Below are 56,448 nucleotides of genomic sequence, written 5' to 3' on the forward strand. Positions count from 1 at the left end.
TAGACAAAACAAATTGAATATATATTTTTTAGTTTTCGCTAGTAGTATTCAGCTCACTGAACTGCTTTATCTAATCTACGTCATTAATGAATTGAATACGCACATTTTTGTGTATGTGAAAGAAAAAAAAAGAAAAAAAAATTAGTAAAAAATAATGGGAATGATTGAAGGAAAGAGAGAATTGATTTGAGAGTGAAAAAGGAGGGGGGTAAGAAAGAAAGAAAGAAAGAAAGTAAGAGAGATGGATCTAATCTGTGTTTGATTGATGAGAGGTAGGATCCACAGACTCTCTCTTTGTATTTTTCTCCCTTTTTTTTCTCTCTTCTAATTTTAGCTCCATCTTTTTCCACCATTTCTTTTTCCACAACCTAATTTTAATTTCATCCTCTAATTTTTCCACACACAACAACAACAACAATTACTTTCAATCAAATCCACTTTTTTCAATTTTCCGCTTAATCTCTTCCCTAATTAATCCCTAATCAGGTATCTTTCTATCATCTTCCTCCATTTCAATTATCATAATCAAGTTTACTTATGAATAAATAACTGATGCTGAATGTTATAGGGAATGAAACAGAGCTTTTGATTATCCTTTTTCTTCCATTGATGTATTTTCTGAGCTGCGAACTGCATAGTATCAACGATTGAAGGTTCTTGTATTAAAAAAGGTTAGCTACTACGAAATTCAGATTGTGTATTTTAGTGCTATGGATTTAAATTTTCTGTAGCTGAAAAATGAGAATAGTTTAATCTGGATTACAAAATAGAAGAACTATGCAGTGTTTATTTTCTGTTGATGAAAAAGGAATTGTCGATTTATAATGTAATATTATGACTTATGCGATCACAATTGTGATCGCAAATTGCAATTCGGTCCTAACCACCTTGATGGTGTGCCCACGGAGCATCGTGGATCCCGGTTTAAAACTCCAATTAATTATCAACTTTAGAATGCTGTTTTATATACTGCTAACCGTTCACATTCGGTTAAAACTTGGTTTAATTTAATTCTGATTGTATTTGTTAAGAGTCCTGCATTGGATGATATATGACCTGAATATGTGTTTATAAGTGGGGGCAGTCCTTACCTTACAAGTCGGTCGGTTTTGTTTGGTTGAGTTAGCCCAACTTGAATTCTAAGAGTATTCAATTGATTTTCATTTTTAATTTAAAACTTCTCTACAATGGCTGTAATTCTCTTGGTTGTGTTTTTGTATTCAACTGATTTTCATTATTAATTGTTCTTTAGAGGTTAGCCGCTGTTAGCACTCCAGACCCCTCCTTATAATGGAGGATGTTGAAGACAAGTTGCCCTCTGACTCCTCTACAAAAATTGCTGAAAAGACACCACCGGCTGAACATGTTGAAGACATGTTGCCCTATGAATCCTTTTCAAAACTTACCGAAGAGACACATAAGGCAGAACATGTTGAAGACAAGTTTCCGTCGGACTCCTCCACAAAAATTGCTGAAAAGGCACCCCCGGCAGAACACGTTGAAGACATGTTGCCCTCTGAATCCTCTTCAAAACTTACCGAAGAGACACATATGGCAGAACATATTGAAGACAAGTTTCCCTCGGACTCCTCTACAAAAATTGCTGAAGAGACACCACTGGTAGAACACGTTGAAGACATGTTGCCCTCTGAATCCTCTTCAAAACTTACCGAAGAGACACGTACAGCAGAACATGTTGAAGACAAGTTGCCCTCTGACTCCTCTACAAAAATTGCTGAAGAGACACCACCGGTAGAGCACGTTGAAGACATGTTGCCCGCTGAATCCTCTTCAAAACTTACCGAAGAGACAGATATGGAAGAGCATGTTGAAGACAAGCTACCCTCTGAATCCTCTTTAAAAATTTCTGAAGAGACCCCACCAGCAGAACATGTTGAAGACAATCTACTCTCTGAGAGCTCTACAAAAATTACTGAGACACAACTGACAGAACCCTCTGAAGAAAATACCGATGTGATAAACCCACCATATAATCCAACTTCCACAGAACTTCCAATTCCACATAGTAATGGCAAAGTGGAGTCTGGCTCTCACTCGACAGTGAATGAGCTCCCTGAATTATCAGTGTTGCCAAATGTTTCTGTTGGTCACACTATAATACAAGATGAGGATGTTTCTGTAGATAATTCAGCTTCATTTCCAAATGATACAGTGGATGTAACAGAAGCAAGCGACCAGCTAACAATTGTTGAAGATTCTGAACCACGTGGTACAGAAGATATCTCTGACAGGCATGAATTGCGTGTTGATGTTACTAATGTCGCTGCAGATAATGAGATTAGACTTTCAGCTTCCTCTTCTGAAACAAAAGATTTGCTAAATGATCTTAATGAAGTAAAGGTGGCTGTTGGAGCAGTTGATTCACCCACACAAACCAAGCAGGTTGATGCAAAAAGAGGCCTTATTGATACCACACCTCCATTTGAATCTGTCAAGGAAGCTGTTTCTAAATTTGGAGGAATTGTGGATTGGAAGGCTCATAGAATCAAGACTGTGGAGGTATATCTGTCTTGCATTTATCTTCATCTTTTATGTTTGACCATTATTTTCAATTTACCTTCACACGTCTTGCATAAAACAAACAAACAAACTGGCCAAAAATTTCAAATCCCATCACTCTTATTTCTTTTCAAGGAGATAATTATGTTTACTCCCTCCGTTTCAAATTACTTGATTTTTAGAAAAAAAACAAGAAATTAAGAAAGTGTATTTTTGCACCTTATTTTCCTATTATACCCTTATTTTAATTTACCAATATTTTTTTTCACACACTTTCTCTTTCCAATAAATTTAATATGTTATGTACCAAAAAAAAAAAAGATACAATAAAAAGATTTAAAATAAGGAGGGTATAATAGACAAAATATAACATAAATTATCAAAAAGACAAGTAATTTGAAAAAAATAAAATTTTCTAAAAAGTCAAGTAATTTGAAACGGAGGGAGTAATATTTTGGTTGCTTCTTAAAGCTTATACAATATCTATTAAAAGAAGAGCAAGAGGAAAATATTGTTATGGGGGAGAAAAAGAAGAGCAATAGTCTTTAGTATCAATATGATTATCAGATTCAGTTGCAGTAGTTAAGCTACAACTGCAATACTGAAAGGTTAGCAGGATTGCTTTGGCGGCTGTTTGCATGTGTGTGTTGATAATAATTATGTGAAATCATCTGTCAACCAAAGTCGCGTTATAGGGCTAGTCACACATTACGAGGCATGCACACATATAGCATAAATGTGACACTGTTATTTGCTGTAGATTCCTGCAACTCAATTTATGTAGCATATCAACAAAGTTGCCTATGCATAAGCTGTATGTATCGAATTAATTATCCTGGCATTTTCATGCTAGATCTTAAGACACAAATTGTCCTTTTCTTTGTACAAGTAGTTTTCCATCTAAATCTGCAAGGTGGTACTATTACTGTATCTGAAATCTATGAAATCAGAGTACAATATCTGTTATTTTGGGATATTAGTGCCAGTATGTGTGTTGCATCATAGTAAGTTAGAAATATTAATGCTCTGATCCGTTTTGAGTGTTAAACATGCTAAAGTTTTTTTTTTTTGCTTGTAAAAAGGAAACTATGAACTGTATGATTTTTCCAATTCATTTTCGACCGAAACAAATTGGGGAATTAATTGTAGATGTTTTCCGCCCAATATTGGTCCTTTCGGATGTAAATAACATTCTTTTTGTCGTGCTTCCTGTCGTACCGAGGATAAATTATTTCTGCTTTGACCTTGCATGATTTTCTTCTGGAACTACTGTGAACTTCATTTTGTTATGTATGTACAGAGGCGCAATATAGTAGAACAAGAACTTGATAAAGCAAATGAGGAGATCCCAGTATACAGAAAACAAGCAGAGGTGGCTGAAAAGACAAAAGTACAAGTACTAAAGGAGCTTGACAGCACGAAGAGGCTTATAGAAGAATTAAAGCTTAACCTAGAGAGGGCACAAACTGAAGAGCATCAGGCAAGACAGGACTCGGAACTTGCAAAGCTCAGAGTGGAAGAGATGGAGCAAGGTATTGCAGACGAATCTAGTGTTGCAGCAAAGGCGCAACTTGAGGTCGCAAAAGCTAGGTATTCAGCAGCTGTTACAGATTTAGCAGCTGTGAAAGAGGAGCTGGAAGCATTGCGTAAGGAATATGCTTCCTTAGTGACTGATAGAGATCATGCTATTAAGAAAGCTGAGGAGGCAGTTACAGCATCCAAGGAAGTAGAGAAGTCAGTGGAAGATTTAACTATTCAACTAATCGCCACAAAAGAGTTATTGGAGACTGCTCATGCCGCACACTTGGAAGCAGAGGAACATAGAATAGGAACAGTGATGGCGAGAGATCAAGATTCACTCAATTGGGAGAAGGAACTTAAACAGGCAGAAGAAGAGCTCCAGAGAATCAATGAGCAAATGTTGTCTGCAAAGGATCTCAAATCTAAACTGGAAACAGCCTCTGGTTTGCTGCTTGATTTGAAAGCTAAATTAACTGCTTATATGGAATCAAAGCTAAATCAAGAAAGTGATGAAGAACTCTCACAAGGAGGCCTAGGAGAACCAAAAAAGAAGACACACGCTGAAATACAAGCATCCGTGGAATCAGCCAAAACGGAACTTGAAGAAGTAAAACTTAATATAGAGAAAGCAAATGCTGAGGTTAGTTGCTTGAAGCTAGCTGCTACATCTTTAAAATCAGAACTGGAACAAGAAAAATCAACTCTTGCCCTAATCAGGCAAAGAGAAGGAATGGCCTCCATTGCAGTTGCATCTCTAGAAGCTGAGTTGGACAAGACTAGAGCAGAAATAGCTTTGGTTCAGATGAAGGAGAAAGAAGCAAAAGAGCAGATGACTGAACTTCCAAAGAAGCTACAACTAACAGCTGAAGAGGCTAATCAGGCCAACTTGCTTGCTCAAGCATCTCGTGAAGAGCTACAGAAAGTAAAGGCAGAAGCAGAGCAAGCCAAGGCTGGAGTAAGTACCTTGGAAAGCAGGTTACTCGCAGCTCAAAAGGAGATAGAGGCTGCAAAGGCTTCTGAAAAGTTGGCAATAGCAGCAATTAAAGCATTGCAAGAGAGTGAATCAAATAGAAGCAAAAATGAAGTGGACCCTTCCAGTGGGGTAACACTTTCTTTGGATGAGTACTATGAGCTTAGCAAACGAGCTCACGAGGCAGAAGAGCGAGCCAATATGAGGGTTGCAGCTGCTAATTCTGAAGTTGAGATAGCTAAGGAGTCTGAATTGAAATCCTTTGAGAAGTTGGATGAAGTGAATAGAGAGATAGCTGCTAGAAGGGAATCCCTGAAGATGGCAATGGAAAAAGCTGAGAAGGCAAAGGAAGGTAAATTAGGTGTAGAACAAGAACTTAGAAAGTGGAGAGCTGAAAATGAGCAACGGAGAAAGGCTGGTGAGTCTGGCCAAGGAGTGGTTAACCAGAATAGAAGTCCTAGGGGTAGTTTTGAGGGGAGTAAAGAAGCAAATAATTTTGACCGGTCCCATTATGCAGATAATCCTGCACAACACTTGTCAAGCCCGAAGAATACGCATGCAGAAAATGATGAAGGTGGATCATCACCAGAAACAAAACATGGAAAAAAGAAGAAGAAATCGTTGTTCCCACGGGTTTTTATGTTCTTTGCTAGAAAAAAATCTCATCCACACAAGTCAGGGTAATCCCAAATTGAAATTATATGCATTGTTATGTTGCAGTTATCTTACCTCTCATCCTGTTGGAGATCTCACAGTGGCTTGAAATGCTGGACTACCGAAAGCTGTATTGAACCTGTTTATGGTGATTGCATTGTGTATGGTTTGATTGGATTATACTCTCATCACTTCATGGATGGTATATGGGTGCCTGATTGGTGTTTTATGAGGACGTAAAATAAGTTCATCTATGATGGGAAAAGATAAAATAAGATGATTTTGTATTGTGTATAGTCTTCTGATATATTGAACCGCGGCTTCTGTAAAGATTTGTTTTCAGATTTGATTGAATGAAAGAAAAAAAAAATTCTTTGTTTGTGATTTGAAGCACTTGAATGGCATGGTATGTGCATATTAGAAACTCATTATGTTGATCAATACTAGGAAGAAGTTTCTAAATGGTTCCCATTCATTTTACATGGTGAGACTATTGTGGACCTCCTGATGCATGGAATGTCACATAAAGGCTGAATGAAGTCGTCGATCTCTTTTGATAATTTATTTATTTATTCATCATATGCTGAACCATTAAGGTTTCAGCTTCCCTTGTCTGTGCAAGTTACATGTCAAAGTTTGTATAGTTTACTAATGTACCCAGATCAAATTTTTAAAGCTGGTTTCATGGCAGGATTGCGGTTTTGCGGTTCTGGATCATTTTATGCTACTACTTTGATGAGCTATCAATGACAGATTTATCCATTAGTGTTTGAATTTCCCTGTTCTTTTTTTTTTTGGTAACAGTTCCCTGTTCTTATTTAACAATAAATATTAATTTCTGGAAATTCAATTTAATACAATGCATTATAAGAATGCTATCCTAGTGATTAGGAAAAATAGTTCATTAGAAATGGTTGGTTTCACAGAAGTGGGAGCAAATGATGTCGAAGAACCATTTTTTAACCCCAGAGCAGCAAGACCAGGAGAATAATGCTTCTTGCACTGGCAATTTTTGGGTTGAATGGAATCTTAAAGGGTAAATGAAAATGATCATTTTGTTAACTCGCCTAGATGTGTTTCGTTTTGATTCTTATATTAATATGGTATGAAACTTATTCAATTTGAATTATATATAAAAATAAAAGATAAAAAAATTATTCAATTTGATTTATAATCTATCCACAGTGAACTAAGTATCATCATGATGTAGGAAAATTACCAGTTAAACGAGTTGATATTCAGCTAATATATGAACTGTGATGAAAAACTTGAAAGGGTAAACATTTTAGGGAAAGAATTTGGTTTTATGGATCAGTCCAATCCAAGTTCCATAAACATAATACAGGTACTTGTCAGAACTAAGAACTGGAACTTGCAAGGGTCTGAATAATAGTTTTATGCCATGGATTTGAGAGATGCTCAACAAGGTTATCAATTGGTCCAACGTGAGTCACTGAAGCTTGTACAAAGATGCCAAGTATTGCCACCATTGCAAGTCGCCCTGTAACCGGAATATTTACAACTATTAAAACCGACTTTGGAGTATTATATATTATGACAAAGAATGAAAAACTGAGAAAAAAATACCATTCTTGATCTCTTTAAGCTTCCAGTCATGAGCATTTTTAATGTCTTTAGCTAGGCCAAGAGGATTTAGCAGAGGACCTCCAGGATACCTGTTTGTTAAAAGAAGATTTATATACCTCAACTAGTACAAGGGTAAAAGAAAAACAACTCAAAAGTGTGCGCGCACGTGTATCTGTACTGTTTTAAGAAAAGGGAATACCCTGGCTCTAGGCCACCAAGTGAAGCTTCCAATCCAAAGAAGGAACCCTCTTTAGCTTGAGATCCAGGACTAACAAAATCCATGTACCTTTTTGTTTCGGCATACCTGTGAAAGTGAAAATGAAGAAATCACATTCTATAAAGGATAATGAAAATATGAAAACCTCTACTCATGAAACAGAAGTTGGAAGTCTATGACTAAAATTCGACTAAAATTCTACCCCATCAAGAGTAGCTGAATAACGACGAGCGTCCCTGTGTTCGCGAACTCGTATTTTACTGCACCAGCTTCATACCAAACTGGTATGCTACTAACTCCTGCAACACGAAGTAGCTGCACAGATTGCTAACAAGTTTAGGATGAAATGTTCATCTGGTGGTATACAAGATTTTAAATAGCGGTTGTTATAACAGTTGCAGCTGCACGGCGATTCTTGATATTGTGGAGAATTACGGTTAAATGTGGCCGATGCGATCTCAATCGCAGTCGCATTGCAGTTTCAACATAAAAAACAGTTACACCACAATTCAGATCGCAGTCGCAGACCTTTTTTTAAAATTCCGTTCGTATATACGCCACAAGTATTTCAATAGGAAAGCTTCTCATAATATAAAAAAAATGTTACTGGCATTATTAAAAGTGAAAACATTATGTCAAGAATTTTGTCACTCACATCTGTGACTAGAATTCCAAAGATCCCAAGCATTGCAAAGCGAGCATGAACCAACTCTGCTTGCACATACCACTTTAAGCTTTCAGGATCCTCTCCAAGCCCAAGTGGGTCGAACCCAAAATCTCCAGGCAGACTGAAATGGTTGCTCATAATGTTATTATAACTCGAAAAGAAATTAGCACACTGGTATTAGAAGATGAATTTAGGAGCCAAAATGCAGATAGGTGTAAAGGCTCACGTTCCATCAAGATAAGTTGGGGGATCAAGTCCTGGGAGCCATGTTGGTCGCTGTTGAGCTGCTGCACAAATTTGCCTATAACGTCGAGTGACTCCTGTTCCTGTAGTTGCAGGCCTTAGCCAGTAGTGTGGTGCTGTTGAAGATTTACCAATGGTATTGCTGTTGACTAAAGAGTGTTGCTGGATATGGAAGCTTCTTGCTATTGCTGTAAGTGCAACCATTGTTCTCTAATTATCCTTTCTATCCCAGGAATAGAACTCAGTTGTTCAAATTTGCTATGGCCAATCTTTCACAACCACAAGCTTATTATTATGTTGTTTTAACTTTTAATTCAAGGGAAAAAAAACATAAGAAAAAATGGGGACCACTTATCCAATGAGATCAGATGGATTTGGAATTTTGGATAATAAACGTCCGCTTCCAAAGCCTCCACATACATACCCTTTAATTTTTGCAGAACTTTTATTAAAATTCATATTCTTATAGTAACTTAAAATCTCAAGCACAAACCAAAGGTGGAGACTAAGAAAGCCCCTACCACCAAAACACTCAACTAGGAATACTAATTCGCAAAAGGAAAAAAGTAATTAGCAGAAAAATAATAGAATTCTGGACCAACCAGCATTGGCTTAAAACAACACAAAATATACTAATACAATTTGACAACCATAGTTGATTTGAGTTCCCCCATCAACTACACCTTAAACATGCTACATACAATTAAAAGTTTTAAAATGAAACATCTGAAATGTCACTAATTAAGCTACAATAATAGCGAACAATTAGGTCTATGGTTGTGCCCAGAATTATCATCGCCTGTTGGATATGCTGAATGAGCTAACTTTCATTGGGGTAGCTATAACCAATGGAGCTTCAGGAGAATCAGTGACTGCAAACTTGTCGTGCATGAATCGGCTCTCAACAATTGAGTCGTCCCTGAGGACTATCTTGTAGCAGTAGCAGCTCTTTAGACCCTGTTGGCTCTGGTAGCACTCATGAGAACCATCCTTGACTTGTTGAAAATTCCATATCACGCTGAATTTCCCCACTGTAGCTACAATATGTCGCTCCTGCCTCCCATTCTCTGTCACCTATGTAACCCAGAAGTTGAAATTATATTAAAATGTATTTCCACAAGATTACAGAATGCGCAAAAAAAACACCCAAAAATGACTTTTTTTCAATAGATGCAGAAACATAACAGACATAATCAAACTGCAGTAAAAAAAAAGGCAGAGGATGTAGTAGGGTTGGGGGATTGAAATCTCATGTAAGGTAAGGTGGTAAGGGTTACTGCAAGTAACAAAAGAAGCAGGAAATTAGTAAGTAAATGAATTGATACAGGAGTCCACGCCTCTTCAAGACTTCAGTTGCCAGGCTGTGAGAGATTCAACTATTTTCTGCACAAACTTTTGACTGTTACATATAATATAATCATGCAATATCATGAGGAGAACTTCAGAGATCACAGAATACTGGTCAGCAATTTCTGGTCTAGTTCTATCAATGCATCTTGATAACGACTTTGGCTAACATATTCAAATTTTAAAGGCAATGCTTCAGTTTGCAAAAAGAATTAAATAGCATTGCAGCAAGTTATGGAAAACAAGAGGCAAAGTTGTTGGGCGAAAGCATATCCATCTACTGAAGCAATACAACTTTGCCCAACGTTGTCATTATTAAATGTGTCGATACACAATGCTATAGATGTGATAACATTTCCCCTCATATAGCGATTTGCAAATAACAACATATTACAAGCTATAAGTTTGAACATCCATGTCATAATTGAGGTAACATGTCTTTTTACTGTGCATCGTAACATAGTTAATCAAGTACATAAAAGTCAGAAAACACATTTACAGCATAATAATATCTTTAGTTAAATAACATTTAATGAAAAGAACAATAAAAACGAGATAACGGTTGATAATTCACACCAATAAATGATACCATCATTCTTAATTTGCAAGACTATATTGGGAAGGAAACAATAGTAAACAAGCAGGTAGAAATGATATACTCACCCACGAAAACTGAGCATTATGGAATTTGTTATTGACTCCAGCTAGATGTGAATCGAGAGGGTTGAGCTTGAGCAATCTTGGTGCAGCGATCCTATTTCCCATTCTTCCAGCAAAACCATTTTTAGTTTTTCCATCTTTATCAGTAAAGACAGTACAAATAACAATCAAGTAAGTATCTGTGGTTCCCACAATCCACTTTCCATCAAAAGTTACATCGACATGAGTAACTGGCGAACCAAGTCCAGGAAAAGCAGTTTTCGCCTGCCTCATAGAGTTGATCGAATACAGCCGAATCTTTCCATCCAAAGAACCAACAACAACAGAACCATCACCAGTTGTAGCAAAGCATTGAAAGTTTGTTCCCCTCGAAAACTGATGACCCTGTGCCCAATTCAACACAGGTGTGCTCATGTCACTTCTAGAATCAGCAAGATCCTGAACTATTCCATGACGGTCACGCATATCCCACCTACAAAGCCTGTTATCATCCAACCCAAGAAAAGTCGAACCCGATGGATCCAATTGAGAACCTTTACTATCATTGGTGATATCTTTCATTGTAATCTCAGTACCATCCTTACCAAATCTCCATTCTGTCACAACCTTCCCAGTCTCAATATCAAACTGGTGCAGACCTGTTGAATGAAGCTTATTTTCACCCAACGGACTCATCAAAAGCATGCTGGTTTCAGCCTTCATGAGAAGTGTTTTCTTGGGAGTGGAATGAGCCAAATTCGAACGCGACAACGACGAACCACCACCAAAATTAACAAAAGCACCTTTTCCATGAATCCCATGTGCAAAATTCTTCACTACCTGAATCCCATTTTCACCAACCAAGAAACTGTTATCTAAAGCACCAAGCGCCAAGCTCTGAATTCCACCATTTGCAGCTTCCTCAAATTCCTCCTTCAAATCCTGACTTGCTCGAACCGGTGTGGCAGAAGCAGGACTCTTCGAAAAGCTATCATCAGCATCCTCCCACATCGAATCATCAGCCACTTCCGGTTTCGCCCACCCAAGAAAATCCTTTCCATAAACCTTAAGCTTGTTCTCATCAGTAGCTTCATATCCATGCGTATTCTCAAAAGTACAATTCTGAAACTGCACCAAAAACTCATTGTAATGCTGTTCCGTAAAGAACTTCAACGCCCAAACACCTTTCGCGACAAAATCAACACGACGCTGATCCGCTAGGGTTTTCAATTGCATATCACCACCAACTTTTGACCTAATTTTAGAACCAATTTTCAAAACCCAAACACCTTCATCTTCATCTTCATCCTCCTCCTCATCATCCTCCTCATCATCACCACTATCTCCATCAACACGACGAGTCTTGACAAAAGAGTAAGATGTCAATTTCTCAGAAATGACCCATTTAGCATTGGGAGTGTTACCCCCAATATGAAGGTAAAGCTTAACGGCGTTAGGGTTTTGAGGGATATGATTTTTGGAGGAGTATTTAAGCTTAAGGGCTTTGAGTTTAGCATCAACATCATCAATTGATGAAGGAGTTTTGATTCTTTCCGATGAATTTCCTTCGTTTGCATCTTCGTAATTTGTTTCTTCATTTTCATTTTCTTCGTCGGAACTGTCGAGATAACCGTCGCGACTGTGAGCGCCACCCATTGTTTTGAATTTTGTGAGTGAAAATTGGATCTGAGAGGAATGAAGAAGATGAGAGAGCGCGAAGTTCGAAATTTGAAAAGGGAGAGTTTTTCGATTTGGATTTGATTTAGGGTTTATGTATGAGATCGAGAAGTGACCGTTGTGGCACCATTCGTTTTCTATTCCGCGTGGAAGCACGCGGTTGTTGTTGGAATGTGATTGGTCGGTGAACTCAGTTAAATGAATGCCACATCGATTTTATTGCATTTATTTTTTGAAAAGTTATTACTAAATTTAATTCATAAATCTTGATAAATGCCACATCGATTCCACGTGTATTAATTGATTAATTTTGTTTTTGGCTAAATTTAATTCTTGCTCGACTTCCACCACAAATTAACGTCATAGTCAAAATCATGTTTTCGCGACTTCAACCATCACCAAAAAAATTATTTTCTTTTTTTTTGAAGAAGTCAAAATGATATATATTAACACAAAACAGCCTCCCCTGCACAAGACGTACCGAGGTAGACTAAATAATTACAAGAGATTTAGAGAGATACAATCAAAATAAAATCATACAAGGCACAAACACAACAATGGACTAGACCACCAACTATGGTAGTTTAAAGCTAACGTGATGTTCGTCGTCTTCAACCACCGAAAAGAGAAAAGTTTGATCTTGTCCAATAAAATATGAGGTGTGTCCGTTGAACCTTTGAACAACCGATGATTTCTCTCTGTCCATAACACCCAAACACAAGCGAGCCAAACAAGCTGCAAAAAGGACCGTCGCGCTCGAGATACACCTAATGAAGCCGTAAACTGAACAAAATGGTCACGCAGAGACGTGGAATCCACCAAGGAAATGCCAATCCATGCACAAACTAAATCCCAAAGCGATCCAGCAATACTGCAGGAGAGAAATAAATGATGGGCCGACTCAGCCGCTCCACATCCAAAAACACAAGTGGCAACCGTAGGAGACAAAACGCCACGAGTAACCAGGTTTGCTCTCGTAGGCAACCTGTCCCGCAACAAACGCCACGCAAAGATGGAGACCTTCAAGGGAACCTGAGAGTGCCATATAAGGTTGTCCGCATCCTCCAAAGTGACTGACTCCTGAGACGTCAGAAGCTGATAAACTCCCCCGACCGTATAACCTGAATCTGGGTCAATCCTCCAATGCCATTTGTCAATAGCCTGATCCTGCAAAGAAATGTCAAGAAGTAAAGACTGACACTCCCCCAACATCTCCTCCTCCCACGCCCACAACCGCCTCCGCCACTCCCACGCCCCCCCTTCTGCCCCCCAACCTAAAGTAAACATCTCTGCGACCGAATGAGATTTGGTCACGGCCAACTCAAAAAGGCGACCAAAAAAATGATTTTCACGTTATCTATCAATTCTTCTACATATGATGTTTTACGTGCAAACAAATTAAAATTTGAAGATTATATACATTAGGTATTTGATGATAAAAAAAAAATAATATTTATTTTTAATTAAGGTTAGAGGGAGTATGTTTTTATGTCTTAACGATGCGAGTTTTGAGGAAATTGATTCTAGTAATTTAAAATTTGACTAAGAATAAGTAAAATAAGATTAATGTTTTCGAATGGTGGTTATTGTTAGAACGACTTCCAACAAGGTCAGCTCTTAACCGGCGAGGAATCTTAACTAATTCCCTTGATTTACCTTGCGTCTTCTGTTTCCGGTAAATTGAGGATGTTGCACACTTATTTTTTTTCGTGCCCGTTTAGCAAGGGTGTGTGGAATAATGTCCTTAAATGGTTAGGAAATTAAAGTCTTTACAAACGGGAGTCGAATGTCGTAATCATTTTCTGTTGTTTGGTGATCTTTTTAAAGTGAAACATAAGGGGCGTGTCCGGCATTTGATTTGGTTAACAACCACTTGGAGTATGTGGAGACTTCGAAATAATGTAATTTTTAAAGGTAACATACCGGATGCATCGTCATTAGTGGAGGAAGTGAAAATTACATCATGGGTGTGGTTTAGTAATCGGTATGGTCGTAACGCTTGTTTCCCTTTTTTCTAGTTGGTGTTTGGATCTTATGTCTTGTATTCAAAACTCTTAATCATGAGTTTTTCATTGTAAGGGATTGAGTACCCCTTGTACTCCCTTATAATATATCTTTTGCTTAAGATTAAAAATCGTTCAAGTTAAAATTTAAATGTAGATTTTTTTTTTTACAAAAAATGTAGATTCCTTTTAATAATTATAAATAAAGTGCATTGCCTATTTGAGTCCTACCACTTTATAAAAAAAAATTGTAGGTTTAAAATACTATTGATAATATTTATTGTTAGAGGAGATCAGTATTGAAAAGAAAATTATAGCATAACAAGGAGGCCTTGAAGAACCACTTTATAGTAAAAGAGTGAAAACTTATTTCTTTTGACGCAAGAAGAGTGAAAACTTATAAGAACCAAGAAATAGAAATTTGCAGTTCTTCTTCTTTGCAACCATGGCAAGTTGTAACTATATGGGGTCAAATTACTTCGCATTTGGCGACTATAATGTTCGTGTTTTTTAATCTCAGAAACAAAGAAATGTTATAACTTTTAGTTTAACATCCTTATCTGTCTCAGCTTCAGAATCGCTCTTCTTCATCATTAGCTCATTTGCTAAGCTCATGCCACTCATAGATAGAAAGAAAGTGTTCCCTCAGCAGTTGTTTCTCTATATTATAAGTTTTACTTCTTCAAGTTCCTTTCGTTCTGATGCAATGTACAGCTTCTTGTATTTCAGTGTGTCTTCTTTTCTGGTTCTCCAAAGCCTCCATATAGCATGTGTTTTATTTGGAAAAATAACTCACATTTCATCTCTCAAAATAATCATCACATTTACTTATATTTATTTGCTTACTTTTTGAAATAATTTCGTAAAACTTAACTACATTGTACATACTAGTATCTTGTTTCTTTTAAGGAATCATATGATTCCATGAAGGGAAGAAAATTGAACCTTCATATATTATAAATTAATTCCATGAATTTCAATATAGACACAAATGCTGCCAAGTGCTTGTATTCAAATAGACTTCACTTTGGCTTAAGTTGTTATCAGAGTCTTTAACAGAAATCACATCAATAACACTAACACCTGAACATCCATCTCCTCCAATATCTCTCATAATTTCCCTCACCCTTGCTACATCATCCCATCTCCCAACAATGGCATAAAGATTTGACATTAATACATAAAATCCACCATTTTTGTGATTCAATAAAAATAATTTTTTTGCCAAGCATTCTCCAAGCTTCACCTCTTGTTCGATGCAACAAGCACTTAACAAAGCTCCCCATACAGCAGAATCAGGCCGAATCTCCATGTTGTTTATAAATTCAATTGCTTCCTTGAACATGCCTTCTCTGCCTAATAGAGCAACTATGCATGCGTAATGTTGCAGAGTCGGCATTAAACCATAATCTTCTGTCATGATAGTGAAGTATTCCAATCCTAAATAGACAAGTCCTCCATGTGTGCATGCTGCTAAAACTCCCAAGAAGGTGATTTTATCTGGTATTAACCCTTGTTCTTGCAGTTTAGAATAACAACTGAATGATTTATGCTCAAGTCCGTATAAACTATAGCCAGATATGATGGAGTTCCATGTTGCCAAACAAGGATCCTTGATGCTGAAAAATACCTTTTCAGCATAATCTAATCTTCCACACTTGCTATACATGTCTATTAGAGCAGTTCCTGTAAAATCTTCCACTTTCACATTGTTCCTCAGAATATAACTATGAAGCATCTCTCCAATCCGCAGGTAACCAAGCTGGCAACATCCGGATAGTAGACTGGCGATAGTAATGGCATCTGGTTTTTGTCTGCACAAGTTCATTTTGGAGAACAACTCCATGGCATCACTTGACTTTCCAGCCTGCACACAGCCAGATATCATAGAATTCCATGTGATCAATGGTTTTTCTCTCATACCGTAAAACAAAGACAAAGCGGCTTCTATCTTATCAAATCTAGAATACAAACTTATTAGCCCATTTGCAACTAAGCAATCATTAGACAGTCCACTCTTCACCCCATAACCGTGGAAAGCAGATCCAATAGCAAAATGCGAAGGACTTGTAATCCCATGAAGTACACCAATCAAGACAACTGCATCTAGTTTTATATCTAACTGCATAGTTTGGTTAAAACACTCTACGGCATAATCTATATCACCTTTTTCAGAATAGCTAGAGATTATCGCTGTTAACGAAATCAACTCCTTTGTGGGATAGTATTTGTAAAGTAGTCTTGCCATATCTGTGAACCCTTGCTTTGCATATAGACAAACCAGCGAAGTAACAACAGAAGCATCATTGGTAAACCCACATTTGATAACATAACAATGAACATTTTCCGGAAGAGCATTTGCTGACACAAGGTTCATCATTGTCACCGAATTCGGTTGAAAACCTTCCTTCAACATCTCTTTGAAGCAAAGAATAGCCTTATCAAAAAGACCATTTTGCCCATAAGCACCAATCATAGTATTCCAAGAAACAACATTCTTCTCAACCATTTCATGAAACAAAAGTTGTGAAGCTTCCAAATCATCGCATTTAGCATACATTGACATAAGGGCATTAGTCAAATGAGAATCCCAACAAAAACCATCTTTGATTCCAAACCCATGAATCGATCTACCTTGAAAAATCAGCTCAAAACAACCACAAGAAGGTAACAAACTAACAATTGTTGTTTGATTAGGCCTAAAATTCTCTCTTAACATCTCTACAAAGAGTTGAAAAGCATTGTAAAGATGCCCATTTTGTGAATAACCACAAATCAATACATTCCATGAAACAACATCTCTAAAAGACATTTCATCAAACAGGTGGCGTGCATGACAAGTAAAACCAAGTTTCATGTACAAATCAATAAGAGAAGTATTTACATGAATAAATTGGTTAATTCCCCTTTTCAGTGATTGGGTTTGAATCTGGTGTGCTTGTAATGCTGCTGTTGTTGAACCATGAGCAAATGAAGAAGATGAAAGACAAGCTTTGATGAGTAATGAAAAAGTAAAAGCATTGGGTTTCTCATTAGATTCTAAAATTTGGCGAAAGATAATAAGTGCAGGCTTTGAATTTTGGAACAGAGAGTGAAACAGAGACAGATTGGGTCTGCTTCTGAAGCATGGAACCGTTGTGGAGGCAAACTTCATTTCATAATGACATATCTTTTGAATATTTGATTATATCTATATGGAGTGCCAACCCACATGATAAAATGCAGGCATGCGCCAGGGTGTGCGACGGCATTAGGCCTCAAAAATTTGTATTTTGAGTGGTATGTTTTCCAAAGGATACATTATGATGTACATTTATGTTTTTCATGTGCGACGGCATTCGGCCTAAGATGATTTTTGTGTTTTTTATGTTAATTACAATTCAAATAGGAGATAATTTTTTTCTTAAATTAATTTTGGCTTAAAACTTAAATGCAATTTTTTTACTGCAGTTTTGATCGCTCAAGCTTTCTAATTGTGCGATTTTAGACAACCTTTAAAAGAAAATAGAATATAAGCAAATAAGTATTATTGAAAGAAAAAAAAATGATCTTGGGCTTGACGATGAACTGGTGCATATTTTCCATAAAGAGTCGTTGAGGATGAGTTAGCGGACAACCATCCTTGAGAAAATTTATCGCAATCAAAGAATCATATATATTTTAATTTTATGAGAAATCATGTTCCACCATGAAAAACCAGAACATATTTTCATTTGAGACCGGAAAAGAGTCAAAATAGATTGACATATATTTATTTTGAAATATAATAGAGTTTATAATTATTTTAAATTTATAGAGTTTCTATATAGTCTCAGCTCAGCCTCTCAGGGATGGAAACAAGAGAAAGAATCATTTGATAGTGTAGAACGTGAAAATAATTAATACTCTTCCTCTCGATCTACATATAATATCCTTAAACATAAATCATGCAAAAATTATCTCAATTTCATTGTACAAATTTTAACCAAATTTCTCAAATTGTATTTTAAAACACACTTAAATAAATAGATTAAAAAAAACTCAAAAAACCAATGTTATTAATGAACATAATTACATAACTAATATTATCCTCGTCCCTAACTATAAGACTTTGTTTGACAAAAATGTACTATTCATTTATCTTGTTTTGACCGTATTTTTTTAATAATATATAGGCTTAAATGCAGTTTTACCCCTCATATTTTGAAAAATACGGAATTTTACCCTCCCTATTTTATAATTTGTTGGATTTTGCCCCCCACCAAAATTCTGCACAAAATCTGCTTCTGAGCCTCAAGTTCAAAGCTTCGCAAAGAACTCAATTTAGATCAATAATTCACAAAAGTGATACCTAAACGACCGTAATCGAGTTAGCTTTCCACAGAATCAAACCCCACTAAATTTGGAGTTACATAGAGAGATTAATTACCGTTTTAGTGAAGGTCTGTCCAATTACTAATTCTGCAGAAATCTATTTGTGATCTTCAAATTCAACATCGTCTACCGAACGCATCGTAACTCCAAATTTGACGAAATTGAAATGCCAACAAGGGTAATTTTGTTAGATTTCCATACATGTAAATAGTATTAAAAAATGAGCTACAAGGTGAGAGGCATGACGAAAATATCAGTAGTAGTTTCATACGATAATTAATTTGAACAGACCTTCACTAAAACGGTAATTACACTCTGTCTGTAACTCCAAATTTAATGGAGTTTGATTCTGTGGAAAACTAGCTCGATTGCGGTCGTTTCGGTACTAGTTTGGTGAATTATTGATCCAAATTGAGTTCTGTGCGAAGCTTTGAACTTGAGGCTCAGAAGCAGATTTTGTGCAAAATTTTGATGTGGTAAAATCCAACAAATTATAAAATAGGGGGGGTAAAATTTCGCATTTTATAGGGGGGTAAAACTGCATTTAAGCCTAATATATAAATGTAAATATTAAATTTTTACAATTTTTATGAATATTTTCAAAATAGGCTTAATTAGTCTTTTGGTCCCTTAAAGATATTTTAGGTTTCACAATGGTCCCTTAAAGAAAAAAAGGTCAGGATTGGTCCCTTAAAGACACATTTGTTTCTCAATTGGTCCTTTCCGTCAATTTTTTACAAAAAAAACGTTAGTTTTAGTAGATTGAATTGTGGATGTCATTAAGTGTAAGTGGTCCACCAAAAACCTTATTAATTTTTAAAATTTTAACCATTGGAATTTTTTGTTATATTTGGAGTTAAAATTTAACGAAAATGACCAATATGGCAAAAATATATGTCTTTAAGGGACCAATCCGGGCCTTTTTTACTTTAAGGGACCAATCCGGACCTTTTTTTCTTTAAGGGACCATTGTGAAACCTAAAATATCTTTAATTGACCAAAAGACTAATTAAGCCTTCAAAATATTAAATTTTTACAATTTTTACTAATAGACAATGAAATATATTAGTGAGCAAAATTATGCATTTACGTGCGTGCAATGTCCAAACAAAACAAAATCTTATAATTAAAGACTAAAATAATATTAATCACAAGATATACTAACTAATATTAAAACATACTTATATTATTCAAAGCAGACATCGTACCTACTTTTTTTTCTTTAAAATCTTTGGTTTTTAAATGCTGCCAGCTTTATTTTGTCGGTTGCACCAGCCGATGTGGGACTCATACAAAAAAACATATGCATTCTTTTGTTTATTGTGTTTCACCATAGATATCATGTTCTCACAATTCATTCTATTCACAAATATGTTTAATCTTTCTCTTCTTCCTTTCATATATTTTGAATCATTTAAAATATCATTATTCAAAGCAGATCAAAAAGATCATTTTAGTATGGATTTCATGGGTCATATATAAAACTCTTAAACCAGCCACCGACTTGACCTCTCTTTCTATGGAAGCAATTATATTTCAATGCCATGTGTAATGAAAAATATCAAGCCAATGAGATCACTATTTGTAATTAATCTTCCATGAACAAGGGTATTTTTGGGAGGATTATCTCCAATATGTAATATTGATCATGATATGATTATGGAGGAGGAAGAAAGTCCTATTAAAATCCTAGAACTTGAAATATTTTTGGTTGATTATAATATTATCTTTCTTACTTATATTTTGATTTGATTGTTTGAGTCTTTCTCTATATCTTAAAAACGTTTGTATTTCTAAAATGTTTTTAAAATTAACTTTTTTTTATGCAAGGTTATCTTTATTTTCAAACTTGTGTCTGATGAAAAAGGGGGAAAGATGGAGAAATTAAGGTGACAAGGAAATTCAGCCTTAATTAAATATGGATGAAAATTGATGAATAAGTGTTGTCAAGTATCAACACTTCAAATGAACTATGTATCTGCGTAATTAAATTCTTCATATCCTATGTAGTATGTTTGATTCCAATCCTATTGATGAATATACCTTGAAAAATCAGCTCAAAACAACCACAAGAAAGTAGCAAACTAACAATTGTAGTTTGATTAGGCCTAAAATTATCTCTTAATATGTCTACAAAGAGTTGAATAAAGTTGAATATATATTTATCCAATTCATATAAGAAAACTCTTTAAGATAAAATAAATTATTTAACTAAGAAAGCAGAGCACTCATTTAAGAGAGCTCTTCTAAAAAATTATTGTATGTCACTTTGAGTGACAACTACACGGTATTCTTTAGTAAAAGGCGAAAGAATAGTTCGGCTATGTAGTTATCACATGACTCCGTCATTTTAAACATATGAAGTCCTTTCATTTTATAACATTACCTTCTTACTCTAATTGTTGCACCAGCCGATGTGGGACTGAATAGCCTTACACGATAACCCTTTCGCCTGTGGCTCCACAAATAGCCTTCGTCACAATTCTCAAATATGCCTAATCTTTTTCTTCTAGCTTTCATATGTTTCAAATCATTTTAAACTTCATCATTCAAAGCAGAACAAAAATACTAGTAATTTAGTATGAAATGGATCATATAGAACTTCAAGCACACAGTCTTGGCCTCTGTGTAGACAATTAGCTTTCAATAGGTATGCAATGATCTTGTTATTACTTCTTCAACAACCTCATTTGTCTCTACACTCAACTCTTGTAGTAGCTCAGTAGTAATTTAGAAGAAATATGGCAAATTTATCTTCATATCAATCTTTTCGAGCCATATATATATCAACTCTTATTTAGGAACCAATATTTCAAAGCCATAAGGGAAGCTTTCAAAACTAATATTGCAGAACTCTCCTTTAAGAGAACTCTTTTCAAAAATTACCGTATGCCACTTGAAGTGACAAGTACACGGTATTCTTTAGTAAAAGGCGAAAGAATAGTTCGCTATGTACTTATCACATGGCTGCGTAATTTAAACATTGGGAAATCATCTCATTTTATAACCACCGCAGCTTACTTTTAGTCATTGCACCAGCCGATGTGGGATTCAAACAAAGAACATAGGCTTATTTCCATTGTATCGCATCTGCCTCAACAAATAGCATGCCCTCACAACTACTCTCCCCTTTCACAAATATGGTTAATCCTTTCTTCTGCCTTTCATATGTTACGAATCTTTTCTTCTGCCTTTTCTCTGTATAAGCAATTAGGATCAACTTTCAACACCATGTGTAATGAAAAATATGAAGCCAATTAGAGCACCATTTGCATTTAGTCTACCAGGAACAGAAACTCTATTTCATCATCTCTTCAAGAAAAGGAGGCTGCATTTGTTGGCATTGGAAGGGTTGTTAAAGTTCTTTGGTGAAACTCCATGCTGAGGATGGTTTTCAATTGGTTGAGTATTTTTGTCCCTCACTTTTGTTGTTACTTGTTACTACTTCATCACCCTTAATTGTTCCATGCTAGCTGAGGATGGTTTTTAGTCAAGACTTTTTTGTTATGTATTGGTTCATTATTGTATTACTAAACCATTGTCATCGCATCATGAAAGGAGTCTTCCCATTTCTCTTCTATTGGGAAGTCTTTTGTTCCAACTTCCTACTACTGTTCCTGATAGCTGGTTGTGGCTCGGGGAGGGTAATCAAGGTTTTACGGTGAACTCGGCTTTTATGTTATTGGAGAATTCAGTCCCCTACCATCGTATCCTCCATCCTTTTGAGGTGTTTGTGTTTAAGAATTTGTGGAAGTGCCCGGCACCGTCTAAGGTCGTCACTTTTTCGTGGCAGCTGATTTTAGATCGAATTCAAACTAAGGACAATTTACGTAAGTGGAGGATGATACATGATAATAATTACAACTGTGTGCTTTAATTTGTACTGTGTGTGTTGAATCAGCATGTCATCTCTTTCTCCATTGCGAGCGTGCAGCTGAGATATGGTATGCGATTACTAGGTGGTTGGAACTATTTCTAATTATTCTGCATAATATTGCAACATCGTTTGCGTTATTCCAGCTATGGTAGAATTGGTCTGAAGCTCAAAAATTACGTACCCAAACCCAGCAACAGCAGACGGTGCAGCATAGTGCACAATGGACAAAGCTCCGTGAAGGTTGGATTAAAATGAATGTGGACGCAGCAGCAAAGCACTACAATACAACTACTGCATGCTGCATAAAGGAACAACAATGGTGAATTCATGGGAGCACTCACAGTCACAAGAAAGTATAACACAAGGACAAGAATGTCAATCATGTAAGGTGAAGGAGTAACTTTATTAGATGCAGTGCAGCTGGCTATTCATAAAGGATGGAATTTTGTTGTCTTTGAGAGTGACTCTCAAAATTTAGTTAATGCCATCAAGTCAAAGGATGGTGGAGTCTCTGAATTTGGTTCGTTATTGCTAGCATTACAAATAGTTTACTTTCTTTGTACAACTTTGCGATGGCAGCCCATTCCCGTAGTCATTTCTTGGGCTAGTCACCATTATGTTGAACTTTTAAAAAAAATTGTCGTATGCCACTTTGAATGACAGCTACACGGTATTCTTTAGTAAAAGGCGAAAGAATAGTTCACTATGTAGTTATCACATGGCTCCGTGGTTTTTGGCAAGTGAAGTGCTTCCACTTTATAACGTTACCTTCTTACTCTAATTGTTGCACTAGCCGATGTGGGACTGTAACCAAGAACATAGGCACAAAATAATCCTTTCGCTTTTGTGGCTCCACAAATAGCCTGTTGTCACAATTCTCAAATATGCTTAATCTTTTACTTCTAGCTTTCATATATGTTTTAATCATTTTAAATTTCATTATTCAAATCAGAACAAAAATAATAGTAATTTAGTATAGAACTTCATTATTCATATAGAACTTCAAAACCAAATAGTCTTATCTTAGCCTCTCTTTCTGTTTGGACAATTTGCTTTCAATAGGTATATGCAACGATCTTCTTACCTCTTCAACACCCTCAATTGTTCCATGCTGAGGATGCTTTTTTACCATTTTTTTATTACCATTTTCATCATCTCTGATGTTTCCTGTTCATGAATTTTTGTCATTCAAATACCAATTTTTGCAGAATGGGAGATATGTCTGTCTACACGGCTTTTAGCATCTCTAATACACCTAATATTTACCATCAGAAAAAGCTATTTGGACCAACCATTTGGTAAAATACCAATTATTATTGAACTAATATTGTAGAGCTCTCATTTAAGAGAACTCTTTTAAAAAATTATCATATGCCACTTGAAGTGACAAGTACACGGTATTCTTTAGTAAAAGGCGAAAGAATAGTTCGCTATGTACTTATCACATGGCTGCGTGATTTAAACCTTGAGAAATCATTTCATTTTATAAGCACAACAGCTTACTTTAGTCATTGCAGCAGCCGATGTGGGATTCAGACAAAGAACATAGGCACACAATAATCCTTCTTTTTCCATTCTATCGCATTTACTTCAACAAATAGCATGTCCTCACAACTCTCCCCTCGCTCAAATATGGTTAATCTTTTCTTCTTCCATTCATATGTTACAAATAATTTTATAATGAAAAATAACCCTTCTATAGAAGCAATTTGGATCAACATTCAACACCAGATGTGAAATGAAAAATATGAAGCCAATTAGAGCACCATTTGTATTTAGTCTACCAGAAACAGAAACTCTATTTCATAATCTCTTCAACAAAAGGAGGCTGCATTTGTTGGAATTAGGAGGCTTATTATAGTTATATGGTGAAACTCCATGCTGAGGATGGTTTTCAATTGGTTGAGTAATTTTGTCCCTCACTTTTGTAACAAGTAGTAACAAGTAATAAAAAGCAATCTTTTTAGCAACGATATTTTGGTTCAAGTGATAAAGGGATTTGCATCTCTTAAATAAGTAGTCACTCACTGATTCTATCGTTTGGAAGGCGATAATCCACTTTGGTTGTGTCGCAGATTCTTTGGTGAAACTCAACTAATTCTAGAACAAGTTTGTTATTATTCTATCATTTCTTGTAATACCCAATGATGACGTCGTTGGTATAAAATGAGAATTTAGATTGTTTTTTTATCTTCTTTTTAGGAGATTTTTCTTCCTCAAAGTAGAGTAAATTACTTATTCTTCACCAAAGGATGGTAAGTAACTCATAACAATCACTTATTCTTTTCTCTAGCTACATTGTAATGTCCATATTGAATCACATGTTTAGAGATTTTGTTTGTAATTACTCTACTTTGAGAACTTCATGTTGATTAGTACTCATTGTTCATGATTTTACTAGATCATGCTTGTATTACATTGACACCTTATCCCTTAGAAGCTTAGAATCAGATAAGTAGACTAGCTAAGAAATGCAAGAGTGGCCAGAAACCTAGTTAGTTCGCCTTTCTATGATTCACCACTAGCTACAAGCTAACTTATCAAAATTGCATTCATAAATTATTGATTATTATTAGCCAAACAGGGTTTTATATAGAAAATATGTCGCTAGTTTTTACTCACCACCGGAATATTTTGCATATCAAGTCCTTTGTAACTCTCAGATTAGTCTTTTTTAATCAAAAACCAAAAGTTTATGTGTTTTTGAACGGGGGGTACTTTCCACCCCATTATGCTCATGCAACATTCTTGAACATATAACTTATTTTCATACTCGAATAAATTAAATAAAATCAACATCATAAACAATTGAAAAAAAATAGACAACTTTCTAAATAATATAAAATTAAAAAGCACATAGACAACCTTCAAAAAGAAAAGAGAAAATAATCGATAGATAGAGAGAATTTCTCGAGTAACGGGGAGTACTTTCCATCCCAATATGTCCCTACAACATCCTTTTTTTAAGGCCCTTATAACATCCTTAAACATATATTGTATTTTTATACTAAAAATAAATAAATAAAATCAATCTCATATACAATTGAAAAAAAAATAACATAGACAACCTTTTAAATAATACTCCCTCCGTCCCAAAACTTTAGTCTTTTTAAAGTTTTGCACAGAGATTAAGAAATGATAAAAATTAATAAGTTAAGTTATTTTTACCCTTACTTTATTAAGAAAGAGAAAATATATTTAATTAATGTCTTAGCTTTAACAAGGGTACAAATGGTAAAGTATCACTAATTGTGCATTAATTTTTTAAAATAACTAAAGATTTGGGAAAAAACTAAAAAAATAAAAAGACCAAAAATTTAAGACGGAGAGAGTATAAAATAAAAAAGAAATAGAAAAAATCTATCGATGTTGTTGAATAGAAAAAGTGAGTACTTCTCATTCTACTATACCTCTATAACATCTTAAACATATATTGTATTTTCATACTTAATAAATTAAGGGTCATGCTAACCGGTGCCCCCGGGGCACTGGTTAAGGAAACCAAAAAAGGAAATTTTAAAATTGAAAATAACATTTTTTAGACTTTCGAGGCGTTGATTGCACAAACTTCAATATAATATTACTATATTTGGTTCCTTAAACAATACCCCGGGGGCACTGTTTAGCATTTTCCATAAATTAATCATAATCATAATAACTGAAATTTAAAAGATATACCTTCGCTTACAATAATATTAAAACACATTAATGTAAGCAAAGATGAACCCAATATTTTTTTTCAAGTCTTTGGCTTTTAAACACTACAAGCTTTACTTTAACGGTTGCATCAGCCGATGTGGGACTCATACAATAAACATATGCACACAAATATATATCCTTTTGTTTCTTGTGTTTCACCACAGTTATCCTGTTCTCACAATTCATCCAATTCACAAATATGTTTAATCTTTCTCTTCTTCCTTTCATATATTTTGAATCATTCAAAATATCATTATTCAAAGCAGATCAAAAATATCATTTTAGTATAGATTTCATGGGTCATAATATAGAACTTTTAAACCAGCCACCACAAGTATTGGTCTCTCTTTCTGTGGAAGCTATTAGTTTCAATGCCAATGAGAGCAGTATTTTAATTAATCTTCCATGAACAAGGGTATTTTGGAAGTGACTCGCAATATTTGGGAGGATTATCTCCAATATGTTAGCAATGATGTATTGATTTTGATATGATATGATTATGGAGATGAGGAAGAAAGTCCTAGAAAAATCCTAGTTGCACACCTTTTCAAGAACTTGAAATATTTTTGGTTGATTATAATATTATCTTTCTTACTTATATTTTTATCATTTGTCTTTATTTTCAAACTTGTGTCTTATGAAAAAGGGGGAAAGATGGAGAGATTAAGGTGACAAGGAAATTCAACCTTAACTAAATATGGATGAAAATTGATGACCAAGTGTCGTCAAGTATCAACACTTCAAATGTAATATGAATATGCATAATTAAATTTTTCATATATCATATGTAGTTTTTCTTGAAGCAGCTACAATGCCGTGTGGACTGTAGTCCAATATGTCCCTTATGTAATCCAGATACGAACATGATTTACATGCTTTTGCTACTTGGACAGCAGCTGGACTTCGCTATATTCTAATGCACAGGTTGCCCAATTTTGATAATATAGCAGACATTGCAGGCCGTGTTGCCGTGCTCATCTGGGCAATTTGGCAAAACAGAAACGCGATTGTGTGGGATAATTCGCGAGGCTCGCCAGAACAGGTTGGTGGTGATCAACAGCAGACGGTGCACAATGGACAAAGCCCCATGAAGGTTAGATTAAAATGAATGTGTAGCAAACAACTACAACTACTGAAAAGTGAAGAAGTAGCTTTATTACTTCAATCTCAGTTATAAGCAAAATTACTTCACTGGCCTTAAAAATCAACAAAATTAACTAATTTTTAAAAGCTCTTACTTAAGTGTGTTTAAAAAACATAACATACTTATTTAAGTGTAATTTTTCAAAATTATTGAACTAATATTGCAGAGCTCTCATTTAAGAGAACTCTTTTCAAAAATTACGGTATGCCACTTTAAGTGACAAGTACACGGTATTCTTTAGTAAAAGGCGAAAGAATAGTTCGCTATGTACTTATCACATGGCTGCGTGATTTAAACATTGAGAAATCATTTCATTTTATAACCATAGCAGCTTACTTCAGTCATTGCAACAGCCGATGTGGGATTCAAACAAAGAACATAGGCTTATTTCCGTTGTATCGCATCTGCCTCAACAAATAGCATGTCCTCACAACAACTACTCTCCCCTTTCACAAATATGGTTAATCCTTTCTTCTGCCTTTCATATGTTACGAATCATTTTATTTCATTATCCAAAAGCAAAACAAAAAGCATATTTTATAATGAAAAATAACCCTTCTGTAGAAGCAATTAAGGATCAACATTCAACACCATGTGAAACGAATAATATGAAGCCTTATTGGATTTCATAATCTACCAGAAACAGAAACTCTATTTCATAATCTCTTCAAGAAAAAGATTTCATAATCTCTTCAAGAAAAGGTGGCTGCATTTGTTGGTGAAACTCCATGGTGACGATGGTTTTCAATTGGTCGAGTAATTTTGTCCCTCACTTTGTTGTTACTACTTCATCACCCTCTATTGTTCCATGCTATAGCTGAGGATGGTTTTAGTCAAGACTTTTTTTGTTATGTATTGGTTCATTATTGTATTACTAAACCATTGTCATCGCATCATGAATGGAGTCTTCCCATTTTCTCTTCTATTGGGAAGTCTTTTGATGAAATAAATCTGTGTTCTTTCCGTTAGGCAATATTATTTCAGATCACAATCATCCATAAAAAATAATATATGTTGACTAGTAATAAAAAACAATCTTTTTAGCAATGATATTTAGGTCAAAGTGGTAAGTGTCTTGCATCTCTTAAACAAATGGTCACAGTTCTATTGTTTGGAAGGTGATAATCCACTTTCTATGCCTTATAGATTCCTTGGTGAAGCCCAAAAATGGATTCACTTTTTTTTTTGTCAAATAGTTTAATGGCTAAAAATTTCATAAGGTAAATAAGTGGGGTATTCGGGATTCGAATATGGCTCGTGTATATATATAATGGATTAATGTGGTGACTCACCTAATTTTAGAATAAGTTTGTTAGTATTTTATCACTTCTTGTAATGGTCAATGGCGTCATTGGTATGAAATGAAAATTTTTTTAATCTTCTTTTTAGAAGACTTTCTATTCTCATTAAAGTAAACTAATTTCTCCAACTGGTAGTAAAAAAATTGCACTTATGGTAACAAAAAATATCTTATGAAAAAAGTAATAAAAAATTATGATGTAATTTTAACAAGGATGATATACTATACATGTTTCATTTCTTCACCAAATAGATACAAAATTATTCAAAAAAACAGTACATGATAATCTTTTAAGAATGGGTGGACAGCAGCTAGTGACAATTTTGATTTATTTTGAGTGGATAACAGATACTAGATAACTAGATGTAAATTGTCATTTTGACAAATATACTTTATGAGACTACAATGACATTATGATAGTGATAGTATGAAACAATTTTCTTTATAAAAAATTGACAAAAAAAACTCACTTGACTGAATAGTGTTAGCTTGAGTTGAGACCTTAGGCTTAGAGTGTATGTTTTCTAAGGTCTCGTATTCAATTTTCTTTTCCAACAATTTCGGTGGCTAGTTCATACCGAGTTTTGGTCTTTAAATGGACCGTCACAAATAAACAGTAGGATTGGTCCTCGGTGGCTAGTTCATACAGAGTTTTGGTCTTTAAATGGACCGTCACAAATAACCGGTGAAATTGGTCCTCTCAAATTAGTCGGTCTTTACGTCAAATATCAAGTTTTAAATAAATAAATAAAGTTGACAATAAAATAAAATCCACAGTGCGTGGATATGGGAGAGTGCACGTGTCATACCCTGAGTTGTAGCTTTGTTGTGGTGTTCTGAACAGATATCACAAATGCAAAAGGGCTGTTTTGGATTCCTTCATCCTTAAAACGCTACCAAGGTAAGTAACTCATAACAATCACTTCTTCTTTTCTCTAGCTACATTGTAATGTCCATTGAATCACATGTTTATAGATTTTGTTTGTAATTACTCTACTTTGAGAAATTCATGTTGGTTAGTACTTAGTACTCATTGTTCATCATTTTACTAGATCATGCTTGTATTACATTGATACCTTATCCCTTAGCTTAGGATCAGATAAGTAGCTAAGAAATGCAAAAGTAGCTTCTATGATTAACCACTAGCTACAAGCTAACTTATCAAAATTTCATTCATAAATTCTTGATTATTATTATTAGCCAAACAAGGTTTTGTATAGAAAATATGTCACTAGTTTTTACTCACCACCAGAATATTTTGCATACCAAGTCCTTTGTAACTCTCAGATTAGACCTATGCTTACATAAACCACTTGAGTCTAGAATTTCTCATTTAGTTTTCAGCTTAGTTCCTAACCAAAGTCATGGAAAACTATGTCTTGGTGGGACAAAATTTGAACCTATTATAAAAATCGGGCAAAACTTCTTCCGCGGTAAGACAAGAGTTGCTGTTGACGAGTATCAACAAGACTTGCCTAATGAAGATGACGATGATGATGATGTCTGTCCGGTTGAATGTGTGAGAGAATTCACAACTGACGAGGAGTTCGGCAAAATTTTGAATAAGTCTAAAGGAACTGGATCTCTAGTTGTGGTGGATTTCTTTCGCACTTCTTGTGGAAGTTGCAAGTATATAGAACAAGGTTTTGCAAAGTTGTGCAGGAAATCTGGTAGCCATGATGCTCCTGTTATCTTTCTAAAGCATAATGTAAGTACAAGCTATTTGTATTAATTATTAGTTTGAGCGCGCTAAATTTTATCTAGACTCTTAGTTACCACTCCTCTTCTTGCAGGTAATCGATGAGTATGATGAGGAATCCGAGGTTGCGGAGAGACTCAGAATCAGGGTATTTGTTTCTCTTTTATTGATTTCAAGCTTGTCTGTCTCTACCATTAGTCTCATCTACAAGTTTGTTGTCTAACTTGTCTTTAAAAGTTTGATGGTTAGTGCCTTCATTTGCATTTGCATGATTACTGTCTTTGATTAGGAAATTCAATTGGTGCATAATGCTGTTTTCTTGTTTGGAATCTTTCGTTCGTTCCTTAACTTGTACCCTTAAGGCACTTGACCCTTATTCTATCAATGATAATTCGATATTCTCCCTTCCCTACATGCTATAAATATTTAGCTGTGCATCTTTTGTACCACAATCAACTGCTTTTATATTGCATAATAATCAGTACACTTCAGTATTCATACTTTATTTACTGTCGAATTCACGACAAACTAATGCAGGCTGTGCCTCTCTTCCACTTCTACAAAGATGGAAAACTGTTGGAAGCATTTCCAACCAGAGACAAAGAAAGGATTATTGCTGCCATCCTCAAGTACTCATCTCTTGAAGCAGAAGATATTTTGAGCTAACTTCAAACTCAAGGGACGTTATCACGCCGCTCTCGGGGACTGTTTTTCAGATAAACTGGTCTTTGTTGTGTGTGACAATATTCATTAAACAACATTCAGTATTTATACTCAGAATAAAATACTTGAGTCCTTTCAGCCTAATTCACTTTGTTGGGAAGTATCCAGTGGAGAGCTTAATGTCCATTAGACATTATAAAACCAAAAAAGAGTAATAGTACCTTTAATGTTTGAGGATACTAGCAGATGAGTCTGGCTATGAATGTGATTCAAAACTCAATTGAGTACATGTAAATTTTATTTCATTTGTTGTTACTTACATATTTGATATATACTTCAATTTATGTTCCATTTGTTTTTTTTCTCCTCAAGGAAATGATTCTGTAATAAATACCTATTAGAATTTTTACAGAAGTTATGTTTAGTTCATGAGAAAACCAATAAAACAATTATTTTGGCCTGTTGATTTCAAAAAATAATTTTAGTTAAGAAGTAATTAACAAAATACAAATAAAAGCTTAGAGGGATAACTGAGTCTCTAAGATGAAGCATGGAATATGGAAGAGTTGATTGGCCAATTGAATACTTAAGAGGAAGACTTCACTATGCAAGGATACTTTTATTAGTTGATGGTTGTTTTTCGTCCCCGGATTGCTCGCAAAAAAACTACCAAAAGATATCTTCCGGTGGATGAAATAATTCTGATCAAATTAGGAGATGAACAATCATCTTATTAGTCTGAGTGTTGTTTTGCACCATTGAGTTAAGAATTTTGTGAGATACTTTATCGAAACAACCAAGATGAAACTTATGTACATCATTTTTTTTTATTCTCATCCACTTCAAATTATATTTTACTATAAAAAACAGATTTTTATTTTTTCAAAAAAATATTGAGAACACAGTAACATTCCAACATTTTTTTTAATGGCAAAATAATTTTATTAGGCACAAGCATAGCACAAGAAGTACTATGAGGCACAAGAAGGATTACACAGTAACATTCCAACATGCATATTGAAACATAAAACTTTTTGAATTCAAGCAAGTGTTTATTGAAAATGAAATTTATTAAACTACTTTCCAAATGCCCTCTTAATGTAAAAATGTCACCAACGGTTTTTATTTATAATCAATCATTACATTACTACATAGGGTTTTTTTTCTTCGCCCTCTGATTTTCGGGAGAAAGGAGCCTCAGTAATTCAAAGTTCGGTCGCGGGGTTAGAAAAGTCTGACCAAAAATTGTTCTCAAGAAAAACATTTTGTGTGGCATTTACAAGCACCCCACCCGACTAATACACCCACAACCAAAAGAACCCGATCTCTGTTTTTTGTGGATTTTTTTCGCACATTTCCAATTTAATAAATATTTTTTCTCCCCAATAAAAACTTACACTTTTATATAGCCTTGACCTAATATCAACAAAACTGTAAAAAATAATGTTAATTTGATATCTTTCAAGATTGTACACAGTATATTGTAGAATCCTTCTAAGTAAATTACAAAGATCACTAAGGAATTCATAGAGAAATGATTAAGCATTCAGTATTGTGCGGGCAAACCATAAAAAACCCGCCCAATTAATGCAGAAACCGTAAATCAACCTTATCTATGTTCAAGACAAGAAACTAATTGCAGAGAAGAAAAAACTCTATGACCTATGTCCATATGAGTTCTCAAGCACTCGCACTTCTGGTCCATATATCATGCGGCAACGCTCAGTAAATGAACTAACCATCCTAGAGGCCACCTCCTTAAAGAACATTGATGCAATCTGTGGAACCCATAAAAGAATATAAGATAGATCACGAACAGAAAAATACAAATTATGATCACAGCCTAGGTAATTTTAGCAGTGTTCTAATGAGGTGAGTTATGTAAGCATTTGCATGGATATAAATAAATGCAGGTGCATATGAGGGAAGTCACAAAAGACTGGTACTGCTGCGGAGCAATATTTGAACAGCAAAAATAACATATTCCTTTTTCCTTAACATACACATAACAGAAAATGAAGGACATGCAAAGTTCAGTACTAGAGAATAAAAAGTGTAGGCACGGGCGGAGTAAGGATTGATATTGATTCCCAAAGCACGAAGACACCAAAAAGCAAGTTGAGATGAAGAGGTGAAAACAGATAATAACAAAACCATACCTGTGAGTAAAGTGGAGACTGAAACTTGAAGTCCACCAAAAAATAGAGATTGCAAGTTCCTGGAACCGGGCCAGGACTAAATTCCCATATGTTTATCAAATGGTCAAATAGGGTACTCTGTGACACAGTTGTCTGGAAATACAAAAAAAAAAAATTATATTACAAGACAAATCAATAGAAATGAAGAGAAAATTCAGCTATCAATTTTGTTTTTTCTTAAAAAAAAAAAAAGGAAAACTGAAGACCAAGACAGTAATCTCATGCCAATGCTCATCTAAGCACCACGTATTATGGTGGTTTGGTTATAGCAATTTTGACCAAAGGAATTAATGATCCACAGTTGTTTATGTTAGAAACTTTAAGAATATATATTAGACCATAATTAGGCTACAAGTTAGCTTCAGATTAAGTCAAAAAAAAGTTAGCTTCAGATTGTTAGCTTGGAAATAGCTTCAAATTAACACCTAAATCCTAATCATTGCCTCAATTAATCAGTTAATTGGTTGTGATCAGGCTATGAATAGGAGATGAAGTGTGCATCTCTCATACCAACAATTTATCCCAAAGATCCTCACTTTCAAACTATAAAATTATGTACAGGCACTCCATTGAAGTTTGTTCACAATTTCCTAGGGCTCATTTAGATATGATTATTTTTATATGGATATATCAATCAAACTTATTGTAAGTTGAGCTTGCGTTGCTTCTTTATTAAATGAGCAGAATCCAAGCCTTCTAGGGGTTCATGTGACTTGATTCACTTTTAAAATGTAAGAAATTGCTAACACAGGGATTTTTCTGTTTTACTTCATGTAGTTAAAAAATGTTGCATTTTCCTTCTAGTTTATAAATGTTTCTGTCCATCAAAGTAATGCCCGTAGGGTAATTTTATTGTTGAGCTGCGCTATTTCTTACAAAAATTATAGGCAAGAATTGCACTTATAAAAATAAAAAAATTTAAAAATAAAAAAAAAAAAAAAACGGGATGGGGCAGAAAATAAGGAGCAGTTGGAGATAAACTAAGGCTAAGATTTATTTTTGTTTATATGGAATTGTGTAACATCTCCACGCCAATAACATCAGTGAAGGGTCTTAAATGCATCAAGTTGAACAATAAACGACCAACATTGTTCAAATTGAAAGTAAGAGGTCCAGAATGCTAGTTTATAAAAGCACAGTGTGACCATATGTGTAATCAAGTCAAAGTTAACAAAAAGGTAAAATTAACATGTAAAGTTCGCCTTCAGGGCCTATATGAGGTATCAATATTTCAAAAAAGCATGAAAATGTTCTTACTGAACACCAAAGTTACTAGCTCCTCTATAAGATGGCGACATAGCTTAAATATGCTACAAATCTCATCAAATTTGGAAGCAACAAATTACACATTAACTAAAAAAACTTTTTCCCATTAGGCAGACTTGACCAAATGAATCAAACTACACCATAATGTTTTTTGTAAATCAATGTCTAGTAAAAAAAAAGCCATTTAAATATAAATCTTCATCAATGGTTTGACCAATATTTTGTGTTGGTCTTCATTTATTTGTAACTATTGGACTCCCTTCATCGAATTTACTTACTTTCACTATTAGACTTTTATAGATCTTCTACTCACGTGCTAAAACAACTTATGCTGAAAGTTTTACATCTTCTACCATAGGTGTTTCTCTCTGGCTTTAAGTCAATATAATGTAAGAATAGATAAAGATGGCTCAAAGAGCCAAGTAGGCCAGCTTTGTTAGTAAGACTTTAATAGCTAAAGTTGTTATAGTTAGTTGGCTAGCTCTCTAACTGCAGTAACAGAGCTGCACATAGAGGGTGAGGACATAGGTGAGTTTAGGTAGTTGGTTAGTCAATTTTGGGTGGGTGGGAGAGACAAGCATTCAAATTCTCGTCTGGCGGTAGCCTTCAACTTTCACACCCGATGTCGGAGAATGTGGAAAGCATGATGGAGAAATCTACTGAGGTGATCAAGCAAAATTTAAAGTAAGACCACCCGATTCTGCCGTAAATCACCAGACGAGAATTTGAATTCTCGCAGCACCGCTTGAGTTAGAGAAAAGACACAATTTTATTGTGCATTTTTGGTCCCTGACACTGCACCACATTGATAGGGCACTCTATAGTCTATACATAGTAAAGATTATTGTTTTGCCTATTTCTGATCCATTCTGCCAGACAAACACCAAAGGCAACAAAATAAAAAAAAGTAGGCAAGGTCAAATACCTTTATTCGCTTTGGTCTGTCTAATTCAACATGAGAAACATAACTTTCAACTAGAAACTTAAATCCAATCTCCAACTCAGCATCAAATGATCCATCTGGATTACGTTTAACTATCTCTGACCTTTGACACCACGGGACAAAACCATGATAAAAATCAACAGCCGCAACAACATCAAATAATTGCTCCGGAGAGTACCTAATAACCAACAAGTATATTAGCTTACAGATGCAGGAACGAAAACAATGACAAACTATAGACATTCTGCATTCAACCGTAATGCTTAAAAAGCCAAGGGTAATGTGATGATTCATGGATACACTCTGATTCATAAAGTTTCTTAATTCTTATACCAAATCAAATATAGGAGTTTAATGAGATAACTTGGCACAAAAAATGCTGACTTAATGTTTGAACTTTGAATCAAGGTTAAAACTTCAAATATTGATAAAATAAATCCCAATATAATAATAAAACTAGTTAGACATCACAAAAACTAATCTTTTCTTACGGATTGAATTAAGTTACATGAAAAAATGATGATAGAGATTTCTTAATCCTCAGCATAATCAATTATTGAAAATCTAAAATTTCATTAACAAAAATTCTGATTAAGATGCAGATTGATCAGTAGCACAACTACACAAAATACCAGCTACAATGGAAAATACTCACAAAAATCACAAATTTAAGTTATTATGCAATAAAAGAATCCAAAAAAAAAAAACTGGGAGATAAATAGAATCACGGTGTTACCCCAAAACGCGCTTTTCCTCATAAGTTTTGGACAGAACATTTTCAACACCATCTCCACATCCCATAAACTGTCTCCATTGGATATTCTTATAGCTGCTATTAACAAAATTTCTCGTAAAAGGTGAAAACCCAATGCGAGAATCAAAGGGATGAATCTGATGGGTAGGTTTGAATGCAATGGTTGAAAAGCATCGACATACTTCCAAATTCTCGTTATTTTTGCTAGACCTAATCAATTGATTGAATCCACTTTTGCGTGTCGCTAAGGTGCGAAGTGCCTTTGAGGTCGATAAAAATGGCGGCATTGTCAACAAGGGAAAAAAATTTGGGGATTTTTAACCTGATTGAATTTTTCGAACGTGAGAAAATCAGAATGATGAAGGTTTTGAAATTACGATGCGAGTGAAGCTAGAATTGCATGAAAAAATCGAATCGAATGAATGAATGAATGTGAAACCCTAGGGTATGAAAAAAAGTTGAATAGGGAAAAAAATGTTTTTTTGGTAATGAAAGGAAACGCGGAATTGAATGGGTTTGCAGAATTTTTGGGTAGAAAATTGAAGCTAAGAAGAGATTTGGTGGTGTGGTTCGTTAATTTTTTTTTTGAAGGATTTGAAGACACGTGCTTGTTTTGGGTAATTTTTTTTTGTTGTTCGCGTGAGTCACCAGCAATATTTGACGTAAACCGCCACGCAATGCCGTCCTATTTGACCACACACGTGTACCACCAACAATTTGGGAAATACTAATAAAAGAGTTTGATGGATATGCTCTATCGACCGTTGATGCTTTTTACACTGATATTTAATAGGAATTAAATATTTCTCCATGTCATATAATTGTAGTGGGGCATTGTGGAGTGATTTGGCAAAATACACGATTGATATTGATTGACAATGTGGGGTATAGTGGGATGATTTTGCAGAATACACGGTTGATATTGATTGACGGTGTAAAATTAGTTTACATTGTATGTGCATATACATTTTTCTCAATTTTAAATTAGTCTTTTTACATTTTATATTTGTTTTGTCCGATCTTTTTATTTTTCAGCGATCAAACGTATTGATAGTAAAGGTATCTCGGAAGTTTTATAGTCAATAACTTTTTTTTTTTACTAAAATAAAAGATATTCATTCATTTAAATCGGTAGAGTACATCAGATTAAAGTACAAATTTAATATCGCTAAAAACAAAAAGGATTAATCTGCAAATAAACTCACAACATCCAAATTAACAGCATAAAACGGCATACTGATGCCTACCAATAATTAGAGCTGTAAAAAGGGCCTTAAGGGGCCGGCCCTTTAAGGGGCGGACCCACTTATTCCTGATTATTAATTTTATTTAAATTTTAAACACAGTTTTTTTAGGGTGCCGATCGTGGACAGTGCTGATTGAAGAAAAAGAGAATAAGTTCACGACACTAGAAAAATTGTTTAAAATTTAAATAAAATTAATAATCAGGAATAAGTGGGTCCGCCCCTTAAAGGGCCGGCCCCTTAAGGCCCTTTTTACAGCTCTACCAATAATGTGATAAAATCAAAGTAATCGGAATACCTATGCCTCCGGATTTGTATCGTTGATGAACTTATTCACTGCGTTAATCAATAGTTGACCGAAGTTGATCTGTCGATTCAATCATACGAACACCACAACAAGATGGGAAAACAAACAAACACCGCACCAAGACGAAATATCAAACAACCTCGCACTCGGACGACCAAATCACACACAAAAAAATCTAATCTATGTGAAAATCACTTATTTAGACTAAAGCAAACGAAAATATATGCACAGCAGCGCAAAGTTGATTTCGGGTCAAAAAGAACCAAAACCACCTCTTTTTGATGAAAGAAGATGAAAAACTTAAAGAAAAGGAAGAGCATATTGTTGTAGTCAATAATTTGAAAATGTGAAGAATGAACTTTTGAATATAAAAGTTACTTTTTATATTTATTTTCAATTGGTTTTGGAGAAGATGAATATTTGTTTTAGTTCTTGGAAGCGTAGTAATTCATCTCTCATTATTTAGGAGTATTACTCTAATAATATTTATTTTATTAGCTCTTCCGACTTATCTTTGAAGTTGTACTCGTTATTTTTTATTGAGTTAAAATCAACAATTATCATATATCAATAATTATTATTGAATATAAATTTTATAAAATTTATTCTTGAATTCATCTATATTAAATTTTACAAAAATCTATATATATTCTATTGAATTTATTTTAGTTATCAATATTCTATTGAACTTTTATTGTAGTAGGTAATCTTGTAATCAAATTTTTATTTAATTAAATTTCTTGTTTTATAAGAAAAAGTAAGTAATCTAGTTTAAAATGATACTGACCGTTAATTTGTGATCGGATGATTGACATCGAAATCAAACACTGTGGTTTATCTTGTAGCTGGTAACGTTTGCGAAGAGCGCGAGTGAACACTCTCCACCGAGAGAGAGAGCTCGGAGTCAGAAGAAGCTGAGTGACAAAACTATGTTCAATAAATAATCTTATTAACAACTCGTTGTAGTTAGCTGCATACAGATTCAAGATATGGCTTCTTCACTATCCAACACAAATCATTTTCATTCATTCAAAAACCCTTTCTCTTTTCGTTCTTCTCGTTTCATTCTATCCATTCCTTTCTACTCTACACCAACACCGTTGCTTCATTCTCGTTTCTCTTCTTCTCTCAAAGCTTCTTCTTCTTCTTCTTCTTCTTCTGAAGCTGATAAGTCAGTTATTTCACAAGGGAAACGAATTGTAGAGGACAAGAGCTATTGCTATGATAATGATGAAGAAGAAGAAGATGATGAAGAAGAAGAAGATAAATGGGTTGATTGGGAAGATCAGATTTTGGAAGATACTGTTCCTTTGGTTGCCCTTGTTAGAACGATTCTTCATTCTGGACAGTAAGTTTTTTTTTTTACCAATTAATCTATAAGATAATGTAACTTTGTTTTACTCATTTGGTTGCGGATAAGCTTAAGCATCACATATTGTTGTGGATTAATTAATTTTTTGGTATTAATCCTCTGGTTCCCGGGGAAGGGGGCCAACCTAAGTAAAGCCCGACCAAAAATTGTTCTTACCAGGAATCGAACTCAGTTACATATTGTTGTGGATTAGAGAAGAGAATATGTATTTAACAACAAAAATTGAACATTTCGGAACTAATTAGTTTTTGGTGTCATTTTATGAACTAAATTAATGTATTTTCATAGTTTACGAATATGAGTGTTAATCGAGGGTTTAAATAGTAAGATGAGATACTAGTTTATGGACCTTTTAGTTGATTTTAATAGTTTAGGGACTGAATAGTTAGATAATTGAATAGTTTAGGGACCTTTTAGTTGGCTTTTAATAGTTTATGGACTAAGTAGTTGGATATTAGAGTAGTTTAGAGACCTTTTTGTTGATTTTAATAGTTTAGGGACTAAATTGAATGTTAGTATATTCTATGATGAAGTAATTGTGGTATGCTTATGCCGATACAATAAGTATATATGACAGTCAAACATTGTCAAAACGAAAATATGACAGTCAAACTTATACTCAGTGTTTATCACATACCAGCTCTAACATCTGAATGAATCAACCTCAAAACATGACACTAAACACTTAAACTGCCAGCCACTAAATTTGTGGGAAGTAAAAATGTCGACAAGCACTCAAGTTTCATGTTACTTCATAGACGAAATATGATTTCAGAACTTTACATTGAGAAAGAATGATAAATGTATAACAATACTTTAAGCTAAATATACGAGGAATAGACTGATAAAAATTGAATAATTAGGAACTAATTAGTTGTTTTTCATGATAGTTTATGAACTAAATTAGTGTATTTTTATAGTTTAAAGGACTAATAATGGTCATTTTAATAGGATTGTTAATCGAGAGACTAAATGGTAAGATGTTCTGTTTTCATATATCTTGGAATTGTTTATAATACCTTGCTGTGATTTCATGGACTAGATATCATATTGGAGATAGACTAAGTCCAGAGCACGAGAAAACCATTCTTGAGAAGCTGCTTCCATTTCACCCTGAATCTCAAAAAAAGGTTGGATGTGGAGTCGATTATATAACGGTATATCCCTCTTTCCCTCTTTCACTCTCACAAACAGCATGTGCATTATTCCGTTGACAAAAGTTTTTCCTGATATCACATGTTTTTAGTGCAATAATAACCTTTTTGGGTTTAGCAATCTAACAGATCAACCTCAACATCAGTTGTTGCCTACTGAAAAGATTTTACCCTTAATCTAACATTGACTTAAAATAAAATTGCTTTGGTGTATGGTCTGGCCTACAAATGATAGGATTTATCTCCTAAAGTGTGGGGTGAAAATAAATTGTTAAGTTGCAAGTTGGTAGCTATTGACGAGGAAACCAAAGGAGTTAGTTTTTACTAAATCATAGAGTGCTATCTGATTGCTATCATTTTATGAAAACTCACACGATTGATATGTTCATCAACTCTGCACTTCACATAGCAAAATGCACTGTGCACTTTTGAGGACTCCAATCTTTTCCAATAGTAGCGTAATTTGGTAGTTTTTACACTACCTGATTTGCTAACCCTTAATAATAGTAAATACACATTGTTTGTTGCTCAACTTAGCATCTCAGTCGGGCCATCTAATTCAGATTGGTAGGTGTGCTCATTTGTAATGTCACCCCTTATAAATAATGTAAGATCTCAGACAGTCATTATTGATATGGGGACACTCTGCATGCACATTATTTCCCTCGCTAAAGTGTTTGTGACCTACAGGCAGATAGTGAATGTTTGATAGATGTGAAGCACGTACTTGCTAAGTCTATCTACGACCACTAAGATGATGTCCTAACCCTTAGAACACTACATCTACAGCCTATTAATGAAACCTGTGCTATTCTCCTCCCTGCTGGCATTGGGAATGTGAATAAGCTGAGTTAAACAAACTGGGGAAGAGGAACCATATTTGTCCTATTAGAAAATGAGGCAAGATGCCACAAAAGCAAATAATTCACCTTTCATTCCAACCAAGTAAAAGGATAGTGCAAATTTCTGATAAGTGCGACAAAATCCTGAGGGATCCTCGGTCCAGGTTGGATGAAACTCCTTGAGTAGCCATGTAATTCACTGGATGTGAACAACAACACTTGTTTGAAGATATGAAAATATCTTAATAACATTTTGAGTAGACTCTTAGATTTCGCCTAGGATTTGTTTCTTATGATAGAGTGTCTTACAACATCTATTTAGATTAGTTTTCATATTTCTTAGTCATTATCATGATTTGTTTCACTATATAATTACGATTTGGAATCTTGTATTAGTATAGATACAGTTTAGTGCTTAATCTTTTTGCATCAAATCATAATTATAATTCAAAGTCTTCGTTCTTTCTTTTCCTCCTTATCTAAAACCTTATAACATCAAAATGGTATTAGATTAGTGCCATCCTTTCTGACCTATACTGTCACTGTTCTACTGAGTTTTCCAGAGTTTTAAGCCAAACAAAAATTTGAAACTCTATTCTTTTCATTAGTCATGCGCTCATTTCAGCCATCTTAAGTTTTTTTTGTTTGTTTGTGTTTTGAAGCTCTACCTCTCTAGCGTGTTTAGATTCTCTTGTATACCATGCCATTGTTCTAGTGTGTTCATCTTTCCAGCATATTTAGAATATCTGCTCTGTTTTATCATTTATACATGTCCTTGGATCCTTAGTTCAAGGAAACAGAATCAGCTGTTTGTATCAGATTGAGCAATGAATAATTCATGCAGAGAATTTTCTCGAGTTTTTAGTTATCTCTTTTATTCCTTCCTATTTTTCCGGAGCTTAATCCATGCTCTAATCGGGATCCACCATTTCCAACCCCATCACATATCAAACCATACTCATACTCATAAACTGAAGTCTTTATGCCTTCTTTTCCCTCCTTATCCTTTTTTTTTTCTTTTTTTTTCTTGGTTTACAATGAGCTTGGGATCGAACCCATGACCTATAACGTACTATCCAAACCCCTCACCACTAGACCAAACCTAGTGGCTTTTTTCCCTCCTTATCTAAAGCCCTATAACTTTAACATCAATCCACCATTGTAAATTTTAATACAACCTAATCTCCTCCAAATTATGTTGGTGATGAGAATTAGGATCCTTCTCTAGATCCTTCATGATCCTTTTCAACTCTAGGCCTACCTTGCCTTCCTTCACAATATGAGAATAATCGGGCCAATAAGGTTTTAGGACAAATAGCCTGCAGGTCGACCTCTTTTCCATCCCTCATATACCAAGAATCAACAATCTTATAAGAATTGCCAACCTGGTACGTAATTTCAAACTCAATCCATCAACATACAAACCAGTTTCTCTGGTTTTGTGTAGTAACCCCTATCTGTTCCTATCTCTCACGAGGACAGGACTCCCAAGGATAATTCTCCCGTTTCACCATAAGGGTAAAAGGCCAATTAAGTACCTGTGCCAGTCCTTCAAAGCTTTAGTAGAAATTTGAGACTTCTCTGAGGTGCTGACTCATAAAGCGTTAATCATCACCCAAGCAAATAAGAGAACCAGTGTTGCATTGCTTTGACCAAGTCCATCAACTCTTTCTCATACATGAACATGATACACCTACTTGGAGAAGGAGGTTAAAAGTAACGCTGGCTGCCTGCCCTGAGTAATGAGTCTAATGTGTGCCTAAACCTCAACCCATGCATTGCACCCAACGGAGAGTGAGTGTGAAAAATTTGGCATAGTCAAAACCGCAGATGTGTAGGTAGCTTGCTACAATGCCTGAAATGTCATCTCCGGTATCCCAGTCTACTCAGAAGCACGATTCTTCGACAATCAGGTCATATGCTCACTAATTTTGCCATAATCATTAATCATGTACAAACCGCTGATACTACCTTGTCAAGCCCAAAAATCCACCATAAGGCTTTATGTGGGTCCATAGTAATCCCGCCTTGGATATGATGTGACTGAGAGTTCGAGACAGTCACTACCTCTTCCTTAAACTGCACCTTTTCAGATTGGTGAAGCACTCCTTTTGCAATGTGAACAGAACTTGTGCCAAGTGTTCCAAGTGAGCCTCCCATGTTCTACTGTATACCAAGATGTTTTTGAAAAACACTAGCATGGATTACTGTAGAAATGGATGCAGGACAGCATTCATAGCACATTGAAGCTCATTGAAATATGGCTGGTACATTGATCAATCTGAATGGTCTGACTGAAAATTTGTATACCAATGTTGAGGTGGGAATGTCGATTTTGGGAATTTCCTTCTCATGCATCCATATTTGATGGTAACTTGCCCACAAATCAACTTTAAATAAGTTATCTTCCCCATGTAATTCATCCAACGCGTTCTTCTATAACCAGGATCATATACTTACCTGGAATTGTTACCTTATTCAGTGCTCAAATTTCCATACAACACCGCCAATTTCCATCTCTCCCTTTTCATTTAAAATCACTTTTTGCTGAGCTATATGATCGCTGTGACTAACATCTCAGCAAAAGCCTCTCACTCTCATTTTTCTGCTGGTGCAGATAGTGGTATGGTCCTAAATTGGCTGGTTCGGAACTATTTTTGCCAACCTTCAATGCCATTCCTACCTTCATACCACTAAAAAACCGCAAAATAGAGGCAGACCGTTTAATTTCAAGAGTTCTTGTGACTAGAGGTGAGGATTAGCCATATCACCATGTAATAACACCAAGTTCACACTGTAGGTGAAAGACAAAATGGAAGTGGCGTGACGTGACCCAATTTGTCACCCCATCAAAATTCTAAACTTAGTACTGCCCTTACAACTGTAACTCCATATTCAAGCAACAGCCGGATTTTTCCCGTTGAATCCATCACCCAAGTGCACTATGATGTACTGTTAGGTAACAGATAAACCGAACCCACCAGTAATAAAATAATGACTTCCTTGACTTTCTATGAAAATCAAGGCCGTTGTAATAATCCCCCGACCTTCATGGTTTGGGGATGGGATTTGCCTCATGTTGAACAGAGTTAAAGCTCCACTGAATGACACTCTCTTGCGTGAACTCCTCCAATTGACAACATAGTTCATACATGTGAACTCGCTCTCCTGACCTCCCTGTTCATCTATTGTGAGATCATGATTCAGAGACATTTCAAGATTCTTGTTCCCCGGGAAGTAAAAGCATGCACAATGGAAGCAATGACCTTCTTTCTGGTTAAGGAACTCATGACGGGCAAGCTGTCGGATCCCCCGTTGTGAGCTTGCGGTGGCTCAGATGTGCTAGTTTTGGACTCCTTGGACAAGGTGGATCCCTTGCTAAACCTTAAGAATAGTAACCTATTTGGACTCCCCGGACAAGGTGGATCCCTTGCTAAACCTTAAGAATAGTTACCTATTTGGTTAGGTTTCACAGTGCATAATTTGCTAATCCTTATTAATTGCAAAATACACTCTGTATGTTGCTCAGGTTTGTAATTTATGAACCTCTGATATAGATAGGTTTTCTCAGGATCTCCGTCTTGAAATTGTCTTCATTTTGCCTTCTCTAGCAGTTTGATTCATTTGATGTTCCAAATTCAACTACTTATGTTTGATCTTCTTCTCATTCCGTGATAGTTATGAATTGACATAATAATTGCATTATGATTATTTATGGTCACACAAAGTGTTTTGCAGCCAAGAAACTTGTAGAGCACAGAACAATTGCAGAAAATTATGCAGCACGAGAGATAATAATGATTATCACATCACTGTTGTCCTGTCCAAGGATAATGTCTTCCTATAACTGAGTAATTCAGTTAACCAACAATAGTGATCCTAAATCTTAATCAAATTGCTACATCATTCCTAGTTGATATATAATTACCCCAATTTCCCTAACTTCCCAATATTATATTAATAGTCCTAAATTCCTAATAATAGCCAGCCCAGTGTATTATGTGCTGTCTTCCTTCTAGCATGCACCTTCCACTCTTGTTCCCCATTCATGCAAACTTTTAACACATTGATCTTCTCTTTCGAGTTGAGATCCTCTCCATTTTCTATCATTTCCATTTCTTCCATTACCAAAGTTTTTAAATGTTTTTGGGTGTATAAAAAGTATTTGGACCCACTTAGTTTTGCATTTATATTCCCAAAGCTATATAATAATGGAGGAAATGGAAAGAATGGGAAATGGAGAGAATCCTAACTCTTCTCTTTCGATTTTAGATGTGTTGTTGTATGAACTTTATGCAAATTTTATCTTTTGTTTTCCAGTAGTGCAGTGTTCTAAATTCTTTAAAAACTTCTATCATATATCATGTTATTTCCTTGCTTTTTAGTTTCTAGTTTGCAGCTGGCCAAATCAGTTTGTGGCCATGGTGTTACATTCTCTTATGGCTGTGTTATACCTGTTTTGCTTTCTTGAGTAGTCTAATTGTTTGCTTCTGCTCTGTAACTTCCATGCGTTGCACACGCTCACATGTGTATAATGAAATACGTATTACTGCACTCGTTGAATTAATTATAAGAGTTTGTGATGTTTGTGTTGCTGAAGAGTGTTTTTCTTTTCCTACGGCAGATTGGATATCATCCTCTGTTTGATCGGTCCAGGTGTTTGTTCATAGTGCGAAAAGATGGAGAGCTGGTTGACTTTTCATATTGGAAATGCATAAAGGGTTTGATCAGAACGAATTATCCATTATATGCAGACAGTTTCATTCTCAGGCACTTCAGGAAGCGGAGTCGTAATTTGGGAAGTTGATATCTTCTGCTTGTTGTACCATTGTATGTTAGAGTTAGCTTCCTTCTTTTTTAAAGTTATTTTATCCTTTCCATTTTTGTTGTTCTCGTATTGCTGTTAGCTAGTGTACTATTTTAATGATCTGAAAATAGATAATATAGAAATTTATGGAATTCAGAAGAGTGGTTAAGCATTTAACGACCCACTAATGATCGCCGTCGATGCTGGAAATTGACTCCATTTTATTGTTGACAATATATTTGCAGTGCTTGAAAATTACATGAACATGGATTTTGTATATAGACCTTGTGACAATGTTCCTTTCAGTTATTTTCTAGAAATCGAAGTCTAGTTTGTGTTTAACCGGTACTCTAGACACCGTTTAGCATTTTATGTTATGCCATTTAGAAAAAAATGTTATCCTACTTTAATTCCAAAGCGTTATATTTGTGTAGTATTATTCATTTAAACCAAAGTCGGCCTAATGGTAGGACTACTAAAACCTTAGCTTTAGGCCCCAACAAAAAATTATTTTCATTAAATATTATAAAGAAAAAGACCTCAACAAAAAAGAGTACATATATTTAAGTATGCTTTAAAATTCACTTAAAATTGAAAATTATTGGACCAAGTTGTTGACGCGGATGGTTGGAAAATAAATAATCGGAGACGTGTAACCACTGAACTAAGAAATTATCCGTAAATATTGTGCAACTCCCTCAAAATACAACCGGAAACATGCCGAGGCTATCAATACACAAGTATTTACAACATGGTAGGCAACCCAGACAATCTACGTTTTGTGAAGTAAGCTCTAATCTTGCAAGAGAAAAGGTTTTGGTAAAAGAAGTATATCACCTATTTTCTAGTTAATATCTCTGTGGTATATCTTTGTTACCGATCAACACAATTAATTTTACAGCATATGGGAAAAGTAGGAATAGTTGTTACCAACGTTCACTAAAAAATAGTAGCATGTGAAAGAGAGTTAAAATAATTGTGTTCAATAAGTAGTTGCTATAATCATGGATAGTTGAGTGATAAAATAGCATCTTACTATCAACGTGTTTTATGATACACATATTGAAGATATTTTCCAAAATAAATTAAAATAAGTAGAAAATAATTATGAGTTAAACTTTTGAAATATCTATAATATCCAACAATTGATTAATTAGGGAGAATTATCAGCACCAGAAACCTGTAATAGGCTGATTTTGAGTATTTTGCAATCTAGTTATCATTCTCTCAACAAACATGGATGTATATACTTTAAGTTTATGTTTTCTTCAGCATATTATTTCCTTTTTGGGGAGATGGTTTAGATAAACTATGCCAAAATTGGAAGATGGAGGTGTCAGTTTCTCATTCATCATTATTCAAAATTAACAGATAATAATAGTACTTGATGATGTGAAAGCAATCAGCACACGCAATTTGTCAAAACGATGTGCATTGCAAAAAATTCAAGAAATGACTTGGACAAATAAAAAGAGTTGAAATTCAAATTTCAGACGCTTCACTTATTCATTTTTAAGGTAAAATGAACATAGTTTAGTTGATAGTGACATCACATTTTATATGCAGAAATTGAAGTTTAAATTTGAAAAATAATTTGAAAAATGAGCATAATTCAGTTGACAGCAATATCACATTTTATATGCAGGAGTTGAAGTTCAAACTTCAGAACTTCACTTAAAGGTAAAAATTTCTAGTCATCTATATAGCAATTTATTTTTTTTATAAAATTAGATCCTTTTTATTTTTTACTATATTTTTATCCTACTTTAAAAATATCATGAATATATAATCGTGAATAAGAGTTTCATATTAGATAAAATAGATTAATTGTTGGGTTATAAAGTGAGTTCGGGATCGTCATACTCACACATACGACACACATAAATAGCTTAAGCACGAATATTTTCATAAAATACATATTGATATATAGATTTTCTCAGTTCAATATCTAATTTTTATTCAATATATGAGACTCTTTACTCATAGTTATCATACCATCGATATTGAGTATCACACAAGTAAGATCACACATACAATGTAATTGTGCGATTGCTCGAAATTCATTGTCATGATCGATTCCTAGACTATTCTCATGACCAAACATACTTCTTTTTTTGACTAATCCAAACATACTTAAAAACACTCCAAAAACTACTTAAAAATAGAGAACATGTGGTGCTAATGTTCACAATGAACATAAAGAGCATGAACCAAAATCTGTTAGCATGTGGAGAGCACTTTTAGGTTGAGATAACGATATGTTGGGTTGGACAATTTTACATGCGACGTGTGTCTTCACCCCATTTTGTTGGCCCTAATAGTAACATGCTATGGTCTATTATAAAACAATTTTTTGTGCCTTTTTGAATGGGTAATGTAATGGAGAAAATGGACTAATATAATTGACAGTTCTTGTCTCTCCCTTCTTTGTGAGACACTTGTACGTTCCTAGTCGAGTAATTTTTCTCTTTGTTGGTGGAAAAATGCCTAGGTGTCCTAAATTTTTTGGACTATTCCTTAGTTGGTTGGTGGCTAGTGACCACATAACTTGAAACATAATACATTTCTTTCCTCTAATAACATATTCTGTTTGGTTTTCTAACATTATTATTGGATTTGGTGATCAAATCATCTCTTGCCACTTTAGGTACTTCTAGTGCTACAAATAGATAGATCAAGATGATTGCACATGAGATATCGTCAAAGCATATTTTATGATATTACTCTTAATTAATTTATGTTAGTGTTTATTATAGTATGGTTATGTTCAATTTGATTTTATTATTGGGAGATCAAATCATCTCTTGCCACTTTAGGTACTTTCTAGTGCTACAAATAGATCAAGAGGATTGCTCATGTTATACCGTTAAAACTAATTTTATAATAATATTGTTCTTAATTAATTTGTATATAGTGTTTAGGCTTTAATGCAGTTTTTGTCCCCCTATTTTCAATTTCTTGAAGTTTTGATCCCTTTATTTTAAAAACCAACTTTTTGGTCCCCCTATTTTAATTTTTCTTGAGTTTTGATCCCCACTTCATTTTAGGGTCAATTTTGATGACATGTCAAGGTCATTAATGACATGACATTGCACACTTGGCAAAAACATTATTTATGTCATCAATTTGGTATTTATCTTGTTTTCTGGATTAATGTTTGTTCTTCATTTATTTTCTGCAACTCAATATTAAAAATATGATCTTCCACTCTTTGGGTTTTAGGGTTTGTTGTTGTGGATGAAACTTATTTTGAAGGAAGGGTTAATAGTAATGGAGTGAATGATGGTGTTGATAGAAACATATGACGAAGGATGGCGATGGCGTTGAATATATGATTAAAGAGAGGGATAAAAAATATCAATCACTAATTAATATATTTAACTTTTTTTTATAGATTCTTTTAATTTTCTTAATATTTAAAATATATTTATTGAAATGGAAGAAAAAGTTTAATGACATGAATATTGTTTTGGCCAAGTATGTCATGTCATTAATAATCTTGACATGTCATCAAAATTGACCATAAAATGGAGTGGGGGACCAAAACTCAAGAAAAATTAAAATAGCGGGACTAAAAAGTTGGTTTTTAAAATAGGGGATCAAAACTTCAAAAAATTGAAAATAGGGGGACCAAAACTCCATTTAAGCCTAGTGTTTATTATATTAAAGTTATATTATAATCTATGGTACCGTTTAGCTTTTTTTCCCCTTTCTTTTGAGCTTATGCAAACAGCTTATGCAATTTTTATGTATTATTATAAGTTTTTCAAGGTAGTTTATGATAAAATAACTTATAAAAATACAATTTTGACTAATATAAACTTAATAAAATAACATAAAACCTAATTTATATTGCATAAGCTGTTTGCATAAGCTCAAAAGAAGAGGGAAAAAAACTAGGTCAAACGGTACCTATGTCTACTTACCCAAGAGTGCTTAAATGAGATGCACGAGTCTTCTAACTTAATTAATATCTTGAGTTTGATCATTGACTTGGGCGTACATACTACTAATTTGAAACCTACTAAACTCAAAGGATTAATTTATGTAGTTGTGAGTAGATGATACTTGCTTTACGGAAAAAATAGTCTATGCCTACTTCTTTATCATGAATAGAAATAATAAGTGGTTTAATATCAAAATTTTAAAATACAAGATGATAAAAAATTATGAACATCCAAACAACTAACAATAAACAAGTCTTTCTTGACGATATCAAGTACCTCATGTCGTTCTTTTCGATACTTGGGAGTTGGGACCAGTCATATTTTATGAGTAGTATTTATAGACAAGCAAATTGTTGTAAAATTAAATTCATATCTCTATTCTTAAGAAAATCCAAAGGATTTTCATACGTTGAATGATTTTGTAACTTTCTTAATTATGCTCCAATTAAATATTTTTTTTTAAAAAATAAGTCTAAGTGCATTGAACTTAGATGATGTTCTACTAAAATATTACCACTCCGTATGTGATTTGTATTGATCAATCAGCACAAAGTATTTCACTAACTCACTCGAAATTCACGACCAAAATAATTAATAATCATCGTCAAAAGTTTCTTGTTCTCATTAAGTTTATCGAGTTTCTTTTTATAAGCAAATATGGAACAGAACATTTTGGATACTACAAAAGAAAAATTAATTGATGATCGGTAAAAAAATAATTTAGAAATATCTTGTCATAGTTAATATTAATTGAAGAAATTTTAGTATTAACTAAATATTTCTTGCCATTTTATATTTATTATCTTAGTTCAATTGCTAATTTATCAAATAAATTAGTTAGTTTTTATATATCTACTTTATCAATTTTAAACTCATTAATCATATGCTAGTTTATCTACTATGTACCTTTTTTTTTTTTGACAAAAAAGCTTGCTTTAACCTTTATATCATTAATACTATCTTAGTTTACTTTTTTGTTGTTATTTCTTTTCCATTTACATGTAGTCTTGTTGGTAAATATCATTGTGTTTTTGTTTCTTGTGTTAGAATCAAGACTATATTTGGCAACAAAATTGAGATTGTGACTACACATAACTCAATGATATATAGCATTGGCCAAAACCAACCCCACTGCATGCCAAATATTGGTTTGTTATAAGTGCCTTTGGTCACGCGTAAATAGCAAAGGTGTGTTTGTCTCTTTTTTTTTTGACAATTCATCCATGAAGCATACCCCACTATCTATGGGGCATGGGTACCTACTTAGACACTAACTAAATTTGTAGGTAGACACTAACTAAGCTTGGTAAGAAACACTTTTGTAGGATTCTTGAAAACTAACTGAAATCCTAACTCAACTCTCTAACAAATAAATTATTTTTAGTGATATTCTTTTTATACATTTTGGGTTGACTGTATGAAGTTATTGTTAGGCCGAGAGGGGGCATGTGAGAGGGGGCATGTGAGACTTTTTAATGGCGTTGGATATATCTTAATATTTTTCCTCAATTGTGAGTTCTTTCGCGTCTACGATCATTCGTCACTCACTTGTTGCTTTTTTGAATCGTGCTCTTATAATTGTTGGGCCGTAAAGGGCAAACCTCAATGGATTGGATGACAAATTGGACATTGATCAACCGTATACAAGTGATTTTGACACCATATCTTCACCCAAAACATTAAGACATTGAGTTTATATGGGTCATCTCACTTAACTCAATGTGAATTTAAGGCATGGTTGCTCAATCTCTACTCTTCCAACTAGGGATGTCAACGGGGCAGGGAATGTGCGGGGGAAGCTTCCTCATTCCCCGTCCCAAAGTGCATGCGGGGGAGATTTTGCCTCCATTTCCGTCCCCACGGGGGAATATTTGTCATCATCCCCATCCCCACGGTTTCCGCAGAGATCCACGGATATCAAATGGTAAATTTTCGTAATCTTCTCTTTATATATTCCTTTATTCTTCATTCTTCATCCATCAAAATGAGGTTTGTTTGATTTTTGGTGAAAATAATTTTTAGACTAACTTTACTTTGTTGGAATATTTTATAATATTTCAATAATATTATATGGACAAATATCTTTATATAATTATATTAATTATTTATCAATTAGGAGCCTTAATTGATTAAGTGATCAAATAAAGTAAAAGACTAATTAGATTTCTATTTAGAATTGATTAATTAATTGGATATGCGTTCAATATGAGTGGATGTCAGGATGACCCATTTCAGAATAATGGGAACCCTAATTGGTCATCACCTTATATATAAGCTATGGTCCCCAATATACCGTACACAAGCAAATAATCTCTTCTCCTAATCTGAAGAGAACTCAAGACATTAAGGTACCGGTTGAGGAAGAACCATACAAGCCGCCAAACTTTCCTTTGTGTTTCAAGATTATTGCTGAGAGCCTAAAATCTAAATCAACGGTTTGTTCATATTCTTCTATCCAAGTATTCTTAATGTTTATCTCTAATAAATCAACATGTCGTAGATCCTGTTTTATATACATGCTCATATGTTTATTTGGCTTCCGCACTAAAGTAGAATTATGGATTTAATCTTTATTGTTGAGCATGTTTTATGATTATATTATTAAGTTAATTCCAACATACTTACCTTACGATCGAACTCTGAATTATCGAGACCTTTTCACTGAGAATCAAATAATTAGTAAAATTAAAAAGTGGAGTTTCTTTTTAAGTTTTTTTTCTTTCTTTCTCAAATCATCTTTCTACTTTGTTTTTCTCTCCATTTATCAAGTATGATGACGTGTTAGTCTATCACCAACTCCCAACACATTTGCAAAGTAGATGATGATGATGAGCTGATAACATTGTCAACCACTACAGCATGAAGGATGATGCACTAAATTTGGATTGTACAGTTAGATAGAGGTTTTGAGAGGGTATAGATTTGACTAATTAGGGCAGTTTTTTGTTGTAAACTTTTTAAGTTCAAGATAATTGGATCGAGTACTAAAATGTATTTATTGTATTAGATAAATTGAGTAATCTCAACAAAAGGGTGTAAAAAAATTCATTTATCCATCATTCATCAAATCCATTCATTAATGAATCCATCCAATATTCATTCATAAGTAAAAAATTAGTTAATAATACCAAAAAAAAAAATTAGTTAATAGATTTGATCAAATTCATCCATTTAGTTAATGGATTGAATTGAATTCATCCACCTTAATTTTAAAATTCAATGGATCATTGATAGTTTTTTTTTTTTGACTAAGATCATTGATAGTTTTAATTTTAAAGTGGAGTTTCTTTTTGGATTTTTTTTAATGAGATTTAATGGATTACTTTGATCCATCCAAATCCATCCATTTTGACACCCTTAATCTCAACGGTGTCTCTCTTTAAAACAACATTTTTGTTTTAATTTTTTCTTTAAAATGATTCAGCTATTGGATGAAATGTATGATAGACACAAAACATTTTGAGCAGGATCTATTCCCTAAAAGAAAATATAGGGAAAAAAATTATATTTGATTATGGAAAAATGGTGATAAAATATAAATAAATAATGAAATATATCCACAAAAATGTATTTTTTCTCTCACGTAAAGAAAAGATAAAAAATAGTGCAAACTGGTAAATTTATCTACCTGTTAATACATTAAAAGAATGTAGAAGCTATCGAATAAAAATGTGATTTTATAAAATGACAATTTAACAGAAAAAAAATCACTTATTATTGAAAAACAAAGAGGAGTATTCATAAAAAAGTTGTTATAATATAATATAGGCTGCCATTGCCGAAAATTTCTCATCCCACCTACCCACTTTCTCACCCACTCCCTGGAAACTCCATTTTTGCCCTTGATCAAAAAATTCGGAACACGTTTTCCGATTTTTTTTTGCCTTTAAAAACAACTTCGGAATGTGTTTTCCGAATTTTTTCCAAATTTGAACTAAAAAAATTCGGAAAACGCGTTCCGAATTTTTTGACCAAGGGCAAAAATGGAATTTCCAAGGGGTCGGTGAGAAAGTTGGTAGGTGGGATGAGAAATTTTCGCCATTGCCATGTTACAGTCAGAGCCCACATACCTGACGTGGAAGGAAGAAAACAAATGCCTCGAGCCCAAATTGCACTTCCTAAACCGAAAGCTAACAATATTTTTTTTAAAATCAATGTATCTTTGTATGTAACTACAGAGCCCTAAAGGTAATTGACATTTATTTAAGGTGTTGATTTCTTCCAACAAATATTTTGACGCAGTACGGAAGCGTGAAGGAAAAGCAAGCGCTAATCCTATTATAGAACACAGGTTTGCAAGAGCAAAACCTGTCAGATAAAGTTCTGGAATCCACCAGATTTCCGGAATTCACCAGAAAGAGTAACTATTCTAAAATCCACTAGACTTCCGGAATCCACCAGAAGGAGTAATTTGGAATCCACCAAACTTGAGAAAAATCTCTGAATTTTATTCAATCAAAAGGTTGCCTTCAAGGCTACAATAATTTAGTTTAAATAGGAGTGAAAAATAAAATTAACAAATCTCCTAAAAGATTGTAAAAATAAAAATAACAAACCTAACTAAATAAAACTAACAAATCTACCTAAAATATAAAAATAACTAATCTAGGTGAAATATAAAAATAAGAAATCTACCTAAAATATAATAAAACTAAATTTATCTAAAATAATAAATTACTAAAGAAACCCTCCTACATAGAGCTGTAAAAAGGGCCTTAAGGGGCCGGCCCTTTAAGGGGCAGACCCACTTATTCCTGATTATTAATTTTATTTAAATTTTAAACACAGTTTTTTTAGGGTGCCGATCATGGACAGTGCTGATTGAAGAAAAAGAGAATAAGTTCACGACACTAGAAAAATTGTTTAAAATTTAAATAAAATTAATAGTCAGGAATAAGTGGGTCCGCCCCTTAAAGGGCCGGCCCCTTAAGGCCCTTTTTACTACATCATATTTTTTCATATGCACTGAACAATGATTAAATCTTGGACCAAATGTTTAATGGAACCAAATATCTATTACTTATTTCACGCTATGTTGATCAACAAATTTTTATTCTTTGACCAGAGAAAAAAAAAAACAAATTTTTATTCTATTTTAAAAATGGCCAAAGAATGTGTAAAATAAAAAAAAAATGGCCAAAGAAACTTATATTAACAAGAGAAGATGAGTCTAGAATAAATAACATTCAAAATTTTATAAAAAAACACTTTAAAAAAATCACACATATTAAAAAAGCTAAATTTTTTTATTCTATGTTTTATTTCAAAATTAACCCACATGTAAAATATGTCTCTATAATTAATGCATTGAAATGAATTATTCCCTCTTATCATTTTTATGAATATTTGTTTTTCTACCCCTACATTTAACTCTTTATCCCAACATATTTTAAAATATTCTCATTTTACCCTTTTTTATTTTTAATTTTTTTTACTGTCATTTTTTGACTTTTCCGATGAACATTGTACACCCTTCAAACAAATTTTTCCGGCCGTAAACACCTAAACTTTTCCAGTTTGTTAACTTTACCGGAACACTTATAATAAGTGTTCCGGTTTGTGATAATTCCCAGGATAAACCGGAACAAAATATCTCTGGGTGCCACCTCTTTTAAGTGTTCCGGTAACAAGCATCAAAATTGTGTGACAGTAACATACTCCAATTAAAAGAGTCCTCTGATTCTTGAACTATGAAATAGTATTATCAGCATTCACAAAGATCTTCGTCTAAATTACACAATGCTCGAAGTAATAATCAAGAGTTATCAAAATTAAGACAAAAGTAGGGTAGGTAATTTCACTTTAAATTACCGCCATACATGTAGTTTAACTCGGTTGATAATATGTTTTTTTTTTTTAAATTTCTTTCAACTAAATAATTATTATTGATTTCTTTCCAAAGACACCAAACACATGCCAATCAAATTCACCAATGTTTAATCCTTTCGTTTGTAAATGACATAAATTGAGATTTTTTTTTTTTACTAAAATGACATGAAGTAATGAATACTATAAAAAGACAATTTAGTGATAATTATAGGCAAAATATACACATTAGGTTATGTTTGACAATGTATGATTTTGAGTTCAGGACCGGTTCCGATAATTTAGAGATCCGGTCTTAAATATTAAAGGTGAACTCCTTAATGAACTACTTATCAATTTTCTATATAATCTTACTAAAAAAATTAAATATTAATTAAACATATATTTTTTATGTCAGTTAGTTAAATATTATAAACTCATACTTTATCAACTATCTACTTTTTTTTACAAGTAAAAGTAGTAATTTAAAAAACAAATAAAGCCGTTAAACAAATACAATGTTAGATAGTGGCACTTTTTTTTTTGTTTTTGGGTAAAGATAGTGGCACTTTGAATACAAAGTATATGATATGGTGGTTGAACATAAAAATTTGTTGCCAAGTTTGTTGTATAGTATTTTTGTGTGTATAAAATATAAAAAGTGTGAAAAAGATAAACATATACATTATTAAATATATTGTTAATTTTTTAATGTTTAATTTGTTTTGATTGATTGCAATGTAAGTCCCACATTGTTAATAAAGAAAAAAAAGGTCAAGCAAATTATATCTGAGAAGTCTCACATTGCTTAGAAAAGTGAAGAGTGGAGGAGCTCAATGCTATATAAAAAGACATCAAGTTCCTTGTTTCAACACACCAAACAGTAGCACTTGTAAACACTTTAAGTTTATATTTGTTTCGTTTTTCTTTTCTCTTATGCTCTTTTAAGAGTATTTAAGATGTAATTCAAATATTTACTTTAGAGAGTGTAGGTGTACTGGATATAGGGTGGTTGAGAGTGAAGTCTAT

General features: G+C 34.0%; 7 protein-coding genes and 5 non-coding genes across 13 annotated transcripts; 3 read left to right on the top strand and 9 right to left on the bottom strand.

Moving 5' to 3' along the window:
* Positions 1-143: 143 nt before the first annotated feature.
* LOC123919057 (protein WEAK CHLOROPLAST MOVEMENT UNDER BLUE LIGHT 1-like) lies at positions 144-6,225 on the top strand. 2 transcript variants are annotated; one of them, XM_045971280.1, is made up of 4 exons: positions 144-486; positions 581-671; positions 1,253-2,520; positions 3,821-6,225. In XM_045971280.1, exons 3-4 carry the CDS (start codon positions 1,291-1,293, stop codon positions 5,693-5,695), a joined length of 3,105 nt encoding a protein of 1,034 aa, XP_045827236.1. In that variant the 5' UTR covers positions 144-486; positions 581-671; positions 1,253-1,290; the 3' UTR covers positions 5,696-6,225. The 2 variants fall into 2 exon arrangements, with proteins under 2 accessions (XP_045827236.1, XP_045827235.1); XM_045971279.1 differs by having other exon boundaries at positions 177-486; positions 569-671.
* Positions 6,226-6,948: 723 nt separating this feature from the next.
* LOC123919058 (photosystem I chlorophyll a/b-binding protein 5, chloroplastic) lies at positions 6,949-8,669 on the bottom strand. Its single transcript, XM_045971281.1, has 6 exons — positions 8,363-8,669; positions 8,125-8,257; positions 7,672-7,784; positions 7,452-7,556; positions 7,253-7,341; positions 6,949-7,166 (listed from the first exon to the last, which is right to left on the bottom strand). The coding sequence occupies exons 1-6, from the start codon at positions 8,581-8,583 to the stop codon at positions 7,024-7,026; spliced, it is 804 nt and encodes a 267-aa protein (XP_045827237.1). The 5' UTR covers positions 8,584-8,669; the 3' UTR covers positions 6,949-7,023.
* A 280-nt stretch (positions 8,670-8,949) lies between these two features.
* Positions 8,950-12,228, bottom strand: LOC123919059 (protein CYPRO4). Its single transcript, XM_045971282.1, has 2 exons — positions 10,390-12,228; positions 8,950-9,453 (listed from the first exon to the last, which is right to left on the bottom strand). The coding sequence occupies exons 1-2, from the start codon at positions 12,019-12,021 to the stop codon at positions 9,172-9,174; spliced, it is 1,914 nt and encodes a 637-aa protein (XP_045827238.1). The 5' UTR covers positions 12,022-12,228; the 3' UTR covers positions 8,950-9,171.
* A 2,259-nt stretch (positions 12,229-14,487) lies between these two features.
* Positions 14,488-17,322, bottom strand: LOC123912712 (pentatricopeptide repeat-containing protein At2g04860-like). Its single transcript, XM_045963268.1, has one exon. It carries the CDS (start codon positions 17,197-17,199, stop codon positions 15,022-15,024), a length of 2,178 nt encoding a protein of 725 aa, XP_045819224.1. The 5' UTR covers positions 17,200-17,322; the 3' UTR covers positions 14,488-15,021.
* A 3,299-nt stretch (positions 17,323-20,621) lies between these two features.
* LOC123919160 lies at positions 20,622-20,741 on the bottom strand. The gene has a single exon (XR_006813075.1). It is a non-coding gene; the product is annotated as a U5 spliceosomal RNA (small nuclear RNA).
* A 508-nt stretch (positions 20,742-21,249) lies between these two features.
* Positions 21,250-21,367, bottom strand: LOC123919159. The gene has a single exon (XR_006813074.1). It is a non-coding gene; the product is annotated as a U5 spliceosomal RNA (small nuclear RNA).
* Positions 21,368-22,884: 1,517 nt separating this feature from the next.
* Positions 22,885-22,999, bottom strand: LOC123919161. The gene has a single exon (XR_006813076.1). It is a non-coding gene; the product is annotated as a U5 spliceosomal RNA (small nuclear RNA).
* A 609-nt stretch (positions 23,000-23,608) lies between these two features.
* LOC123919158 lies at positions 23,609-23,726 on the bottom strand. The gene has a single exon (XR_006813073.1). It is a non-coding gene; the product is annotated as a U5 spliceosomal RNA (small nuclear RNA).
* A 3,558-nt stretch (positions 23,727-27,284) lies between these two features.
* On the bottom strand, positions 27,285-27,402 carry LOC123919157. Its single transcript, XR_006813072.1, has one exon. It is a non-coding gene; the product is annotated as a U5 spliceosomal RNA (small nuclear RNA).
* A 1,488-nt stretch (positions 27,403-28,890) lies between these two features.
* On the top strand, positions 28,891-31,131 carry LOC123916777 (thioredoxin-like 4, chloroplastic). The gene is made up of 3 exons (XM_045968307.1): positions 28,891-30,126; positions 30,212-30,265; positions 30,655-31,131. The coding sequence occupies exons 1-3, from the start codon at positions 29,644-29,646 to the stop codon at positions 30,781-30,783; spliced, it is 666 nt and encodes a 221-aa protein (XP_045824263.1). The 5' UTR covers positions 28,891-29,643; the 3' UTR covers positions 30,784-31,131.
* Positions 31,132-32,212: 1,081 nt separating this feature from the next.
* Positions 32,213-36,555, bottom strand: LOC123917572 (coenzyme Q-binding protein COQ10 homolog, mitochondrial). The gene is made up of 4 exons (XM_045969333.1): positions 35,924-36,555; positions 35,170-35,365; positions 32,940-33,071; positions 32,213-32,558 (listed from the first exon to the last, which is right to left on the bottom strand). The coding sequence occupies exons 1-4, from the start codon at positions 36,226-36,228 to the stop codon at positions 32,436-32,438; spliced, it is 756 nt and encodes a 251-aa protein (XP_045825289.1). The 5' UTR covers positions 36,229-36,555; the 3' UTR covers positions 32,213-32,435.
* Positions 36,556-38,294: 1,739 nt separating this feature from the next.
* LOC123916706 (protein DCL, chloroplastic) lies at positions 38,295-45,948 on the top strand. The gene is made up of 3 exons (XM_045968220.1): positions 38,295-38,840; positions 39,907-40,021; positions 45,485-45,948. The coding sequence occupies exons 1-3, from the start codon at positions 38,482-38,484 to the stop codon at positions 45,665-45,667; spliced, it is 657 nt and encodes a 218-aa protein (XP_045824176.1). The 5' UTR covers positions 38,295-38,481; the 3' UTR covers positions 45,668-45,948.
* Positions 45,949-56,448: the final 10,500 nt, after the last annotated feature.

This window comes from Trifolium pratense, linkage group LG3 (assembly GCF_020283565.1).
Source record: "Trifolium pratense cultivar HEN17-A07 linkage group LG3, ARS_RC_1.1, whole genome shotgun sequence".
Lineage (NCBI taxonomy): Eukaryota > Viridiplantae > Streptophyta > Magnoliopsida > Fabales > Fabaceae > Trifolium > Trifolium pratense.

Excerpts from the sequence above, each read along its gene's own strand:
- LOC123919059 (XM_045971282.1), bottom strand. The coding sequence starts at position 12,021 with ATGGGTGGCGCTCACAGTCGCGACGGTTATCTCGACAGTTCCGACGAA. Across the intron at positions 9,454-10,389 it reads ATAATGCTCAGTTTTCGTGG|GTGACAGAGAATGGGAGGCA; the intron begins GTGAGTATATCA and ends TGGGTTACATAG.
- LOC123919057 (XM_045971280.1), top strand. The coding sequence starts at position 1,291 with ATGGAGGATGTTGAAGACAAGTTGCCCTCTGACTCCTCTACAAAAATT. Across the intron at positions 2,521-3,820 it reads ATAGAATCAAGACTGTGGAG|AGGCGCAATATAGTAGAACA; the intron begins GTATATCTGTCT and ends ATGTATGTACAG.
- LOC123916777 (XM_045968307.1), top strand. The coding sequence starts at position 29,644 with ATGTCACTAGTTTTTACTCACCACCAGAATATTTTGCATACCAAGTCC. Across the intron at positions 30,127-30,211 it reads TTATCTTTCTAAAGCATAAT|GTAATCGATGAGTATGATGA; the intron begins GTAAGTACAAGC and ends CTCTTCTTGCAG. Across the intron at positions 30,266-30,654 it reads CGGAGAGACTCAGAATCAGG|GCTGTGCCTCTCTTCCACTT; the intron begins GTATTTGTTTCT and ends AAACTAATGCAG.
- LOC123919058 (XM_045971281.1), bottom strand. The coding sequence starts at position 8,583 with ATGGTTGCACTTACAGCAATAGCAAGAAGCTTCCATATCCAGCAACAC. Across the intron at positions 7,785-8,124 it reads TTGGAATTCTAGTCACAGAT|CTACTTCGTGTTGCAGGAGT; the intron begins GTGAGTGACAAA and ends CAATCTGTGCAG. Across the intron at positions 7,557-7,671 it reads ATTCAGCTACTCTTGATGGG|GTATGCCGAAACAAAAAGGT; the intron begins GTAGAATTTTAG and ends TCACTTTCACAG.
- LOC123917572 (XM_045969333.1), bottom strand. The coding sequence starts at position 36,228 with ATGCCGCCATTTTTATCGACCTCAAAGGCACTTCGCACCTTAGCGACA. Across the intron at positions 33,072-35,169 it reads ACAGACCAAAGCGAATAAAG|ACAACTGTGTCACAGAGTAC; the intron begins GTATTTGACCTT and ends TTGTATTTCCAG. Across the intron at positions 32,559-32,939 it reads AGTCTCCACTTTACTCACAG|ATTGCATCAATGTTCTTTAA; the intron begins GTATGGTTTTGT and ends TGGGTTCCACAG.
- LOC123912712 (XM_045963268.1), bottom strand. The coding sequence starts at position 17,199 with ATGAAGTTTGCCTCCACAACGGTTCCATGCTTCAGAAGCAGACCCAAT.
- LOC123916706 (XM_045968220.1), top strand. The coding sequence starts at position 38,482 with ATGGCTTCTTCACTATCCAACACAAATCATTTTCATTCATTCAAAAAC. Across the intron at positions 38,841-39,906 it reads ACGATTCTTCATTCTGGACA|ATATCATATTGGAGATAGAC; the intron begins GTAAGTTTTTTT and ends TTCATGGACTAG. Across the intron at positions 40,022-45,484 it reads GTGGAGTCGATTATATAACG|ATTGGATATCATCCTCTGTT; the intron begins GTATATCCCTCT and ends TTCCTACGGCAG.